This window comes from Chionomys nivalis, chromosome 20, assembly GCF_950005125.1.
Source record: "Chionomys nivalis chromosome 20, mChiNiv1.1, whole genome shotgun sequence".
Lineage (NCBI taxonomy): Eukaryota > Metazoa > Chordata > Mammalia > Rodentia > Cricetidae > Chionomys > Chionomys nivalis.
In genome coordinates, this window is record NC_080105.1 from 49,585,433 (window position 1) to 49,646,380 (window position 60,948).

The 60,948-nt window shown below is 46.1% G+C and overlaps 1 protein-coding gene across 1 annotated transcript; it reads left to right on the forward strand.

The window, feature by feature from the left end:
• Window positions 1–10,812: 10,812 nt before the first annotated feature.
• Window positions 10,813–55,358, forward strand: Ikbkb (inhibitor of nuclear factor kappa B kinase subunit beta). The gene is made up of 22 exons (XM_057752522.1): window positions 10,813–10,915; window positions 11,178–11,300; window positions 20,725–20,819; window positions 22,007–22,124; window positions 25,338–25,407; window positions 28,868–28,956; window positions 30,196–30,285; window positions 33,274–33,398; window positions 37,209–37,316; window positions 39,534–39,663; window positions 40,148–40,342; window positions 40,881–40,995; window positions 42,208–42,331; window positions 42,894–43,045; window positions 43,209–43,270; window positions 44,587–44,696; window positions 45,847–45,896; window positions 45,993–46,092; window positions 46,244–46,391; window positions 49,977–50,104; window positions 53,108–53,198; window positions 54,062–55,358. The coding sequence occupies exons 2-22, from the start codon at window positions 11,196–11,198 to the stop codon at window positions 54,128–54,130; spliced, it is 2,274 nt and encodes a 757-aa protein (XP_057608505.1). The 5' UTR covers window positions 10,813–10,915; window positions 11,178–11,195; the 3' UTR covers window positions 54,131–55,358.
• The last annotated feature ends 5,590 nt before the right edge of the window (window positions 55,359–60,948 follow it).

Genomic DNA, 60,948 nt, shown 5'->3' on the forward strand with positions numbered 1-60,948 from the left:
AACCTGCTTGCTTCTTGGGTCCATTTACCTGAAACATCTTTTTCATTCTTTTACCCCTTCTGAGGTGATGTCTATCCTTGATGATAATGTGTGTCGAAAGATGAATCATGCTTTCTAATCAAGTCTGTTAGTCTGTCTTTTTATTGGTGATTTGGGGCTATTAATAGTGAGAGTTATCAATGAGCAGTGTTTATAGATTTCTATTTGTTGTTGTTGTTGCTATGGTTTGAACTTTCTCCCATCTTTTGATTTTCTGGTCTGAAATTATTTTTTCCTTGTGTTTTCTTGGGTATGGTTATTCTCTTCAGGTTCTTTCTAGTGCCTACTATAGAGCTGGATAGGTAGATAGACACTGCTTAAATTTGGTTTTATCATAGAATGTTTTACTCCCTCTATGTGGTTGATAGTTTTGCTGGGTATAGCAGTCTGGGTTGGCATCTGTGGTCTCTCAGAGTCTGTGGAACATTCGTGAACGCCAGGGATCTGTGGAATTGGTGGGGATGGGTATAGTTAGTGGGAGCAATGTAGGCTCTTTGCCAAAAAAGATGGAGGACAAAGGCTCTCAACAGGGATGGGTGGGGCTAACTGCCATGGATGGAATTAGCAGCAAGAGTTTGGGAGTACTATCAAAGGGAGAAGAGGTATAGGAAGTGAGGTGTGGTACTACATCCAGTTTTCTTATGTGAGTTCTGGAGAACAAAGTCAGACTATCAGTATTTTGTGGTGAACATGAACTTCTGTCTTGCTCTACTGCCCCTTTCATTTTCTTTTCTTTTCTTTTTTTTTCTTTCTTTCTTTTTTTTTTTTTTTTTAGTTTTTTGAGACAAGGTTTCTCTGTAGTTTTGGAGCCTGTCCTGGCACTAGCTCTTGTAGACCAGGCTGGCCTCGAACTCACAGAGATCCGCCTGCCTCTGCCTCCCAAGTGCTGGGATTAAAGACGTGTGCCATCACCGCCCGGCTTCTTTTCTTTTTTTGAGATATCTTTTGTAGTCCTGGAACTTGCTATGTAGACCAGGCTGGCCTAGAACTTGCAGGGGTCTGCCTGCCCCTGACTCCTTCCTCTCTTAATATAATGTTTTATTTATTCTTTAACATTTCATACATATAAGTAATGTATTTATATCTTATCCACTGCTAACTACAATCTCCAACTCCCGCAGGCACCCCCATGGTCCCCACCCATATTCATGTTCTCGCCTTTCTTTTTAAGGGGTCACTGAGTGCAATTAGTATTGCTTTGTGGGAATGTTGATTGATCTTGATAGCTTGATCTTGTACACAGGTGTCCATAGCTACTGTGAATTCATGGATGCAACTGCCTTTTCCTATCCAGAAGACAGCATTTCACAATGCTCCTCCCCATCCTCTGGCTCTTACATTCTTCCTCCCTGCACTGCCCCATTGTGTGACTGTATTCCCATGAAGACATGAACAACGTCTCAGATATGGAACCAATGAGAAACCAAAGTAAGGATACCACCAAAATTCAACTTGGTTAATCAATGAGTTTTATTAGGATTACTAACATAAATATGAGTGAGCGGTCACTTACAAGAGCAGGCGTGACCCAAAAATAGTCATCAGCAAAGCCCCCAAGTGTGGGTCATGACTCAGATATGTAGCTCAGTAAGACAGAGGCTCTGTCTTCCTGGCAGCTCAGTTGGTTTGGGCCATTTCTATGAGGTCTCTGCCTCTTGTAGGCAGTTGGCTACTCTGAGGACATCTCTCAGTATTCCTTATGGCTTATGTGTGTTTAGGATGAGAAATGAATGTTCTCAACTGTAGGAACTTCCTGGACTTATTGAGTTATACACTTCCCATGTCTTACTGAGCTTGCCTACAGAATTGGATGTTTCACTGTTCCTTAGAATATCCTGCATCTGAATGAACTTCCCTCCAAAAGAGAAAGTTTTATTTCGGAGGAAATTACTGCATAATACCTCCTCTTTTGCAGTTTTCCTTGAACCTTGGGAACATTGTGTATTACGTGCCTTGGTTGATGTAAGTGTCCCATTTAGGGCTGAGTAGTCAATAGTCGATCTCAGTACTTTCACCAGTATGAGCCTCTGAACTAACTGCTGACTTCAAAGAGAAACTTCTTTAGCCACGGTTGAGGGCAGCACCAACCTATGGGCATAAGTACAAATACTTACAACATTTTAAAGATTCATTTTTAACTACGTGACCCTTTGTGGATGTGTGAATGTGGGTGTGGCTGGGAATGGAAAACAAAAGAGGGTGTTATATCCTCTGGAGCTGTGGTTACAGCAAGTTGTGAGCTACCTGATACAGGCTCTTGAAACCGTCAGTCATTTGTAAAAGTAACAGAAGTTACTAATCATGAAGCCATCTTTTCAGCCCCCATATTATTTAGAAAGCAGATTGACAACATTTCCACTTACCAAGGCAATTCTAGTATGTTCTCCCCCACCATAGGGCCTATGACCTCCTTAACCATGAAATCTTGGCCAGGTTTACAGGATGAGGCATGAGCTATTTTCTGTAGATAAGGCCTCAAATCCAACCCCAAAATAAATGGTTACCCCCATAACCACTGCGCCACTGTTGCACCAGTAAGCACACCTCGCCTGGCAGGTCGGTATTGTCGGTAAAAGGGTTACCACTGAACAATACCATCCATAGATTTTTCTTTTCCAGTTGCCTAAAGAGCAGCTTCTGGTATTGTGAAAGTCAAACCAGCAGAGAAGAAGCTTTTAGGTCAGTTCCTGTTTGATTTCTCTAGGTCCAGCCAAACTGTGTTGTGTCTTCAGCAATAGGGTCTTACCATGTGGCTCTAGCGGGAAACTAGGAACACTGGCAATACCCTTTATTGTCCAGGGAACCTCTGGAACCTTCCTAACCGATAACTTATAGGGAAGTATCCAACATTTCACATTGAGATTCTCAATTAATAATTCCATGTCTTCTAGGGAAGCATTGTCCACCCACCTTGGGTTCCTTCCTTTCTTTCCTCCTTCCTTTTTTGTTTTTTTGTTTTTTAGTTAGCTTACAAAGTGGTAGGTTTCTGTTGTAGTTTGAATGAAAACATTCTCCATAGGCACAAGGCCTTGATGGAGGAAGCACATCACTGGGGTTGGACGTTAAGGGTATGAGATCTCACCCTAGTTCCAGTGTTCTCTTTTCTTGTTTGTCGTTACAGATGTTCTTGCTCAGCTTCCTGTTCCGGTGCCCTGCCTGGCTACAGTCATTCCTCCCTGACGCTTCTTCCTTTGGAACTGAAAGCCAACATGAGCTTCTGCTTCTCTAAGTTGTCTTTCATCACAGCTGGAGAAAAGTAACTAACACAGTTTCTATAATGTTTTTTCACACATCCTTAGTTTTGTGTAACTCATCCTCATTCCTCTCCATTTTCATAGCACGTGTATCATCCTAACCCTCACCCTCTAAGGCCCCTTCGCTCCTCCTCTCAGGGGTCTTTTCTAGCTTCCTGAACTCTATAGACAGTACAAGTCAGATACATAAACCTAAAGGTTCATAGGTAGGATCCAGATATGGTGTGTGTCTTTGGGGGCCTAGGTCACCTTACTCAGTGTAACCTTTTCCAGTTCTATCTGTTTTCCTGAAACTTTCACAATTTCATTTGGCTTCTGTAGACTACTGAGAAAAATGTGTGCTCAGTCGTGTTTGGATGGGATGGTTTACGGACGTCTCTTAAGTTCGTTCGATCTATGGTGACATTTAATCCAGGTATTTCTCTTTATGTTTGTCAGGATAGTCTGTCAGCTGTCAAGAGTAGGGTATAGAGATAACCTAATCCTACGATGCTGGAACTAATCTGTGGCTTTGACTGTAGCCACACTTGTCTTCTGAAATGGGATGTGCCTATGTTTGGGCATCTATGTCCCCTTACTGGATTGCTCCATTAATCAGTAAGAAGTGACCATCTTTATCTTGTCTCGCTAGTTTTGGTTTGAAGCCTGATTTGCCAGATATACCTGCTTATTTCCTGGGTCCATTTTCTTCGAATCCCAACTCTTTTCTTCCTCTCACTCTAAGGTAACATCCGTCTTTTGCAGAGAAGGGCATTTCATGGGGACAACAAGTAGATGGCTCTGCTCTTTGATTCTGTCTACTAGAATGTGTCTTTTGATTGGGTAATTGAGACCATTAATATTCAGTATTTTTATTAAAATTTTTTTATTAATTTCCACCATTGTTGGTTTTGTGGTGTTTGGGGTTTTTTTTCCCTTCTTCTTTTGCTTAACTATTACTCTAAGTAAGGTTTATTATTTCCTGTGGCCTTGAGGGTAGATTTGTTTTTCTCTTCAGGCTGGAAGATTTCTCCAGTATTTTCTGTGGAACCAGCTTAGTGGTCATAAATTCCTTTAGTTTATTTTTATCATGGAAAGTTTTTTATTTTTCCTTCAATTATGACACATGGTTTTGCTGGGTATAGTAGCCAAGGCTGGCAACTGTCTCTCAGAACTTGAAATACATCATCCCAAGCTTTTCTGGACTTAAAGTTTCAGTTGAATAATAGATGTTATTCTGATGGGCCTGCCTTTGTATATAAAGACGTGTTTCTCCTTTGATGCTTTCAACATTCTCTCTGTGTTCTATACATTTAGTGTTTTAACTGTGTTATGATGAGGTCTTGTCTGTTTGACATCCTAAACGTTTCCTGCATGTAGATTGATGTCTATTCCTAACTCTGGGAAATTTTCTGTTGTTAACCCTTTGAAAATGTTTATGCCTTTAAAACAAGAGTCTTCTTCTATACCTACAACACAGTGTCGTGTATATATTGTAATTCCAATTGCTACTTGCTTATGACTTTGTCTTATTTAGTCCGTGTGTTTTCAGACTCACATAGTCTGTCTTCTTGAGACTTCCCACAGAACACTATTCCACTCACTACAGTTTTTATTTCCAACATTTCAGATTAGTTTTTCTTCAGCATTTCTCCCTCTGTTGAGTGCTTCTTTCATATTATCCATCTCTTTATTTTTTTGTAAAGGATTTATTTATTATGTGTACAATATTCTGTGCTGCATATATCCCTACAGGCCAGAAGAGGGTGTCATATCTCATTTTAGATGGTCGTGATCCACCATGTGGTTGCTGGAAATTGAACTCAGGAACTCTGGAAGAGCAGCCAGTGCTCTTGACCTCTGAGCCATCTCTCTAACTCCCCCAACCCCCACCCCCTTGGTTTACTTTTTATCACCTATGTTCTTTCAGTTGAAGCATTTGTAGTGTTCATGTGGGGTTTGAGTATATAGTAGAGTTGGATGTATAGTTCAGAAAACATCAGGCCAGGTGCTCAGTCTGCCTGATAAAAACTCTTTTCCTCCTAGAGTAGGTAGTTAACTGAGAGAGTAGCCGCAGGTGCTTGGTGTTGTCACTACTCAACTGCTGTTCTTGCCAGTCATTAGCAGTGACTTCTATAACTTCAATAACTATTGGAGGGCAATCAACCAGTTTACTCCGGCTTTATAGTTTGAGTGTAGTTTATATAAGAGAGGGGTTAGTAAAGTGGATAAGGAAAAGGATTAAGTATTAGATCAATTGGGAAAAGAAAAAAATCAAGGTGGGTAAATTAAAGGGGTCGTGAGAACCTGGCTGTAGGAGATTCCACACTGTGTTGTGTGGTGGAGGGGAGAGAGAGAGCCATCCGTTGGTCTCCACAGCCTTGGCCTTGGGACTTTGTCATATGAGTCCTTTCCTAACAGGTCCCTGGGATTCCTAACCTCCATTTTGATCCTGAAGTTATGTGAGGGGCAGGATTGTTCTAGCCCTTTCCACTTTCTGAGCTTCTTTCTCTTTCTTTATAGTCTCTGTCTGCTTTTATTAATAAAGAATCTCTAATTTTTTGTTGTTTGTTTTTTGAGACAGGGTTTCTCTGTAGCTTTGGAGCCTGTCCTGGAACTAGCTCTTGTAGACCAGGCTGATCTCGAACTCACAGAGATTCACCTGCCTCTGCCTCCCGAGTGCTGGGATTAAAGGTGTGTGCCACCACCACCTGGCCAAGAATCTCTATTTCTGCTACTTTATGTTCAGGGAGACAAGAACTTGAAAACCAGCAGGTGTTCTTTGGATTCAGATCCAAGCCTGTAATTCTGGTATACTCAGAACATTCTTCCTGAGTCTCCTTTTGTAGATGAAATTGCAAGACGGTTCGTGAGGTGCTGTGTTGAAGTTTATGGAGGAGGAAGGAGTGATAATCTTCCTATATTCAAAAGTCACAAAGAGCCTGGCTCTAATTGAGAGTAGCCTGTCATTTTTAGTATCTTTTGGAAAATGAGCATTGACCCTGTAACCAATTTTAATTCCATCACCTGCATTAAATGTCTGGCTATCAGGCACCAGGAAACATGAACTAGATCTCAGGATGAAGAATTTCTTTGTTTTTTTTTTTCCTTCCCTTAGTTTTCTGCCTCATCCTGACAGTTGGAAGCCTTTCAGAAAGATATTTCTTGATTGTCTATAGACTGGGAATGCCTTGGCAAGTCTAAGGTCAATTTTTATAAGATGCCCTTGGACCTTAGCATAAATGACTTCATGATGGAAGTGCCATTCAAGCCACGAAACTCAGCACATAGGCAGGACCACCTGCCAAAACTGAAACAAAAACTTGATCCATCAAAGTCCACAGTTCTGGGAAAATCTCATAATATAACAACCTTGATTTCTGGCTTCTATGGTTCCACTTCTGGCTAAGTGTTCTTGCGAACTGAATATGTCAACACAGGATGTGGGTTTCATGCTTATCTCACCCTGATATAGGCTCGGTGCTACATGGGGATCCTGAACACCCAGGGTAGTCACTGGTCATTGGCTTAGACTCATGTCTATGTAGTCTTCTCTGGTGGATACCCCACAACAGTTATTCTGGGATTTTAGACACTTCATCGTGTCAAAATGATTTCTTTAAAATCATCTGATTGGGTCTTCCAGCACTCGGGAGGCTGAGGCAGGCAGATCTCTGTGAATTCAAGGTCAGCTTGTTCTACGGAGCAAGTTTCAGGACAGCTACAGGCCCAAGTCTTATCTTAGGCTAGTTCTAGCCCTTGGGACAGCCATTCCTTTCTCACCTTTGTGTCTGAACTAACATTGTAGCGGGCCCCACACCTTAGTAGGCCCCAGACTTTAGCACAACTGACTTCATAAAATTCAGCAGGTAAACAGCACCACCTGCCAAAACAAAACAGAGACCTAATCCATCAAAGTCCATAGCTCTGGGAAAGTCTTTAAACATACTAGCCATGGTTTGTGTTTTGGGGGGGATCTTCTGTAGTTCCACTTCTTGATAACACTGCTCTTGCTAACTTCAGTGTGTCAGGCCAGAACATGGTTTTGTGCTTAAAAGCTCCCGGTGAGAAGGGCTCAGTGCTACACTCAGGCCTGGAATACTCGGTGTAGTTGCTGGCCAGCTGATGAAGACTTTTTCTATTGGCTTAACCCTGTGTCCAAGAGGTCTTCTCTGATACCCCACAGCGTCTTGTGACTGATGGACCTTTTGGAATCTATTACCTGAGCTGACCACTAGCTTCTACCAACCTAAAGCTATGATTGTCATCAGATAGCACCTTGGACCTGTAGAAAAGCTTCCCCCATCTCCCTGTAGCTACCTCTCTAGCGTATCCACTAATGTATTTTAAACTTACTTGATTTACGGCTTTCTTTGTTCCGTTGAACTATAAAATTTCAAGCCAGGCGGTGGTGACGCAAAGCTGTCCTTTGTTTACTTTAGGATGGGAGCTGTGGTTTGTTTCTTCATTGAAAAAACTCCCACAGGTTGATTTTTACACATGCGCTGTGCCACAGGTACACACATACATGCACACACACACACGTGCACACACATACACACACATTAAATAAATGTAACTTCTTTTGAGACAGGGAACCACTCTGTAGCACTGGCTGGCCTAGAACTTGCTATATGAACCAGGGTGGCCTGGAACTCATAGGACTCTACCTGCCTCTCCCTCACCAATTAAGGTATACACCATCATGTCCGACTTAAATGTATATTTTAAAAAAGTAGAAAAACGAAACACTAAAGAACCAAGTTATTCCAGTTGGTGTGAGATATGCATCACAATTCACATTTATAAAAGAAAGCCTTAACAGATACAAGAAAATGAGATAAGATCCTGCATGCGCTCTGACTATCATGGACTTTACACCCACAACAATAGAAATAGCAGAAAGTACGCAAACTCATGGACACCAAGCTACAGATTTCCCATTCATTAAACAGTTGTGTGTGTGTGCATGTGTATGTTCAAGTAGGTGTGTGTGCATGTTGGTGTGGTAGATCAGCAGGCTTAATGTTGTGAAAACAGCCTTTCTACCAAAAGAAACCTACGGATTCATTGAAATTCTCATCAAAACTCCAACATAGTTCTTCACAGAAGTTAAGAAATATCTTAAACGTCATATTGAAACACACATTCACAAATGGAATATCTGAAACAATTCTGAAGAAAAAAGAACTGCTGGAGGTATTGGCTTCCCAGATTTCAGATTATAGTACGCGGCTATGATAATAAAAGCTCGTGTGGTATCGGCATAAAAGCAGGCCTGCTGGTGGGATAGAATGAAGGTCCAGATATGACTCCAAATGTCTACAAACACCTGCTTTTAAACAAAGAGACCAAAAAGAAACTGTATCTTCAAAACAGAAATTGAAGAAGACATCCAAGGAAGGGTAAATAGAACATAGTGTCATAAAGAGGACATTAGAATAAGAGGATTTAATGGGGAGGGGGAGGAGATGGCAGGGTCGAAACCAGGATATGGGAAGGGATAACTAACCCTAAAGGCCTTTGGAAAAGCCTCGTAGAAACCTACTGCTGTGGAAGCTTCCTAGAGTACATAGATACATAAATGGAGTTGCTTGTGCCAGCCCTTCCAAAAGCAATTTAAACCAAGAGGTTGTGGAGAAATGGTTCTTGTGTGTGGTTGTCTGTCCCACAGTCCCTGGAACATTCACTCATTACCCCCCTCTATGTCAGAACTAATGTTCTGTGACTAATAGATTAAAAAGCAAAACTTTTGAAATCTATTAACTTAGTGGGCTGGTATCTTCCACCAAGCCAAAAGCTAAGAATGTCATCAAGTAACAACTGATGATTCATAGAAAATCCCCCCCCCCCGTAATCCCCTCTCTGACAGACCCACGGACGCATTTCAAACTTGCCTTGCTTAGTTAATTTTCTTGTATCTGTAAAACTATAAAATGTCTCAAAACTGCTTCTATATCAGAACATTCCATTTGGGGAGACCTAAATGTAGATTCCTGGGCCGTGATCATTCATATTTGCTTCAGAATAAACTACATTTTCTATTCCTTTGAGGTAAGAGCTGTTTCTTTTGATGACATAGGCCACCCTTGATTCCTACTTAGTCTTTTATCTCAAGACTGAAGTGAAAAAAAGCAAGAGGGACGTGCAATTGTCCTAGCAGCAATGAAGAGATTCTAATAAGCCCCTTGAGCCCCTCTGTTTGGCTCTTAAACTATGGAAAGAACAGGCCCCCAGAAATTGGAATTTCCCCAGGAATATCGTGCTGAGGGCTTGTGGGAGCCTGTGACAGAAGGCTGTGACTTTCCTGTGAACTGTGGTAGGGCAGAGTGTGGACTTCTTCCCACGAGGTGGCCTTCTAGAAAGAATTGCATAAACCCTGATAAGTGGATGTACTTGAAAGCCAGGACATGAAGGGAATGCACGGGCTGTCCACATTATCTCTGTTGGCAAAGGCCTGGGAGGAACATTCTTGACTCTTCTCACACGACCGAAAATGATAAGACAGCACCACGTGTATTCCCTCGTTCTCCTTGCATTGCCTAAGCTCACTCTAAATGTCGCCTCATGTTTTGCTTGCTTTAATAATAAAGGAGCAAGAAGAGCTTTATGCGCAAGACTCTTGAGTTCAAATGCTTGGAGTCCCTGGTTATCCAATGAAGATCTTTGGCACATCCCTTCATCCACTGAAATTTAATCTCACGGGTCGCTGCCTAGGTGGGTATAAAAGGCCAGACATCAGGCAGAGTTTTCACACGGTTCTGACGTCACTCTACACGAGAGACTGAAGTCTAGATGATGATGGTGGACCAGAACACACCTTTTGCAGGACTGCTTAGTTATGCATGCCTCTCGCCTTCCACTGAAACCCAAACCTCACGTCAGGACCCAGAATTGGACTTGGGTTGGGAGTGATGGGCCCCTTTCTGTCTTTCCCCAATATTGTTACATTGAACAAACCTCCTTTTCAGCTTTTCATTGTTGTCAGGAATTAGGTTACTGAGTGAGTGAACCCGACTTGCTCGAGGAGAAGGGCGGGGCGGGTGGGGGGCTGGCGCAGGCAGGGGCAGTGTCCAGGTCCTTGACCTAATAACTAGCAATTTCACGATGTTCCCATTGTTACCAGCGCGGCAACTCCAGTTTAGGTAGACACTACTAGTTTTGCTTTGCTTTGTTTTTGTACTCTTACCCCTGTTTGTTTTGTGTTTGTTTGTTTGAAGTGGATGGTGGTATGTTACTTCCTGAGGAGCATCAGTGTGATTTAGCAACCAGGAGCATTCAGACTCGGTGAACGGCGGTGGGAGGACAGGAAAGACAATTCTTATTACAGCACCTAAATCAGTGCCAGTGGGAGCTCAGCAGATTCCCCCCACCCGTGTGAACTGCCTAGCCGGTCGGATCAAGCTCAGCCTGAAAAGCGCCAGGATAAAGAACTCTCAGAGCCGCCTAGCCCAGAACCCCGCTGCAGGCTGTTGCTCTCCATCTCAGCGAGCGGCTCGCGCGTCTCCTTTAAGGGCCGCCAAGTTCCCGTGACGTCAGGGCAGGAAGTGTTTGAGGAAGTGGCGCTGGGTAGGCTGCGTGGAGACCCTGAGTTTTCATGTCCTCTGTGGGTGTCGCTGGCGGCCCCGCGGCCCCCGGGGCAGGTGAGTCCCAGGCTAGGGCGGCTCGCGGCGCGTGGAAGGGCTCTCGTGGATGCGCGCTCCGCCTCTTCCCGGGGTCGGTGGCTGCGACCGGTGGGGACGCGACCCGCCAGCGGGCCGGGCCGCAGCAGCAACTTTTATTTATTAACTAAATCTGAGTGCTTCCCCCACCTGGAAGGGCAGCAGCCGCTGCTGACCCACTCTGCTTCGTGAGCTCCTTCTTTTCCTCTCTCTGAACTTGTCCTCTCCTCCTGCTTGCTTCTAGAGTTAACAGGGCATCGATATGAGCTGGTCACCATCCCTCCCAACCCAGACCTGTGGGGCCTGGGAAATGAAAGAACGACTCGGGACCGGGGGATTTGGAAACGTCATCCGATGGCACAATCAGGTAGGGTCCTGGCCCCGGGGAGAGTGGGTGGGATTTCTTGGTGCTGCTTCTCTCAGGGCCGGTGTGAATGGGTGGGCTCCCTCCTACTCTTGGCTAATGGGGCGGCATGGGAGAGTAAGAAAACGAACTGCAAAGGGGTCAGAGAGCTGCAAAACGTTGACTCTCAATTACCATCTTAACCATGCCACTTAAATAAGAAGAAAAAAAGAGTAAGCTGTCATTCTAGGTATTTCAAATAATATCCTTTACTAATATTAGACTGACATGTAATACAGTACACACTGGTGAATGTTGTGGAATACAGTATAGTGTTAAAAGATGAGAGCAATAAAAATGCTTTAAATAAATTTAAAATTTTAAATATGTTTAAATAGTTGATGGTTCCGCGGCCTTTTGTACCATCTGCACAAAGCACAGAGCTAAGGATCATGGGTGAAAATGGGCGCTGCATCGGCCGCTGAGCGATTTGGATTAATTTCTTTTTGGATCTGATTATATTCTCTTTATTTTAGTCCGTTTGTGTTTGACGCGAGCTTCTCATGTTAAAAGTTTTTGTTCTTCCAGATTTTTTGGTTTGGGCTAGTGGTTTAAGTGCACTGAAATTCTTTGCAGGACTCTCTTTAATTTACCGAATGAGAGTTATTTTATGCATTTTGGATAGTTAGTTCACCGTAAATGCCTGAAAAGTACATGTCACCTGTGATATTTCTGTAGCTCCATCCCTCCTTGTGCGGTAGATCACTTACTTACCTCAGGGTTGCTGAGTAACAGACAGGATGTGTAATGTTGTACTTGGGGGTCACAACCTGTACCCTAAGCCAGGGGCTGCCACCCATCTTCAACAAGCCAATTAAAAGAGTCAAATTAATAGTGGAGAGTCAATGTAGTCACCTTGGGAGGAGGGACGGAGAGACCCAGCAAACACACAAGTCTGTCTTCAGGATCCTGACTGGGATTAGGGTTTAAACAGAAGATCAAGGCTATGTGCATCAGAGCAGCCCTGTGGCCCAGCTTACCACTGACCCATGTTGTCATCCTCTAAGATTTCTGAGTGTTCGTTACAAATCTTCCTCCAGAAGACAAATTCCCCTTCTGGGTGGTACCTTTTCTTCTCTCAACCTGAAATTCCTGGGGAAATTCCCATCTCTTTGGGGTTCGGTGTTTGAAGGTGTCTCTTTCATTTATACCTGCATTCTTCCTGGACAGTTACAGGACCTTCTGATAGACTCTAGAGGGGCTCTCCAGAAGTGTATTTTTATTTTTTTAGGATTCCAGTCTTGGGCAACCCTTGAGAAATATAACCAAAATTAAAAGCCACCCTTCTAGGGAATCAGTCCTTCCTGAACAGCTATAATTAAAGTCTTGCCTCGCAATTGAGCAGTTCAGGTGAGACACTAGCCTGGCTGATGGTGGTGATGACAGAGAGAAGTGGGCAGATGTAAGAGCTGTCTAGGAATAGCGTGAACAGCACTGGGTGGGATAGAGGGCACAGGGGTCAGAGTTGGGGAGGAGCCCAGCTGAAGTGGTGCTGTCCGAAAGACCTGCCTGTGTCGTCTAAAGTCCTCTGCCATCTTCATGGGCTGATCCACAGGAAAAGTCAGGGGGCTGCTTTGGATGTGCAGATGCGATCTTTGGTCCATATTTGAGATCAGAAGATGCAGCGTGTTTTCCTTTGGATGCGCCTCTGTCTGAAGCCTCTTGAAGAATGCATCTAAGATGTGGTAGCCGCACTTGGCATCCGGCATCTTCTTGCTACTTCATAGGCTTTCTTCTGTCTATACACAAGAGAATGCATGTAGCTATCACAGAGAAGTGCTGCCTAAGAACCGGGGTCATGGCTGCAAACCTATTGCATGCCAGCCTCAGGCCAGGTGTCTTCCATGTGGGTTTTGTTTGCATTACTCTGACCTGTGTACCTTATCTGGCATGCTTTACTTCCAGGGTCAACAGTTCTAATTCCATTTCGTAGCCCAGGAAACAGTAGCACTGGGGAGTTAGGTAATATCCCGAAAGAGGACATACTGTTAACATGTACATCTATTTAGATCCAGACCACATACTCCTTGGTGGCTTCTGCAGCTTGGAACTAGAGTTTAGGACACGCCCAGCATATTCCTAGTTATTTCGGAGGTACTAGTTGGTTCTTTACAATCAATCCAAACCATTTTGAAGTACTAAGGAAAAACTAAGGGATACCCAAATCTGTATTCCCCATTGAAAAAGAGCAGTGTAGCAATGCCCCTCCTTCAATTCCCTTGATTCCTGGATCCCCCACAATGTGAGCTTGACAGTTTTTGCTGCATAGGAATGCTTCTAAATCTCCTGCTCAGAGCCCAGCACAAACTGTGCTGGTTCAGGTAGGCTATTGTTTTCAGAAGACCTTGAGATATATATATATAGAGAGAGGAAAAAGATCCAAACTCCAGGGACCTCAGCCTGCAGTTCCTTTTGAGGGTAGGCAGGGGAAGGAACCACACATTCTCATATTCACACAGAGGTTAGTTGGAATTCTGACTCACTTGCCACAACCTCTGGTGTACATTAGGGATTCTCAGCCTGACTGCAAAGACGTGAGGCAAATGCCCTGTGGAAGTGTCGCTGGGTCCTTTGTAAATGTTACATTGTCCGTAGGCTTTCAGGGGAAGGAGGCTAGCAAGTCTGGGGGACCCCTGTGAAGGTTACAGGAAGTAGTGAACAGGCTGGCTGTTAGAAGGCTAAGTGTTATCAGTTATTCTTCCTATAAAGCAGTGCTAGCCTTTACTGATAAGGCTAAGATCACTTCCATCTGCCTTTGTGTTTTAATGTGTGATCTTGGAACTCAGGTCTTTAATGGGCATGGCTCTGAACTCCTGCAGGCAAATGAAAAGAAGACTCCATCCTTAGTTAAGTCTTTACTTACACCGAATGAATTCTTAGAAATATGACTGAGTCTAGCTTTAAGTCTCACGTGTGAAAGTAATAACGGCTACTGCTTATCAAGAATGTCGTTTGTTGGTCGGGCATGGTAGCACGTATCTTTAACCCCAGCACTCGCAACACAAGGGGCAGAGGCAGGCGGATCTTTGTAAGTTCGAAGCCAGCCTGGCTTACACAGTGAGTTCCAGCACAGCCAGAGCTATACAGTGAGACACTATCTAAAAACAAAGCAAACCGTGCTAGCTGCGCCTGGTGCTGTGTCCATATTCTCTTGCTTGCTTTGTAGCAAGGGAAGACTTTGAGGAAATGGAACTTCGTCAGGTTCTTGAGAGGAAGTGGACTTTAGCTGGCTTGTCAGGAAAAGAGACTATTACGTGGGTAGAGCAAAGGAAATGATAGTTTCATGCTCTGCTCAAGGCTGCCGAGGATTGCACCCTGCATTTCATTTTAATTGGCATCCCTGGAAGGGTCAAGTTTTTTCTCGTCTGTGGATAAAGAGCCAGAGGTCTGACGGACTCGGTGCCGCGTATTTACTTGCTCAAGGAGGCGATAGTGCATTTGTCCCTTGAGTCTGTTCCTGACGTCTGTGGGAGAGTTGGAGGCCACTGTGTGGCTTTGTGTCTGCCTTGCAGGAAGACTGAGGAGTTGTGGCCCTTTATCATAGGGCAAGGTGTCTGTGCCACTTGGCAAGTCTGAGATAAAGATGCCTCTAGACCTCTTTTTTTAGAAAAGTATTTATTTTGTTGTTTGAGATTATAATATAATTATATCATTTCCGTTTCCTTTCCTTTCCTCCCACCAAACCCTCCCATATACTCCCTTTACTGCCTTTCAAATTCATGGCCCCCTTTATCATTAATTATTATTATAACACACCTACATGCATATTGATATACATATGTGTTTATAAATACAACCTGCTCAGTCTGTATAATGTGATATATATTTGGTATTGGACAATCAGTGTTTTCCCCCTGGGGAAGACACTTGTTCCCACTCTCAGTATTCCTTTGTTGCCTGTAGTTATTTGTGTAGGCTTGAGGCCTCCTAGGGTTTTCCCTGTCCATGTTAGCACGTCTATTATTTTTGTCCTTGTTCAGCTCACATTTAGGCAGTCATGTTAGTGAGACTTGGTGGGTGTAGCTCCTGACATTATTATGCGATGAGTCCCATAGCAAGCCCCCTGTTCTGCCTCTTACAGTCTTTCCCCTCTTCTGAAATGACCCCTGAGCCTTGGGTCCAGGGGTTGTTAAATGTATCCCAGACCTCTGCTTTTCAATGCTTATTTGAGAGTTTGTACAGTGTATTTTGATCACATTCAACTCCTCTGTCCTGACTCCTCCCAGTTCTCTCCCACTTCCCTAACCATCCAGTTTGTGTCTTTTAAACCATCCAGTCTATGTGTGCTGCATCTCACTGAGGTGTGGTTGCTGCCACAGAACACACCCTTACAGAGAACCGATTCTGCCCCTCTCAGCATCTATACCCTGCTGATAACTAGGGGTGGGACTTTCTGCCTACCTCCCTCTCCGTGCTTGGAAGTTCCCTGGCTGAGTCTGTGCGTGCTTCATACTGCTGTGAATTCACACATGAAACGGCCCTCCTTGGTCCTGTGTGTGCTTCATACTGCTGTGAGTCCATACATGAACGCCCTCCTTGTGCGTGCTTCATACTGCTGTGAGTTCACACATGAAACGGCCCTCCTTGGTCCTGTGTGTGCTGTCATACTGCTGTGAGTTCACACATGAAACGGCCCTCCTTGGTCCTGTGCGTGCTTCATACAGCTGTGAGTTCACACATGAAACAGCCCTCCTTGGTCCTGTGTGTGCTTCATACTGCTGTGAGTCCATACATGAACGCCCTCCTTGTGCGTGCTTCATACTGCTGTGAGTTCACACATGAAACGGCCCTCCTTGGTCCTGTGTGTGCTTCATACTGCTTTGAGTTCATACATGAATGCCCTCCTTGGTCCTGTGTGTGCTTCATACAGCTGTGAGTTCACACATGAAATGGCCCTCCTTGGTCCTGTGTGTGCTGTCATACTGCTGTGAGTCCATACATGAAACGGCCCTCCTTGGTCCTGAAAATACTCTTTTGTTGTAGTCTCTGGCTCTTACAGTCTTTCCAGGATGACTCCTGAGTTTAGGGAAGAGGGATGTGATGTAGGTGTCTCATTTAGGGCTGAGCATTCCAGGCTCTTGATGTTGATCAGCTGTGGACCTTTGTGTTAACTGCCATTCACTGCATGTGGAAACTTCTCTGATGAGGTTGAACAACACCCAGCGCACCGCTCTGGGTCTCCAGGACCCGTGGTAGCTAGTGCCTCCGTACCTTCTGACTCTCCAGTCCAGGTACCATCCATGGGCTCTTTCTGGGCTCAATTTCACACCTTTTTTTTCCCCTGAAACATTGATCTTGGGCAGGATCTAGCTTCCGACTATATCCCGATCACACTGTTGCTACTTGGGTGGTTGTAAGTGATTGAGCTCCCTGGAATAAAGTTCTAAGGGAAGTTCTGCACTTCCTGTGAGTTTCCCCTGGATTGTTAGGAGGCCAACTACATGGTGCTGGGTGACCCTTCTGTTTTCTTTATAGACTGGCCTTCTAGCACCCTTTGTGCAGTTCCCTTCTGGTGGCTGCCAGCATCCTGAACATGTCTCTCCTTACCCCCCACTCTCTTCAGACTTTATAATACATGGTCATACACAAGGTTTGTGTTTTTGTGTAAAAGGCAAAAAACAGACCTTCAAAAATCAGCTATGTTCAATATAGCCAATACGATTGGCCCTTTCCCTTTTATTGAGAATATAGACAATTTTTAAATTGTATTCTATTTAATGATTCTGCTTACTAGCAAGTTGGAGAAATTCCTAAATTGGTTTCTGTTGCTATGATAGCCACTATGACCAAAATCAACTTGGGGCCGGGCGGTGGTGGCGCACGCCTTTAATCCCAGCACTCGGGAGGCAGAGGCAGGCGGATCTCTGTGAGTTCGAGACCAGCCTGGTCTACAAGAGCTAGTTCCAGGACAGGCTCCAAAACCACAGAGAAACCCTGTCTTGAAAAAAACCAAAAAAAAAAAAAAAAATCAACTTGGGGAAGGAAGGGTTTATTTGGCTTACAGGCTTCATGAAAAGAAGCCAAGGCAGGAACCTGGAGGCAGGAACTGAAGCAGAGACCACGGAGAAATGCTGCTTACTGTCTTGCTTTCCGTAGCTTGCTCAGCGTTTCCATAAAGCCCAGGACCACCTGTCTATGGGGCAACACCATCTACAGTGGGCTGGGCCCTCCCACATCAATTGTTAATCAAGAAAATACCCCACAGGCTTCGCTGTAGGCAATTAGATGGGGTCAGTTTTTCGGTTAAGGTTCCCAGATGATTCAAGCTTATATCAAATTGACAAAACAAGAAATTTGAATCTAAACACGATAGGAAATAAAACTGAAAACTAAGTTCCAGTCAGTTTGAGACAAATTGGGGGCTCATGATCTTGAGGTATGGCTTGTCCAAGCTGTGGCTTCTTCTGAGAATGTACACCAACTAGAGAAATGTGTTCCTAACATGGCCTCTCACTCCTGAAGACCATAGCTGAACTTCTCCCTCGTTCGACTGTGTCGCCACGGTGATTGATTCAGCATCAGTAGGAGCTACAGTATAAAAAGGAAGCCAGCTCATCAGAGAGAGCCTGGGAATCCATGCTTACAATCAGGATCTTTAACAAAGAAAAGGAAAGAGGGATGCAGGGGCAGTTGGGCCAGCCGGAGGGGCTGTTGAAGTCACCGAAGTGGATACGTAGCTGTGGCACAAACGCACTACAGAAATGCATCTCACTGCTTTAAGAAGTCTTAAAGACCTTTGAGAAGGTCTGTCTAGAGTTATACATGTGTGACTCAGTTTACATGAAAAGTCAAATTATGAAATCCATGCAAGCAGAAAAGAGATCGGTATTGTCTAGGGGTGAGAGGGACTCTGGGGAAGATGGGAATTGACTCCTCTAGTGAGCGTGGGTTTTGTGGGTGGGGACCCTGCTCCAGCATTAGTTGTGACTTTGATTGTATATTAGAACATACCAGAAAACTAGGCATGGAAGTAAGTGCATCTTGGACATCATAAGCCCTAGTTTTGGAGTCAAAACAGATCTGAGACTGTTTTAGATGTTTTGTAATATTTGTGCTCTGGCATCAGAGTGGTAACGACCAATCCCATTTCTGAAGTTTTCAGCCTTCGCCACAGTTTTAGGGTTGATTTATTGATCACATTAGATGACTGCCCATTGTATCTGGAGAGTTCCATTTTCCTTCCATTACCAGGTAGTCCCAGGCCCGTGCAGGAGTTTTGGCCACTTGGATAAATATTAGGTAAGTTGGATCCTAATGACTTGGGCACTAGCCTCTTGGACACTGGGAGTCTTGCCACGGTCTTCTTGTCATTTTCAGTCCCACGGTCATTACATCACAGGACCAAGAGTCTGAGCTGTGTTGACCGTGGCTGATTTTGAAGGTCTTCAGAGGTTTCAGTCCTTCACCTTCTACATGTAGAAGCAGAAATCTTGTTCTGTATGGAAAATAACCCGCCATCAGTGTTGAATGAGTGAGGTTTTTTAAGTGTGTAGCAAGCAAAACTGAAAGAACAAATAGAAGTAACATAGAGGTAGATAACAGAGCACCATCAAACTGGGCGCTTAGAATGTTCAGAGAGAACATTCTGGAGTAGTCCTTGGCAGAGCATAGTAAAGCATCCTCAGGTAGGTGTTACATCAACTGTCAGACATCCACTGGGAAGCCCATGCTGAAGCTCTCGTGCTAGGGTTCCCAGATGAGAGATTTCCAGGCAGGATAAACTTCTGCCTTCCTGTCCCCACTGTAGGTGTTTTTATACTGTGCAGTAGAAAATGGAGAGTCTTTATAGCTGTTCTCAGTGAATTGGCCGGTGTCACTGTGAATAGGGAGTCTAATAACTACTGTCCTTCTGCCTTGCTTGAGGCTGCTACGTTTGACTCTGGGACACCTCACCCCAGGGCTTCTTTCTGCTGCTGCTGCTGCTGCTGCTGCTGCTGCTGCCGCCGCCGCCGCCGCCAAAACCACAGGCTCAGAACTCTTCCATCCTTCATGTTCCCCTGGATTATATATATATAAAAAAAGACATCTGTTAGCCTCAGGAATCAGTCACCCAGCTAAGTCACAAAATACTGATTTTTCCATTGAAGAAACCACAGTGAGGTTGAGAATGTTGTAGTGATATTTTATTTGTATTTTAATAAATAAAGCTTGCCTGAAGATCAGAATGCAAAACTAAGGCCCTAGAGGCCAGGAAGTGGTGGCACACACCTTTAACCTCAGTACTCAGGAGACAAATGCAGATGGATCTCTGTGGATTCAAGGACTACACAAGATCTAGAAAGAGATCCAGGTGGTGGTGGCTCACACCTTTAACCCCAGTGTTTGGGAGTCACACACCTTTAATCCCAGCACTAGGGAGGTGGAGACAGGAGCGATATGGCTGGACAGAGGAATATAAAGGGGAAGAGACAGAAACTCACTGGAGTCTTTAGTCTGAGGATTTGGTAGAGGTAAAAGGTTTCTCTAGTGGTTGACTGCTTTGCTTTTCTGATCTTCTCGAACCCCACTATCTGTCTCTAGGTTTTTATTAATTGTGCTACAGAACGTAGTTCAGTTGGTGGAACGCTTGCCCGGTGTTCACAAAGCCCTGGGTTTGATCCCCAGCACATCTAAACTTGGCGCAGTGGTACATGTACACCTGAAATCCCAGCACTTGGGAGGGGGAACCGGGAGGATCAGAAATCCGATGTCATCCTTGTAGCCATAGTGATTATCAGCCTTGGCTTCACTGGACCATTCTAAAGTAAAGAAGTATGTCAATTAACAATGAAGCCGAGCTTCTGAAGAGTATATGTGTCCTCCTGTAGAGTTGGCGGATACCCTCTGTGGGTTGGCATTGCTCTGTCCTCATCTTCATTTCAGCTTTGAATTGTGGCAGTGTTCCTGTTTCTTAAGTAAAGACACAGTCTCTGCATAGCTGGTGAAAGAAGGTGGAGTTTGAGCTGTCCTGTGTCCTACTGACTATCCTATACTCATCTCTGAAGGGAAAAACTCTTGCACAAAACCATGGAGATATCCACTGTGCCAATGTCAAGTTGAATCACACGGAAATGCCATTTTCACATGTGAAAATGGCCAGTCACCAACAGTGCTGTATGGCTTAAGCTAATATGGCAATGGTTGGGGTATGGAGAGAGATGTCCCTGGACAGGAATTTGCTACAGAGAGCTTTTGTGGAGGAGAGAGGGACAGAGCAAGGCCTGAAGGATCTGTGTTCCCTGGATGGGCAGAGGACACAGGAGATGAGCAAGCTGCGATGTGGGGACGGTTAAGAGAGCAGCCAGATGGTCTAGGTCCTCCTTAGGCTATCTGCGTGGCTGGCAGGGCTCTGTGGAGGTCGTCTGTTTGGTTGTTAATTGTTCTGATGCCCAGTGTGCCCTTTCTGTAGGCAACAGGCGAACAGATTGCCATCAAGCAGTGCCGACAGGAGCTCAGTCCGAAGAACAGAGACCGCTGGTGCCTGGAGATCCAGATCATGAGAAGGTGAGGACCTGCGCCCATATCTGGGGAAGCCACTTCCACAACCCTGTGATGTCGGAATGAAAACCACAGCACGCTCTCCCTGCCATGTCTAGAAAAGAACCCTAAGTCTCTTCCATCAGGATACTGCCCAGGCTATCCAGAGAGGCGATTGTCCTCAGGGCTTCTAAAGGAGTAGCACTTAAATACTACATTGAGTTTGTGGTCAGGCCTATTACATTAAATTTAAGATAGCCATCACAGTTAAGCATGGTGCTATGCTCTTATAGGCCCAGCAACTTGGGAGGCTGGACACTGGATGAATAGTTGAGCCCAGGAATTTGAAACCAGCATGGGCAACATGAGACCCTGTCAAAAATTATATAAGTCAATCGTGATAAGTTTTTATTTTTCAGCAAAAATATCCTTGTCTTCCCTATGCTTCTAATTCCAGAGTGGCATGTGACCCTCTGCTGCTGTTTGCCCTCTGTGGATACCCACACAGTGTGGGGATAGGATCTTTCTGTCCTGGGTGGATGCTTTCCTCCCACTGCTGTGACCTGTAGGTGAGCGCTGTAAGAGTTAGCTTGAAGCAACCAAGAAGATGCTCCCTCCGCTCACTTCTTTCGTTTCTTTAAATGACTTAATTTTTACATATATGAGTCTTGTCTGCATTTGGATACCACGTGCATGCTTGGTGCTGAGGAGGCCAAAAGTGGAGTTGGACCTTCTGGCAAGCTGGTTGATGGCTGTGCTCCAACACGCAGGCGCTGGGACTCAAGCCCAGGTCCTCTGGAAGAGCCCAGTTTTAACTGCTGAGTATTCTCTCCAATCCTCTGCTCCTTTCTTAAAAAGTGGAGAGAGGGAGAGCAGTTGCTTCCCTCATTGAATATCCACACGCATGCTCCCATCACCCCTCCCCTTAAATGATGTAAGGTCCCTGTCGTCACCTGTTAGAAGCAGCCTTGCAGCGCAATGAAAACTTGAATCGGACGCTTTAAGAACAATGAAACGATACATGATATGCTTATAGGATATTTGAGTTTCCAGGGCTAAGGAAGGCTGAGTTAACATGTTAACTTAGTAGACTACTCCTGTTTAGTTCCCAAGGGGACTGGTTATTCTGTGCCTTTGTTGGAAGCTGAGATATGGAACAAGGGGGATAGATTTGGGCTGAAGCTCGAATGTTTATTGGTTTCCCCTCTTTCTAGGCTGAACCATCCCAATGTGGTGGCTGCGCGAGACGTCCCCGAGGGGATGCAGAACTTGGCTCCCAATGATTTGCCTCTGTTGGCCATGGAGTACTGCCAAGGAGGAGATCTCCGAAGAGTGAGTCTTCCGAGGTTGTGGGATTTAGGTCCATGTCGGCTGGGACGCTGGGAGGGGAGAAACGGAGAGACCATTCACCATCATCCAGCAAGCTCAAGCAGTCAGTGGACTAACCGCACCTATGCGAAGTACCTCTTCTATGCCTTCTTTGGGGTGGTTCCCATAAGTGTAAATCAGAAGGCTTAGTCAAAAGTGCCTGCAAGAAAGCTGAAGATGGGCTGTGTCACGTGATCACTAATGTGACAAGGAAAACTTGCCATCAGACCTGGACCAGGGAAGCAAAGGGAAGTCGCAACACAGACTCTTCCCCCTTTGGTATGATAGGGCCACTGCAAGCTTTTGGGGTCAGTATCACGACTGTCCCATGGGGAGAGACTTTCTTCACAGGCGTGACAGCGTTGCACAGAATCGCGGAGGGTGGGAGGGAGTCTCAGCTTGGTCATTGGAGATCAGGGCCGCAGTTCCAGGTCCTCCCGACTCTCCTGCAGGGTTTCCACTTTCCTGCTCACTGTCCTGCCTTCTTCACTCCAAAGCCATACTGGACAGAGGGCAGTGGCAGTTCTCCCGGGTCACAGGGACAGTTCTGTGTGCCACTTAGACACTATGCTTTTATAGGGTGCCTGGTTTATGGTTTCAGCATATTGGTACCTACATAGAATTCCTGTACTGCAGGTAGATGCTGTGGCCCAGAGATGTCACTTAGATAAATCACCAGCTGCAGACCATGGCTGTGGTGGAACTCCCTGTCTGTGAACCTGGGTCATGTCATTTAGTGTGGGGAAAAAAAAGCTCCAAGTGAGTTGTTTTCAAATCTACTCCGTCTATAACTCCATTCAGCTCCTTACTATAAAGACTCACAGCATGGGGCCCAAGCGCTCTTTCAGGGCTCCTTTTACATAACAGTTCCCGTGACATACGTCATGTGCTGTGGCCTTTGTTCTGCGGGGCCTTTCCCCTTCATAAAAGAAAAGTTTCTGTGAGTGAATCTCCCGCTAGGGGTGGGAAGTCCTGACAGAGTGTAGCTAGGGAACAGGATATGTGATGCTCCTGTTTCCTGATCTTGGGCAGCCATGCTGTTGTAAACTGTCAGAATCAAGTGACAAGTTGGTCTGGCTGGAGTGAGAAGTGGGTGGGGGTGACCAGGTGACTGGGTGCTTGGAAGCGCAGTGGAGATGCACACTTGCCCCATCAGGCAGCAGAGGCCCCGTAAGGTGAGGGAAAGGGGATGGAGATCTCAGGATGCCCCTTGGCCTGGGCTTCAGGGTGATCTAGGGAGAGGCAGGATGTGGTTGCTTAAGAGGACCTCTGTCCTTGCTGTCACTTGAAATGGCACTAGGGGAGGGTCCTGCTGCCCAGGGCTTTTATGATCTTGTTCTCTTCGTTTCCTAAATAAGATAACCTGTCTTTTACTTCTCTTTAAAACTTAAAAAAAAGCCGGGCGGTGGTGGCGCACACCTTTAATCCCAGCACTCAGGAGGCAGAGGCAGGCGGATCTCTGGGAGTTCGAGGCCAGCCTGGTCTACAAGAGCTAGTTCCAGGACAGGCTCCAAAACCACAGAGAAACCCTGTCTCGAAAAACCAAAAAAAAAAAAAAAAAAAAACTTAAAAAAAAAAAAAAAGAGTGGGGCTGGAGAGATGGCTCAGTGGTTAAGAGCATTGCCTGCTCTTCCAAAGGTCCTGAGTTCAATTCCCAGCAACCACATGGTGGCTCACAACCATCTGTAAAGAGGTCTGGCGCCCTCTTCTGGCCTTCAGACACACACAGACAGAATAAATAAATATATATATATATAAAAAAAAGTTCTCTTAAAAAAAAAAAGTGGGCAAAATCTATATTATCTCTTAGAGCAGCGGTTCTCAACCTTCTTAGTGCTGCGACCTTATAACACAGTTCCTCATGCTGTGGTGACCCCCACCATAAAATTATTTGTGCTGCTATTTCATAACCGTAACTTTGCTACTGTTGTGAATCGTAATATCTTGTGTTTCCTGATGATCTTAGGTGACCCTTGTAAAAGGGTGGTTTAACACCCCAAAAGGGGTCATGACCCACAGGTTGAGAACCACTGTCCTAGAGCACTACGCTTGAGTAGCGGGTAGCATATTTCAGATTCAGAGTTAATTTCAAGACATAAATGTACCGTGCTTTGTTTGTACCTGTAGTCCAACTATGGGGGAAGTTAAGACAAGAGACTCATCAGGCGGTGGTGGCACACGCCTTTAATCCCAGCACTGGGGAAGCAGAAGCAGGCAGATCTCTGTGAGTTCGAGGCCAGCCTGGTCTACAGAGTGAGTTCCAGGACAGACTCCAAGGCTACACAGAGAAACCCTGTAGACTCTTTTTTCAAGAATTTGAGATCAACTTACAAAGTATGGTGAGACTCTGTCCAAAAATAAAAAATAAAAAAAAAATACACAGCCTCAAAAACAAATGAAAACTAAAAGCATGAGAAGAGCGAACTGTGTGGCGCATAGATGACCAGTTGGGGGTGGTCATGAGTCTGAACGTTGATGAGTCAAAGCAGCACGCGGAGCCATTTGGTAAACCTAGAGCCATTCAAAGCCCAGCTCCAGCTGATATTAGGCTCCCCAGTCACAGTTTCTTCACCTCTGACATGGATATTTCAGCTGCTCTTCCTGTAGAGGAGCCGTGGGACTCAGGACAGTGATGCTGGGTGGACCAGGGAGAGGGAGTCAGAGAACTCAGGGCAGTGATACTGGGTAGATCAGAGAGAGGGATCTGTGGAACTCAGGGTACTGATGCTGGGTGGAGCAGATAGAGTCTGCTGAATTCACCATGCAGTACTAGGTGCATTGCCAGGTGCATAGCAAGTGCATATTCCCCCACATTAGATTGTCCAAGGAAGACCCTGTTAGCAGAGTAGCCAGAGGGTGGCTTTTTGCAGGAATCTCAAGAGCAAACTCAGTTGCTATTGACATTAGACCCCGGCCACTCTCTTTAGACTTGCAGCAGTATTGAAGTTGATTCAAATACTTCCTTCCGGGGCCAGGGAGGTGAGTACATGGATAACTGCAGGCTGCTGCCTCACTTTGACCCTGGAGCAAGTTCTGCTGCCCCAGCTGCCTCCAGCCAGCTCCCCTGAACCCTGGTGTAGTCCCAGCACTCAGCTGTCTGACTGGCAGAAGACGCTGGTGGGCTTTTCAGGGGTCTCTGACCACCCAGACTGATCCTGCCTTTCATCTTCTCCTTAGTACTTGAACCAGTTCGAAAACTGCTGTGGCCTGCGGGAAGGAGCCATCCTTACCCTGCTGAGTGACATTGGTAAGTCCCGCCCTAGAAACAAAGCCAGGCCCTGCAGGGTAGACGTGAGTCCAGTCAGGCACCTAGGGAATTGCCTCTGCAGAGGGTGTGGTGAGATGTGGAGAGAACCTCCGGGAGCGAGTGAGGAGTTCAGCCAGGGCTCAGATAGAGTTCCTTCCTTCCTAAGTCATGGTGCGAATGACTGTGTGTTCCCAGGAAGAGGTTTCCCTTCCCACCAAAGGGCTCTACTCCCTACTTTCCTGGAACGGCGAGGTGAGCTAGGTCGTCGTCTGAACAGCGCTGTCCTCTGGTAGTGAGGTTCTCTACTCTCACAGCAGCAGGTGTTGGCCAGCCATGGGCATAGAAAAGCCCCGTTTAATACACGATACTGTGGGTGTCCTTAGATGCCGGAGCTGTGGCACTCTGAGGAGGCTGGCATCAGGGAGGAGAGTCACGTGTGCCTGCAGACACCTGTATGTGGTGTCTCCTAGGAGTGGGGTTCTCACAGTCAGCTCTGCCTCTCGCCTACAGACGTGCGGCTCTGACAGTCAGCCTAGAGAAGCAAGCATGAGAAGTGCCACAGAGCTTGCTCAGGGCTTTAAAGATGATGATGATGGTGGTGATGGTGGTGGTGATGATGATGGTGATAGTGATGCCATCATCCAAGGCTGGTGCAAATTGATAGTTTGGGTTCTAGAGTTATCTAGAGTTCATCCTTGAATATATGTCCCCCTTTTGGAGAATGGCTCTATCTTTTCCCTCCCCTACTTCATCCTTTCAACCTGTACATGTATGACTTGTTCACTCCAAGTTTGTTTTTCCAGTTGTACAGAAAGTTTGATGTAAAGTCACGCGTCCTTTCCTTGGGTTCTCCAGCCGTTAGCATTTACCCCACTTATGCAGCTGTATTCTCTAACTTTGCAGTCCAGGGGCCTCTCATCTTTCAGGAACTTTGCCAGTTTGGGTCTTAAGGCTGAGATCCAAACAGTCTGATATGTACAGCATCCACCTTCCAGAGCATCCTCCCGTTTCCTTTGCCCTGTCTGTATACCTGTGGGGTCTACTCTAGAGGTCTAGACTTTCCACGTGTTCTCTAGACACCATACTTCTGTCTCACTCGCCCATGTTTTGCTTAGATGTTCACCTGATTCTGTCTCTTTAAACCAGCAGCCTAATTACTGATTTGCTCCTGTTGGATTGGGTTGAAGGCAGGCTGGTAGGTAGGGGGTGGGGAGGAGGGAGGGAGGCAGGAGGTTCTTTTGTTCTCCCTGGGCGACATTTGCTTCCTTTGGTCACCACTTTTTCTTGGATGTCATTCTCTCAAATATTTTTCTTCTACTCATTAGATTATTTATGCATCTGTCATATAGGTAGAAAAAGCTTCTACATGGAGACTGGTGGCTCATGCCTATAGTCTTAGTTTTCGGAAGATAGAGGCAAGAATATTGCTGCAAATTTGAGGATAGCCTGGGCTATAATGGAAACCCTATCTCAAAGGAACAAAAATAAAAAGCTCTTTAAATGACTGGTCCATGTACACTAACTGGATTACTGCTTCATATGCCCTTTTACTTCCTTGGGTGCGATAACTTTAGTATTATCTACTCTAGTGCCTCCTTGGTGCGGGTGGAACAGCGGGCTCGAACATGCAAGCGTCCTACCATGAGCTCTACCCAAGTCTCGAACCAAACTGCTTAAAACCAGGGCCTTTGTTCACTGCTTTGTCTTCAGCGTCTAGAGAAGTAGTAGCTGGTATATGGCGCCTTGTCTGTGGGTATCTATAAGATCAAATGTTCCGAAAGGAATTAAAATACATAATGACTCATTCTTTAAATAAGAGAATCTGGACATCCCTGTATTAAAATCTGGCTTATAAACCAGCCCTTCCACTCAGTAGCCAAGCGGCCTGAAGCGTGTTACTCATCCTCAGAGCGCTGACTCATTAGCTGTAAGTGTTCACCTCGTTAGAATCCTTGAACATAAAATGAGATGCTGTACATCAGCTCTTGGCACAGCGATCTTCCTAGAATGCTGTACAGTAAACCAGTATGGTCCCCTTCCCTTTCCCTCCCTGCAGGCCCTAAAACCCTCAGTCCCTACTATGGATTATTAATGAGGTTGGAGCCAGCAAATCCCATAGGTGGGGGTCTCGTGAGATGCCCTTCCTGGAAATGCCTGATCTTCCCCAGACCCATTTCTGACCCAGCCATTGCTGGGATGCATTCCTATCCTTTGACTCTGGTTGATGTTGCTGATAGATTTATGTTTTATTTGCATACCGCGCCCCATTTCTGATTTCTGTATGAAACCATCAAATTTAGTCTCACGACTAAGTCAGCTCAAAAGCTTTTCGTAGAGTGACACAGTTAACATAACTGTTTTGTCTTCTAAAACAGCTCCTGAGCATATTTCGTCCCAAGTGCAACATTCTCTTTGCTGGAGTCACCACTGTTCCCTGCCTGGTCAATTCCAGTTAATTAGCCAAGCCATGCTCCTGGTCACAGTCCACATTCATTGCCTTCTCATCTGGGTTAAATCTGTTTGCCCCTAATATCTGGGTCCTGATTCCTTAGGGACCCCGCACGGAGCATGATGAGGTAACAGATGCACAAGCAGGATTCTTCCAGTGAGTTTTAAGTTGCCAAATGCAGCTCCAGCAGCTCTAAGGAGAGTACACATGAGAAAACAGGTAGATGCCTGGCAGCCTCCTAGAGCTAGCCTGTCCCACCATTGCCTTATCCTGGCAAACCATCCTGGGATAGACAGAGGCAGTGCTAACAGTGTGAACCTCCCCATAACATGACCCCAAAGTAGCCCATGGGAATCACAGTTACACTAAGTACTCCTTTAGAGAACATAAGAGTGTTGCTTCTTGCCAGCAAAGCAGCAAAGTCCCAAACAGTCAGGTCAGAGGGGGTCAGTGGCTTCCTGAACATTAGAACTGCACATGCCCAGACCACACCTCATCTTCCATGTTGTCTTCTCCTTGCTTCTCTTCATTTTTGCCCCCTCCCCTTCACCTTTCTCTCCTGGACCAGCCACTCTCTGCTTTACGGTATTGCTGGTTGTCTGTCTGGTGTCTTGTGGCATCTCTACCAACTGTATCTTCCCCGAGTCTGTGCTCTAGCCTGAGCTCTTGCCTCCACCTCCCAGCTGCTCCCATACACCACCGTGGCTAGTCTTTTTATGCGGTACTTCAGCCCCTCACAAATGCTAAGCAAACACTGCAGTAACTGGGCTACACCATCCGCAGATAAACCAAAATCTCACAGTTAAAATTCTGCTCTTTTGGCCTGCCGCCTTCACCTGGTCTGAGCAGTGTCAGCCCCAGGCTGCCGCTTCTGTCTACCGAACTTATGCGACAGAAGTCAGAAAATATATCAAGGCAGCACTATGTTGTCTTTTACAGGCTTGCGAATTCTGAAGGAAAAAAACATTTTCTAGACATAATAAAATATCGTTCCTCTTTATACTCCCTCAGCATCAGCACTTAGATACCTCCATGAAAACAGAATTATCCACCGAGATCTGAAACCAGAAAACATCGTTCTGCAGCAAGGCGAGCAACGGGTGAGTGGCCTCCGGGGACTTAGGGAGTCTCTGGGGCTGCTGGGGAAACTTAGGGAGTCTCCGGGGCTGCTGGGGGGCTTAGGGAGTCTCTGGGGCTGCTGGGGGACTTAGGGAGCCCCCGGGGCTGCTGGGGAAACTTAGGGAGTCTCCGGGGCTGCTGGGAGGCTTAGGGAGTCTCTGGGGCTGCTGGGGGGCTTAGGGAGTCTCTGGAGCTGATGGGGGACTTAGGGAGTCTCCGGGGCTGCTGGGGTGGGGGACTTAGGGAGTCTTGGGGGCTGCTGAGAGACAGCTCTGGCAAGGGAGCCCTCAGCATTGTAACTTGTTTGTTTCTGGATTTCCTCGAGTCACCCTCTGGTTCGCTTAAGGATTTCTTCTTTTGGGATTTCTTTCCGTTTTTGAAACAACAGTGCAAACTGTTCTTGTCGGCAGATTGAGGCAAGCTTGGCTGTATCACATTGATATTTTATTTTTTTTATTATTTTTTCTCTGGTACTGAATGTATTACATTGTTAATTGCCCAAGTTGCAGGAATCTGATAAGGAAAATGTTTATTATTCCAACTCTGCCCTCAACCAAACACCTCTTTGAGACAAACTTTTTCTTTTTCACTTGTTTTGGAAGCCTCACCTTTTGGTGTTAAAATGAGCTGAAGTTGGTTGTGGGTGTGGTTGAGAAGAGACGGGCAAAGGTGGCATCAGCCCATCGTGGGCGTGGTCCAGCTTGCCGTTACACATGAGCTACTGTGGCCTCTGCCAGTGGCTGCCCAGCTCGAGTGCGATGGTAACCTCTTCACAGGCTTAGATACTGTAGTCTCCCAACTCTGTTCAACCAGGGGTTGCCCATCCCTCCTGAAACAATTCCTAGCCCAGTCCATGACTGTGGCAGACTCACCAAACCCTCATTCTTCTAGTGATTCTGCATATTTCCTGAGCAGGGCCTGGCCTGGCCTCTCCCATTACAAACCCAGGCTTAGTGATCCTGGGGTCTGATATGTAGGCTCTTAACTGATTAGTGGCAAACCAAGAAAAACATCTGCCCAACATTTTTATAGTACCCAAAAGGTACCTGGTTGAGAACATTCTCCAGTGAATATAGTGGCTCTAAGATGTTTAGGAACCACCATTCTTTGGGAGTTCAGGAATATCTTTGTTCTAATGGCAAACCAACTCACATTGGTAAGGAGACGGTCTTCTTACAGCCTGCAGATTCTTCTCCTCACCCCACCCTTTTTTCTTCCAGTTAATACACAAAATAATTGATCTAGGATATGCCAAGGAACTCGATCAGGGCAGCCTGTGCACTTCCTTTGTGGGGACCCTGCAATACCTGGTAAGAAATGGGCCCAAGGGCTTGCTTCTCAGTCCCTGTGATGTTCATGTTTGTGGGTCTGTCTGTCCTTCCTGCCTGCCTGCATCTCAGGCTTGCTGGCTCCGTGGACATCTAGAATTTTTGTGTGAGTTCATAAACACTAGTTCACACATGTGAGTGTTGTTGTGCCCTCTGGAAAGATTTAGTCTCTGCCCTGATATGAGAAGGGCTGTGCTGTGTGCCTTTACCCAGATCCTGGACCCTCCCTGTGCCAGGGTTCTATCTGATTATCTGTAGAGGCCAAGTTTCCTGGAGGGTCCTGGGAACCAGTGGGGAAGAGGTGGGGCCGTGACTTCTCTCCTGTGTGCTGTGTGATCTAGATACCGGAGTGATATTTGATCAACTCATTCTTCAGGAATGTTGTGCTCAGAGCTGGCAGTACAGTGAGAAAGAGATAAGCGTTTTGCTGCTCATTGAGAGCTTACCGTTCAAGAAGAAAGCAGGCGTTAGTCACCATGGCATCCAGATACTCAGAAACCACCGTTGTCATGAGCGCCACTGATGAAAGAACAGTGTTGGAGGATGTGTTGTGTGTGAAGAGGGCCTAGCTAAGTCTGGGCCTAAAGGTGAAGGGCCAAAGTGGGAGGAGGCAGTGCAAGGATGGAGAGAAGAGAAACTGGCGAAAGCGCGGCACACTGGAAGGCAAAATAGTGTGGCCCAGGCGCTGGGGAGGAAGAAGGAAGGGACAAACTGTTATCCTTTTACTGACTTTAAGGGTTTTAAACCATATCGTAAAACCTCTGGAACAGCCCTGAAGAATGACTAAGGCAGCTGCTGGACTAGACACGTCCCCAACTGTGCGACTGGAGTAGGGAGGCACCGGATGATTAAATGCAAGAACGGGGCTGGGACCCTGTTTGGCATAGCTGTGATCAGTTCTTGCCCAGAACCTAAGCACTGGGCTGGCGGAGAGCTTGGGGCCAGCCTGGACTATGCGGCAAGCGCCTATCTTAAACAGAGCAGGGGTGGGGTAGATAACAGACACTAAAGAAGACTTAGTGATAGATTCATTACTGGTGATAGCAGCCATCAGATTGTGATTGAAAATGGAATCTGAGTTCATAAACAATAAAGGTTGACAGTCTCAGGGCTAAAAGAGCATAAGCATCCTATCTCTTAAGAAAGAAATTGTGTCTTGTTTTCCTGAATTTGTTAATGTTTCCTATCTAGCCTACCAGTTAGAGTCCGGGGAATGCTGTTTCTCCTCTGCTGTATGGAACGCAGCTTTCCCCGTGGGGACTGTGGGATGTAATTCAGGCAGTGCGTCCATGTGGTGTTGTTATTATACACATTCCGCTAAGTACCCTCTCAAACCCTCAGTAGCTCAGCAGCAACTGAGTGAGGCGAGCCCATGCTCTGGCCATGATTGGTGGTGATTCCTTGTATGGCTCCAGGAACTTGACCTGGCTAGAGGTAGCAAGGGAATGAAGCAATGACTGGCAGGAACGCCAGGATTGAGTGGACTGAGCTCTCTGGTGGAGAAACGATGGTCCCTTGGAAGCTCATTGTGTTATAACAGAGAGGTAAGGTTATAGTTGACCACGGAGGTGGGGTGAGGCGGTGGGTTTAGTTAGGAGCAATCTTCAAGCCAAAAATGATGGGAGAGGGGGGAGCTATGGTGGACAGTTTCTGCACACACCGTCAACATTCATACCTGGACCCCCTAGGAAATCTTGGCCTTCTCTCTGATCCTCACCCCGGTGGAGGAGGCTTCGCCGTTTTCCCATGGGTCTGTGACTGTAGCCTTTGCCATGGCAGTGTCCATGTCACCAGCACACATTCACTGGGGTCGTCATTCACCCAAGGCCCCCTCTGCTTCCCACACAAGGTGCTAACGAAGCTGTTTACTTACGTGAATTAAAGTGTCCATTCATAGCCATGCCTGAAGATTGAACTAATCATATTTTAACCCAAATTCCTCCTGCTGTTGATTCCCTGGCCCTTCTGTAAGTCTTCCATGTCCACGTAGGTCATGGCCCTGTCATTGAGCCTCTGCTGGTAGTGGTCCTTCCTGGATGTTTCCTCAGAGTGTCCTTCAAGCCTTCTGAGCCCAGCGCATGGCCTGTCTGGGCTTCGTCACACTCCTGGGCCATGCTCTTAACTCAGGCAGCAATCGTGCATCTTGGCTTTTTCCTGCTTGATTATAAATATTCCACCTCTCTGTACTTGATTCGGGGTTACTTGGTTTAATATATGTGCTTTGTTTGCATTTGGCGTGTACAAGCTGATATCGTTTGTCTGTTGGGCATAGCTTATCTCTCCGTCTCCTGTGGACTGGGGCCTGCATGTGGTCTTCATCAAGTCCTTGGTGTACTATAACCCTCATTTTTTAAAAATATGCATTGGTGGTTGAGGGAGTCAGATCCACTGGAACTTGAGTTACAGACAGTTATGTGCTGTCCTGTAGGTGCTGGGAATTGAACCTCAGTCCTCTGGAAGAGCAGCCAGTGCTCTTAACCACTGAGCCATCTCTCCAGCCCCTACCACCCTCATTTTTAAATAGGGAAAATTAAATAACTGTGTAATGCAAAATAGATTTACTTCGGTCTGCCTTGAAGTGATTCCTCAGGATCCTGACCCCTCAGCTCTCCTGCCAACACTTCTCATTAACACAGTCTCATTAAGAATTTGAAGTACAGAGCCAGGCCATGGTGGCACATACCGTTAATCCCAGCACTCAGGAGGCAGAGGCAGACAGATCTTTGAGTTTGAGACCAGCTTGGTCTACAGAGTGAGTTCCAGGACAGCCAGGGCTACCCAGGGAAACCCTGTCTTGAAAAACAGAAAGCAAACAAACAAAATATATGAAGTACAAGAAAATCTTACATACCCACAGCTAAACCTGTTCAAGTGCTCCTTTTCTCTTCTGAGTGGATAGACTCTGGCAGGTTCTGTGAGCTGGGGCTCTTCCAAGCAGGAAGAGGGCAGCACAGCCGCCGTGTGTTTCAGGCCCCAGAGCTGCTGGAGCAGCAGAAGTACACAGTGACAGTCGACTACTGGAGCTTCGGCACCCTGGCCTTCGAGTGCATCACCGGCTTCCGGCCCTTCCTTCCCAACTGGCAGCCCGTGCAGTGGTGAGTGGATCTGGTCCTGGTGGAAGAGTTAGCCTGAGGGGAGATGTCTTGTCCTGGCTCCATTTCTTGTCACCCAGTCCTTTTCTGGACCCCAGGTTAAGCCCAAATGGTCTGTGGTCCGTTCTCTCTAGCAGTGGCAGGTCAAGCTTCTCAACCTTGAACGAAAGAATGGTTGCTGGCAGCACCTGTACATAGAACATCGGTCCTAACGTGGTCGGCCTCGACAAGGTGGTCCACCCTAGACCGCTGCATCACTGCACATTGACAGTAAAATGTTAGCAGGTCATTAGTGAAGAGAACAGAGATTTTCACAAGACCAGTAGCGAAGGGCTGTTTACATGTGCAGTAAAGTCCATCAGCGTCAGTCTTCGTGCAGAAAGGTTTTCCTTAAAGTAGTTTCTGTAGTAGTAATAAATGCTTGAAACTTCAAAGTAATATATATATATATATATGGCTAGAGAGATGGCTCAGAGGTTAAGAGCATTGCCTGCTCTTCCAAAGGTCCTGAGTTCAATTCTCAGCAACCACATAGTGACTCACAACCATCTGTAATGAGGTCTGGTGCCCTCTTCTGGCCTTCAGGCATACACACAGACAGAATATTGTATACATAATAAATAAATATTTTTTAAAAATAAAATTTTATATATATATATATTAAAAGATTGTCTCATGAAAGTCTCCGTACCTCTTGGTCTCTCCCCTGGAGATGTGATAGCCACAGTTTAGTGTCCTTTATGGATGCCGGTGCCTTTCCCGCCAGGTCGTGCATTTGTTTTTTTTATGCTATCCTCATTGCACTCGAGTGGAACCATAACTGAGCATTCCTCTGTGTGTGCTCTGAAAGCCTTTTCCACCAGAATTCCCTTCAGAGCAATGTATTATACACACACACACACACAGAGAGACAGAGAGAGAGAGAGAATCCTTGTCTAGCGCCTAGCGAGCGCCTAAAAGTGCTGTTTGGTGTTCTACTCAGTCACTGTGGTGCAGTTGGCTGTTGGAAGACTGAGTGGTTCATAATTGGTGCTTCTTAAAATAATACCACAAATAACATCCTTGTAGGTAAGCCATCGCTCATACACAGCTATTTATCTGGTTATTTATACATTCCTATGAATAGAATCAACAGATTTACAGAGTACATACATTTTAAAGGCTTTGAGGTGCCTTATGCCAGCTGCCAGAAAAGGCTGTACAAAACCACACTTCTGCAGGGGTACACCAATCTTGCCTTTTCCCTGTGCCGTTCTTAACACCAAGGTCTTCATTTTCCTAAGTACATTGTAAGATTAGTAAAAAAAACCAGTAACTTTTCAAAGGACAAATGCTTACACCAAGAAAAACTATCTAGCAGAAAATAGCCTTCACTTCTGGTCCTCCTGCCTCCAGCTCCCAAAATCTGGAAATCACAGGCATGTGCTACCACACAGTTTGACTCAGTGCTTGGGATGGAACCCAAGACTTCCTTGCCTGCAAAGGCAAACGCTTGACCAACAGAGCCACAACTCCTTAAAAGCATCTTCTGATACAAAACGAACCATGACCTTTGAAGGCGGTTCTAGAAGAAAGGTTTGGGTGGTGGCAACAGAGATCAGTTCTACATTTAGAGCTACATGGTGGGGGTGCAGAGGCAGAAAACACGCCAAGAAAGCCCACTGTCCTATAACTACTTACAAACCAGGCTTGGTCTCTCAGCCCATGGGTTCTGGGATATAGGAGAATTAGCTTCTTAGCCTATAATCACACATTATAATTTGTACTATGTTGGTTTAGTTAACCAAGTGATTGGTTGTTTTTTTTTTGTTTGTTTGTTTTTGTTTTTTTTTTTTTTTTTGGTTTTTCGAGACAGGGTTTCTCTGTGGCTTTGGAGCCTGTCCTGGAACTAGCTCTTGTAGACCGGGCTGGTCTCGAACTCACAGAGATCTGCCTGCCTCTGCCTCCCAAGTGCTGGGATTAAAGGCGTGCGCCACCACCGCCCGGCTTGGTTGTTTTGTTTTCATTTCAAATGTTCACTTTTTCAAAGTTGGTGAGTTCCATCTCTAGAGCGGAGGAAAACATCACAAACACATCACAAACCTTGAATTTCCTTTGCATTTAACAAGATAAGTTAGATCCTACAGAGCCGAAAAAAATACTGTTTGAAAATGCCCTTAATGGCTTGGCGTCTTCACAGCATGTCTGCTGTCCGCAAAATCTCTTCCCTGGAACCAGCCACACTGTCGGCTCCTTAGAAGTCAGTTTCACTGAAACCCGATTTCTGTGAACCAATTTATGAGAAGACCTTGTCGCCTCAGCCTCTAGAATCATCTGCCCTCAAGTGACAAGACGCACAGCCCAGGCAGTCCGTGCTCTGCCTAGTGTGTCTGTTTCTAGTTTCCTATGGAAAGACTCTGTTTTCTGGAGGAGAGCACCCCGTTTTAGTTTGAAGCCCCAGGGACCGTGACTACCACTTCCCAGCTTTGCTAGACCGCACGCCATCAGCCTCTGCCGTGCATGTCCCACCTTCTCCTGCTTCCCGCCCGCCCTGGAGAGGCCAGCTCGCTGTTTGCCAATGGTAACTGAAAGGCTGAAGCGTTTTCTTTTTCATTTGGATCATCTTATTTAAGAGAAAGACACATCTGGACTTTTATGCACTAGAAATTATACCAGAATTTGAGTCCTTTGTTCTGTCTAATATTGAACAACACCTACTCATTTCCTCACCACTAAGTGGCAGACTAAAAATAATGTCACCACACAGGATGGCCACTGAAACCGATGATCTCTGGCAGAGTACTTAGTTGTTTATAAAATGGCGTTCCAACTTAAGCTGTCCTCGTTACCAAGAGGACTGGAAGCCACTTGGGTTTAATTTTTCCCTCTCCTGCACCGCCTCAAATACCTTTGGAAGTTCCCCACTCTGGGAAATATGAAAGTTCATTTCTTTTGGAATATGCTTAGCCACATACTTGTGAAGGGAAATATGGGCTTCCCTTCCCTTACTCGGTAGCTAAGTGGGTAAGGGCACACGTCACCAAGCCCGACAACCTGAATTCCGTCTCTGGAGCCCCAGTGGTGGAAGGAGAGAACCAGTTCCCTTAAGTTGTCCTCTGATGCCCCATGCATGCCATGGTGAGTGTGTGCATTCGTGTACATGAGCATACATGTGCACACTCGAGCCCTCACACGAATAAATAAATGTAATTAAAAATGTAGCCATGTACATGTGTGCATACTTTACATCTCAAATTAATGCAATGTGTACACAATGACTGTGGCTCAGAACTCTAGTTTTATCCTCTACCAAAACATGAGAGTTGGGCTGGAGAAATGGCTCAGCGGTTAAGAGCGCTGGCTGCTCATCCAGAGGACCTGGGTTTGATCCCCAGCACCCACATCAGGCAGCTCACAGGGGTCACTTGTCCACACATATATATGTATATTTGAAAATAAAATCTTTTAAAAAAAATGAGAGCTTGTGTTTGATAAATGAAGGGTAGAAAAACTAAAATAATCAAGGATGAGACAGGTCAGCAGTGCTTCCTGTAGAGCTCAGGACGTGAGGTCAGGAGCCACCTTGCTGGACGTTGTCCTTCCGCCTCAATTTGGGCAGCACTGGCCACAGTTTGCTTGTTTGTTGTGTTTTGTTTAATGCTGAACCAGAGCCTCCCCATGCTAAGGACTCATTGCCCCTGAGCTAAACCCATAAACCTGTCAGCATACCGAGCATTATTTCAGAAGGTGTGCAGTTGTAGTGAGGTTGGTTACAAGTGTAACTGGGTATTTGCCATGAGTGACATAAAGGACATCTTACAATGGCATCTGCAGGCATTCCAGAGTCCGGCAGAAGAGCGAAGCAGACATTGTTGTCAGTGAAGACTTGAACGGAACGGTGAAGTTCTCCAGCTCTTTGCCCTTCCCCAATAATCTGAACAGGTAAGGCCATGGGCATTCATCACATGTTTTTTTCTTCTCTTTAGAAATACAGGTCTGAGGTGACATCTGGTACATTTGTCTGTTTATTTTCATAATATATGTGTGAGTGACTGGTACCTGTGGAAGCCAGAAGAAGGGTAAGGTCCCCTGGAACTGGAGTTGCAGATGGTTGTGTGCTGCCATGTGAATCCTGGGAATCAAACCTGGGTTCTATGCAAGAACATCCAGTGCTCTTAACCATGAGCCATCTCCAGACCCTCTGGGCTTCTGAATGGATAACAAAATACTGTCCTGTCACTGAGAACTTGACAGTCCATCTCAGCATTGGACAGAGGATGCATTCTCGCTTGTATCTCTTCTCCCTCAAAATCTTCTTTGTTGTTATTAATTGGTTGGTTGGTTTTTGCTATGGTGGAGGTAAAAATCCCTGTCTTTGTTCATGCAAAGCAAGCGTTCTACCAGCTCCCAAACCATCTCTTTGCTCAATTCACATAACAATTTATTTGTATATCTTGTCATTTTTAAGGGAAGCCAAGATAAGGACTCAAAGCAGGAACCCAGAGTAGAAATTGGGGCAGAACCCTACCAATTCATTTGAGGTTCCCTTTTCCCAGCTGACTCTGGGTCTGACATTGACAGCTGAAGCTGACTATAACATGTCTCTACTTTGAAGTATATTCATTTCAGCGCGGACTTTGTTACTCCACAAGAAGTCATTTAAGGGCAGGAGTTATACTTTATTCCTCTTTGTGTTCCTTGTCAGGCCCAAACAAATAAAGCTTTGAGGTTTGAATGGCCTGTGGTCTAGTCTTAGAGCTAGAATATAAGTGGTTAATTAGTGTATCAGAATTGGGTCATAATACAGAAGAAAGCTCCAGGTGGATGGCCGCTCACATATTCGGGGATGGGGAAGGAGGTATATGGATTACAGCAGTGTGGAGTGACACCGGGTGTTCTATAGTTGGGGTCGGTGGTGGGGAGAGTTAGAGAAGACGTGGACAGATGAAGAAGATAGAGTTTGACTGGAAAGATTAGAGACACATGGGGCTGGCCCTGAGGGGGTAGTGTGGGGCAGCAGGAGCCTAGGGGACAGTGTGGGCAGCAGGAGCCTATGGGGCAGTGTGGGCAGCAGGAGGACTTTGAACATTGGTATGTATATCCATTAGGTGCTCTCAAATCAGCAGCTCAGGTTCCAGACCAGGGCTGCTTAAAACTTCCACTCAGAGCCCAGCATGGTGGTGCACACCTTTAATCCCAGCACTGGGGAGACAGAGGCAGGCGGATCTCTGTGAGTTCAAGGCCAGCCTGGTCTACAGAGTGAGTTTTAGGACAGCCAGCATCCATTACTGAATACTACCCTGTCTCATGCTTTTTTTTTTTTAAAAATGTGTGTTTGTATGTGTTTATATTGTTGATTTTTTACTCGTTGGCTCTTTGGGGTGCCCACCACCCAGCTCCCAGATAATCACATGGAGTCTTAGTCTTACTTATGAATGTTCAGCCTTAGCTTTTTTCTAGCCAGCTTTTATTAACTTAAAATCTCATCTATCTTTTGCCTCTGGACTTTTACATTTCTGTATATCTTTTCTTTCCTTCTTATCCTGTATCTGGCTGTATGGCTGGGTGGCTGGCTCCCAGCATCCTCCTCTCCTTCTCTTGCTCTTCTCTTCCTATATTTCTCCTCCTATTTGTTCTCTTTGCCTGCCAGTCCTGCCTATCCTTTCTCCTGCCTTGCTATTGGCGGTTCAGCTCTTTATTAGACCAATCAAGTGTTTTAGACAGGCAAAGTAGCACAGCTTCAGAGTTAAACAACATAAAAGAATGCAACACATCTTTGCAACATTAAACAAATATTCCACAGCATAAACAAATGTAACACCTCTTCAACTAATATTCCATAACATGTTTATATATGTGTGTACAGGTGTGTGTTGTCTGAAAGCCAGAAGACAACCTCAGGGCCTGTACACTTTTTTTTTTTTTTTTTTGAGACAGAGTCTCTCATTGTTTTGGAATTCAACAAACAGGCTAAGCTGGCTGATTCTCTAAAGTTTCTGATATAAGTTTTATTTTATATGGGACCTGAGATCGGACTTAGGTCCTTGTGTTTGCAAAGCAAACCCCTCACTCAGCCTGAGCTGTCGGCCAAAGACTGTGCTTTGGAACCTGCACACAAAGGCACCTGGCTCAGGCCTGTCTTCCCTTTGCTGCCCGCAGTGTCCTGGCGGAACGTCTGGAGAAGTGGCTGCAGCTCATGCTCATGTGGCACCCTCGACAAAGGGGCACAGACCCCCACTATGGTCCCAATGGTTGCTTCAGAGCCTTGGACGACATCCTAAACTTGAAGGTGAGAGGAGAGTCAAGGCCGCTGTGGTCCCCAGTGGGACATAGCAGGGACACTTGGCTTTGGGAGGAAATCCAGGCTCCGAGTCTTTGGGCTAAAATAAGAGGACAGGAAAGCTGAGCTGACTGACACTGCCACCAGCTCGCTCTGAGGAAAATGGGACTTAGACTAGCGCTTCACTGGCAAGCACTGGGGACAGCAGAGAATCTTGGCAAATACATGCGTTTGTTTGTAAAGAAATCTGCTTTCTGGTTTAGTGAGATGGTTCATCAGGTAAAGATGCTTGCAGCTAAGCCTGACAACCCGAGTTCAACCCTTACAACCTGCATGGTGAAAAGAGAGAACCAGCTCCTTCAAACTGTCTTCCAGTCTCCATGCATGCACTGTGACATGCACACATGCCCCCTCCCCCAGGACACAGACAAACATAGAAGGCACATACGTGTTAAGAGAATTGTTTTCCAATACCATCTGGGTTGTGTTGCAGCTGGTTCATATCTTGAACATGGTCACAGGCACCGTTCACACATACCCTGTGACAGAGGATGAGAGTCTGCAGAGCCTGAAAACCAGAATCCGGGAAGACACGGGAATCCTGGAGAAAGACCAGGAGCTGCTGCAAGAGGCGGGGCTGGTGCTGCTCCCAGACAAGCCTGCTACCCAGTGCATCTCAGACAGCAAGGTGAGTTCCTGATTTCCTGCACCTTATCCTGTTTCCCTCTGACTTGGTCTCCAAGGAGATCATCAGCATGACAAGCAGTTAATGGCAAAGTGTACAATTTGCTTGATGGGTCAGACCTCTAATGCTTTCTGTTGCCACAGTCATGTTCTGTCCTTCTGGTCAACCAAGCTATTAGTGACCACACAGCTGTGCTGGGCACCTGTGCTCACCCCGTCCATCAGTGTGTGACACAGTGCTTGCCCCGATGTGCTAATAGAGTAGAGGACGGAGCTCATGTTAGCATATGAGAACCTTTGCACAGGGAAGTGTGGCGTGTACAGGGAACTCCTGCACAGGACAAGCAATCAGCATAAATAGAACCTGATGTGAGGGGCAGGGTCAGATAAAGAGATCAGGGAGGAAAGCAGGCTGAGCCATGTGGCTTCCCAGGCCCCGGTGACATCCTCAATGAGCAGTTGGCAGTACTCTGACTGTTCTTGTGTAGCTGGGAAGGAAGGGTGGAACCTCCAGGTCTCATTCTGTTCTTGTTCCTTTGCAGCCAAATGAGGGCCTCACGTCGGACATGGACCTTGTTTTTCTCTTTGACAACAGTAAAGTCACCTATGAGACTCAGATCACCCCCCGACCCCAACCTGAGAGCGTCAGCTGTATCCGTAAGTGCATCGTTTATTAAAATCGACCAGCTGTGATATTTAGGGTGATGCTGGAGGGGGAGACGGGAAGGAAACATGTTCTGCTGGTTCTGGGATTCGGAAGCCTTCTGTATTTGAGATATGCAGAGAATAGTCCAGGCACTCTGTGTGTTGGAGGTGAAAGGCAAGAGGATCAGGAGCTTAACTTTATAGCAAGTTGAAGACTAGCCTGGGCTACATGAGACTCTGTTTCAAAAAAAAAAAAATTAATGAAGGTACCTGATACAAAAACAGAACACAAAACCACAAAAGATACCCCCAAAGGATATACAATGAAAGAAAAGCACTTTGGCTCTGGTCTCCAGCCAGTAAGCTCGCCTTCCAGCAAAACTGCTGTTATCAAATACTTGGGCATCTCCCTCAAAAAAATGCAGTGTTCTGTACCTCCCTTTTCACTCATATGTTCTCTTTATCTTCCTCATATTGGGAACCACAGAACTGCTTTGTTATGAATGACTGTATAGTATTCTATTGCACGACTGTTTGATGGACATTTTAAGGATGCAGCTACTCCCAATTTTGGGCCCCGGTCTCACAGATACATACTTAGAATAAACAGATCAAAGATCGACTCTCTCAAAGAGCTCCCGGACTTCTTGATTAAACATTTGTAGAACATCTGGCTAATGCTGCATCTATTTCTTTATTATTGGGGGCGGGGCATCTGTGCCACAGCACACATGTAGAGATTAGAAGAAAACTTTGTGGGATCAGATCTCTCCTACCTTTATGTGGGTCCGAAGACTGAACTCAGATCACCAGGCTTGTGTGGCAAGAGCAGTTACCCACTGAGCCATCTCACCTGATGGTGTGTTTTCATGAAAATTTCATACATCCTTAAGTGTGGTGACGATAAGAGCATCTACTGAAAATAACCCAGGCTAGCCTCAACCTCCCAGCAAACGTCCTGCCTCGGCCACCCAAGTGCCGGGATTGCAGGTGTGTGTCACCATGCTTGACGCATTGGATTTCTTCAAATCGAATTGGTAGTAGCTTTTAGTTGGCCCTCTATACGATTAATGGAACACCGAAATGTTTAATAATGAACCATAATACCTGCAGAATTATGTAACAGTATAGAGATTATATAACTCTAAAAACACCAGCGATGCCATGGGGGCAGGATGTGGTTCCCTGGAGCTGATGCCCTCTCTGACAGCTGTTTGTTTCCAGTTCAGGAGCCCAAGCGGAACCTCTCTTTCTTCCAGCTGAGGAAAGTGTGGGGTCAAGTCTGGCACAGCATCCAGACGCTGAAGGAAGACTGCAACCGGCTACAGCAGGGACAGCGAGCCGCCATGTACGGTGCTGGTTTACTGAATGTATTTTAAATTGCCTGTTGGCTTTGGCTCTAGAGAGGTGGCTGAGGCAGGGATCCAGAAGCAACTCTTAGGCGGGACAAGAGGAGACTCTGGTTGGATGAAAGGGAGTGGTTGAGTGGGCTGACTGGAGGGAGGCCCTTGGACTTGCTAAGGTCAGGGGTTGGTAAATGGGGCAGGCGTGCAGAACTTAGGCCTGGGCAGCTCATCCGTGCGCAATCTGGAGCTTGAAGAAGCTTAGTGAGCCCTGGGTGAAGGGCACTGCCCCGGCTGGTGTGCAGGGAACTTGCTGATAGATTCTCCAATTAGGATGAATGTACTGGGCTGTGTGTAGTACCTCAGCTAATTCCATCTTTGGCATAGACCTTTATGTGTTGGTGCGGGCTAGGAAATTGTCCTTATGATTCTAAGAGGCTGATTCGGTGACTGTGAGTGATTATGGCCAAGCCTCTCTTGGCAGAGAGTTTTGTTACTATGTAGGAAGTGTTCCCAGATGCCAAGTGTGTCCCAAGGTTCTGTTTCTGCTTCTTACCATCCCCGCAGGATGAATCTCCTTCGGAACAACAGCTGCCTTTCCAAGATGAAGAACGCCATGGCCTCCATGGCGCAGCAGCTCAAAGCCAAGTTGGATTTCTTCAAATCCAGCATCCAGATTGACCTGGAGAAGTACCGAGAGCAGACTGAGTTCGGGATCAGTGAGTGTGCTCCTCAGTGAGCTGGAAACACTTCCCCCTTCTCATCCCCTTCTCTTCCCCCTTCTCCTCCTTTTTTCCTGACGTTTCTCTGGCCTTTATAATTCAGTTTTTAACTTCTGTTTTCAGTTTTATGATGTTTTTGTTTTTCATATTATTTTCCTAGCATCAGAGAAGCTGCTGCTGGCCTGGAAGGAGATGGAGCAGGCTGTGGAGCTGTGCGGGCGGGTAGGACCCACCCTAGCTAGGGTTCTGTACTGTGGTGTCTGGAGCTGTTCTGCCATTTTCCACTTTCTCGTCCAATACTGGTTTGAGCTGCTTTGTCAAAATTGAAGGTTCCCTCACCACATCCTTTGACCTTAACAAGACTTGCTGGAAGGGAACAGGAGTGGTAGCTGCAGGGAGCCCTGAGATGCCAGGCTTGAGAGATGGGCAGAGTTTGTCCACATTTAGGGGAAAAAAAGCAAAATATCAGATTCCCTTGGGAAAACTAGAGCTGCCTGATATTAAATGGGGCATCAGTGGGGAGATCGGTGCCCCCCCCCCCAGAGGTTTCCGCATGAATTCACTGAAACATGAAATCTGTAAGGAAGAAGGGTTTAAACAGAAAAGCTCAGCACAGTATACTTTAGATGCCACTGGAAACCCCTCTTCATAAGGTCAGAGAAGGAAGTGTGGCTTGGTGCATTGGCAGGCAGGGCTTTTCCTGTCTTCACTCCCTGTGTGCTGGGTAGGGGACTTCGCCTGTGCCACTTTGTGGATGACTTTTTGAGTGAGACCTAACCGGTTAATGTATACTTAAAGGTACATGGACATGAGGCCACCAGAATGGCTCAGAGGGTAGAGAGGTGCTTGCTGCAGTAAGCCTACTGACTTGAGTTTGATATCCAGAACACACTTTTTTAAAAGCTGGTAATAGCACACATCTGTAATCTCTGTGCTCCTCTAGCAAACTGAGAGGCAGAGACAGAGAACTGTCTGGAAGCGCACGGGCCAAGTGATAGCCTGGAATACACAATCAGAACCAACATGGACAGCAGAATGAGAGAACCCACTCCTGAAAGTGTCCTCCAACCTCCACACACATAGGCACTGTGGCAATGCATTCCACCATGCACATACGCAGAAATAAATCTTCCAAAAAAAAAAAAAAAAGAATTAAAAGTGTGTGTCCTACTTATGGTTCCTTGACTGATCCTAACCAATTTGATACTCAGCCCTAGCACCTGCTTTTGTGTAAGAAAAGATGAAATGATACGTACTAGGCATCTATTACTCCAGATACTGTGCTTACTCCTGTTTTTAACCCTGTAGTTAAGCCCTGCTAGAGGTTTGTTTTATGGAAGGAAACTGTGGCTTACAGTTAAGTGACTGCCGAGGGTCTCACACTAGGAAGATCCAGCTTCAGACCATCTTCCTCGTGAGCCCACATTCCTTCTAGCCAGTCAGTGGAAAGTCTCCTGTGAGGTAGCAGGGCCCAGCACATCTCTCGTCTCAGGATGCCCTGGTTCCATCAGTTGGCATGAGCACAGCTTTTCCATCAGGAGGACGACGTGAAGCATCTGGTAGAGCGGATGATGGCCCTGCAGACTGATATCGTGGACCTACAGAGGAGCCCCATGGGCCGGAAGCAGGGGGGCACACTGGACGACCTGTGAGTACCACCAGGGAGGACTGCACTGTACCCCAGAACGCAGCGACACCCTGTAGAGTTTCTGATGTGGGAGGATTGCCTCAGGGGGTTCCTTCTGTGGGGCATGTCTCCTGGTGTATCACCTTGGCAAGGAAAAGTGACCTCACAGAGTGTAAGGAGCCTTTCAGACTATGAGAAATACACACACACACACACATGCATACACGCACTCACGCAAGCATGCAGACCTTTCTGTGGCAGCAGACATGCCTGTTCATGCAGCCCACCCTTGTCTAGGTGTGGCTCCTAGAGCTGGAAGTAGAACTGAGTCCCGAAGTTTGGCATTGTGTCCAAGAGGGGTCAAGGCGTCCACACAGATCCACCCTACCTGGAGAACCTAGCGTGCAGCCTTGTGTGCTGGCAGAAGGGTCCCAGGCAGGTGGTTCAGCTTGTCAAGGGCTCTGTCACCTGAGCGATCAGTGTCCCCTGGTGCTCTTACTAGAATTCTTAGGGTGAGAAACCTTAAAACAATGAATTATTTGTTCTCCATTGTATTTTATTTTTTAACCCTTTACTCTTCAAGTTTCCAAATAAGAATCTTTTCCCTCCTTCCCTCCCTCCCTCCTTTCCTCCCTCTCTCTCTGTCTCTCTCTCTCAGTGTGTGTGTGTGTGTGTGCATATGTGTGTTGTTTGTTTCAAAACAGGGTATTATTATATATTGACTGACCCAGTACTTGCTAGAGAGCCAAGAAAGACTTGCCTCAAATTCACAGGAAGACACTACTTCAGCTTCCTGAGTGCTCGGGCTATGTGTGTGGAGCCAGGGTCAGCTCATCTTCTCAGACTGTTGCCTGTATCAGGGAAGTGACAGGAGTTTATATCTAGCCTTGTACTTACAGTTTTGAGGACAAGTATTTTCTTAGTAAGGCCCAGAAATGGCACCTTGAATCACTCTTGTAGCCAAGCAGAGAAGGAATATAATCCTTAAGTTTGCTCTTGTTTGGGGCATTTGGATTTTCTAAATAGTACCAAAACTGGCAGGGTTTTTTTTTCCCCATTGAGAATGTATGACCAGTTGTCCAAAAAATAGCTATTCTGCTGGTAAGAATTAGCAGACCAGTGCTTTAAATGTCGTTGGTGGACCTTGAGTCTAGCCTCTTCTCTCTTCCAGAGAGGAGCAAGCGAGGGAGCTCTATAGACGACTAAGGGAGAAGCCGAGAGGTAGGTGGTTGTGGCCTTGGGACATTGTGTCTTGTCTTTGAGACACTGGTCTCCCCCAGAGACCAGGAGGAAGAACTGTGCCCCTCTCTTCTGCAGACCAGAGGACAGACGGTGACAGTCAGGAAATGGTACGGCTCCTACTCCAGGCAATCCAAAGCTTCGAGAAAAAAGTACGAGTGATTTACACACAGCTCAGGTAGGCGCTCCCTTTCTTGCTGCGGGACAGGATTTGGAATTAGCCTACACAGTGAAGAAACAGCCTGGTTGCTGGTAGGATCCCTAATAGTCAGGAGCAACGCTGTGCCAGCCCAGATCTCACGGGAGTGTGGTTCGTTTCTTCTTCACAGTAAAACTGTGGTTTGTAAGCAGAAGGCACTAGAGTTGCTGCCCAAGGTGGAAGAAGTGGTGAGCCTTATGAATGAGGATGAGAAGACCGTGGTCCGGCTCCAGGAGAAGCGGCAGAAGGAGCTCTGGAACCTTCTGAAGATCGCCTGTGTGAGTGGTTTCTGCCCCAGCCTCTCAGGTCCCACCCCCTGTGCTGCCACTACTCTCTGAAGAGGCACATGCTCCTCAGCCTCCTTAGCTGGCACTCATTTGTGACGTGGAGTAGACAGGAAGGCCTCTTTGAAGGGAGCCTTCACACAAGCACACACAGGTAGTGCTATAATCCCAGCACTTTTTGAGACAGGAGGATGGTGAGTTGAGGCCAGCTGAAGCTATGTTGTAAATCCTGTCAAGGTGTTAGGGGCGGATGAAGAGGTGTCACTGGCTTGAAAACACCTGATGATGTCAGAGCCAGAATTATATCTGGAAGACCCCTTTTCCAAATCGGTCATATTTGTAGGTTCCAGGAGTTAGAACATGGACATCTCTTGTTCAGCACTGGTTGGCCCTCACCCAGGTTTCTACTGCTGTTGGCACTGCAGCCAGACCTTATGCACAACTTCTGATTTTCAGTTAGTGTATACTTATTGTACATAATAATTGGGTTTCGTGGAGACTGGTGCATACAAATATATAATGTATTTTGACCTCCTCCTCCGTAGTCCACTATTCTTCCTGTTTTTAACTGTTTGCCCTCCTACTTTTCTCATTCCCTCTGCTTTTATGGCATGTGTGGGTGTTTATATAGACTCCAGGATTCACCAATGAGAGAAAACGTGATATTTGTCCTTCTAATGGCCGAATTTAATAAGATTATGTCCAGCCCCATTTTTCTGCAAACATAATTTTATTCTTCTTGTGGCTGTAACAAATCCCGTTGTGTCTGTGCACCACATCTTCTTTGTCTATTTCTCTGTGGACTCCTGGGTTGTTTCCATAGCTGTGTTGCTGTGACTAGTCCTATAACACTAAATGTGTCTCTTTCGTATGTTCATTTGGAGTCCTTTGGTAAATGCTGAGGAGTGGTATCCTGGATCTTACGGTAGGTCTATCGTGTTTCTTTGAGGAGCCATTACACTGATTTTCATGGTAGTCAGTACTATTTCATATGTCCACCACAGAGTGTAAATGTTCCCTTTTGTATGTGTCCTTGCCAGCATTTGACATAACTTGTTTTCTTGATGCCACTGTAACTAGGGCAGTTGGAATCTCAAGGTAGTGTTAATTTGATTTTTCTAATAGTAATGTGGGACATTTCTTCGTATGTTTATTGGCCATTTGTTATTTTATCTTTTGACAGCTGTCTGTTCAATTCACTAGCCCACTGGATTGTGGTTTTCTTGGTCTTCAATTTTGCGTATCCTAGCTATTAACTGTCTGTCAGACGAGGGGTGCTTCTTTTGCTGTGTTGAAACTTTCTGGTTCCGTGCAAAGCCATGCGCCCACTCATTGCTGTTATTTCCTGAGAGCTTGGCACTTTGCAAAATACCCTTGTCCGTGCTTGTGAAATATTCTTCTTATCCCATCCTCTCACCACTTCAGATCTTAAACTGAGATTTTGATCCATTGGAGTTGATTTGTGTGTGTGCAGAATGCAACATAGGGACCTGGTTTTATTTTTTACATACAGATCTCTAGTTCTCCCAGGACCATTGGTTGAAGAGACTACCTTTGCCCTCATGATTGTTTTTTGTGTCTTCGAGACAGGGTTTCTCTGTAGCTTTGGTTTCTGTCCTGGAACGCCCTCTTGTAGACCAGGCTGGCCTTGAACTCACAGAGATCTGCCTGCCTCTGCCTCGCAAGTGCTGGGATTAAAGGCATGCGCCACCACCGCCTGGCATGTACACACTGTCTTAACGCAGCTATGGTGGCACTCAAGGAGGAAAAGTAAAACAGAAGGAAGAAACACTGGCAAAGGGAAAGAACAAAGTTACTAGCATGCCTTGGAATACAGGAGCTGCTGGGAGAGGGACTGTTATTGAAAATATACCAGGAAGTAAGAGAAGACGGCAAAAGAAAATCTCAGTCATCAGTAACCTCAAGAGCAAAGAGCACCTAGCATGGTGGCGCGCACCTGTGCTGCCAGCACCAGGAGTCTGGAATAGGAAGTTCAAGGCTAGCTGGGACGACGTAGTAAGACCCGGCCTCAGATAACAGAACAACCCAGAAGGGCAAAGAAAGGGAGGTGACTTATTATAGAAGCAAGATACAAAATGGTGCTGTGTAAAGATTTTTAATTTTTATTTTATCTTCATTGGTAATTTACCTGCATGTATATTTGTGTGAGGGTGCCAGAAGCCCTGGAGCTGGACAGGTGTGAGCCATCATGTGGGTGCTGGGAATGGAACCCGGGTCCTGTGGAAGAGCAGCCAGTGATCTTAACCACTGAGCCATCTCTCCAGCCTCTTTGTAAAGATTCTTGACTGGAGCATCCCTATAGGCCAAGGGAGGAGACGGCGTACTGGGAGATTCACAGTGGCAGGGCACAGTTCACAGTCACTGCTGAGAACTGAAGGAGTCCCAGTCAGGAGCATTACCGGCAGATTTCCCCGGAGATGGGAGCTGGGGGATAGTTCCTCCTGTAGGAACGGAGAGGGAAGGGGAAATCTGAGATAATACATGCTGCCCTGTTCTGCCGTCTGCGTCCACTGAGTGCCCAGCACTGTGGAAGCAGAGGTTTGTGGGGGCTGAATATGGCATTCACTCTAGGCTGGTGAGGGCTGCAGACAAGGACTTAGAAGAGAACGCTCTAGACTGAGTAAAGAAATGTACAACACTGGAGTGTGCAGGATGGCGGCCTGTGAATTCAGGAAGGACCCCCAGCTTTCTTGGAAGTGCTTGGAGTTACAAGTTACATGTGATGAGCACATTCCAGAAGGGTGCGTGCTGTCTGGATGGTGAGAGTGACCTGGAGCAGTGGCTCTAGGGTTCCGTCGAGGGTGAGACTGGACACGACTAACACTGGCTTGTGTGGGACACCCCTTATTCTTATAAATAGGGGAAAACCCTAAAGGATTTGCTCTTCCCCTTCCTAATGAAATCACTCAAGTAGTAGCTAGTGACCGAATGCCACCCTTTGTCGGGTCTCAGCACTAAGAGACAGGCATTGCAGTGAGAGGAGCTGAGGGTTCCTGTGGGGAGCAGGCTACCCCAGCTGTGGGAGCTGGTCCGCATGGAATGACCTTCCACGCCGAATTGCTTAGGGTAGAAATGGAGGGAGCAGATATCTGGCCAACCGTGGCTAGAGGCTCAGCTGGAACTTGCTCTGTAAAGGTTTTCTCTTTCCTGGCAGACACTATAGCCCCTCCCTCGCAAGACTTTTAACTTCTCTTTTGCTTCCTGCCTCCTAACTTTTAACCAGGCTGGCCTCAAACTCAGAGATCTGCCTTCCTGTGCCTTCCGAGTGCTGGGATTAAAGGTGGTCACCACCGCCCGGCTCCTTCCTCTTCTCTTTGATTTATTTTATTTTTGATTGTGTGCATGTAAATGTGTCTGCGTGTGGGTATTGTGCAGATGTCTGATGGCCAGAAGATTGGACTCCCCTGGGACTGCAGTCAGAGACATTTGTGAGCCAGTGTGGGTGCTAGCATCCAAACCCAGATTCTCTACAAGAACCTGAGTAGTCACTGAGCCACCTCCCCAGACCACTGACTCTATAATTTTATTGACTGTCTTTTTTTTTCTATTGTCATTCAGAGTAAAGTCCGAGGTCCTGTCAGTGGGAGCCCAGATAGCATGAATGTGTCTCGGCTTAGTCACCCTGGTCAGCTAATGTCCCAGCCGTCCAGTACCTGTGACAGCTTGCCTGACTCAGCCAAGAAAAGGTAAGCTATGTAACAGTGCCAAGTGTAATAATGTTCAAGGGCACACGGGAGACTAGGCCTGCGCGAGCGTGCTTGTCCCCAATCACTTCCGCCTGAGGATCTTGTATGCCTCTCGTTTTCGTGTCTGCCGGGTCCTATGGACACAGGCATGTTTTATGTTTCTGTCCCCACAGTCCCTTGTCACTTGCTAACCAGTTTCCCTATCCAAGAGCTGGATTTCAAATTGTTTAATGAGAATTTTGAAATTGTTAGTCAGGCTGTACATCGATGCTAATTGTTCTTTAAAAACCACTTCAGGTGTGCCCTCTTTGTCACACCTGCATCCCTGGCCTTGTCCCTTCCAGGCTCCTCCATCTGGAGTGACCAGGCTGCTGTTCCCACCCAGCGCCTCCCTTCATCCTCCTTTTCAGCCCTTCTTTTCTTTTCCTTTTTTTTTTTTTAATAAATTTTTGCTTTATTTTCTATTTCTGTATGTGGGAGGGTGTGCCAAGGCACACCGCCAGGGTCAGAGGGCCATTTGTGGAAGCTGGTTCCCTTCTCCCCCGATGTGAACCCTGGGGATTGGACTCAAGTCACCAGACTTGGCCGCAAGTACCTTTACCTGCTGAGCCATCCCCATAGGCCTTCTTTTCTCTTTCCTGGCAGACACTACAGCCCCTCCCTGGCAACACTTTTAGCTTCTCTTTCTCTTCCTGCCTCCTAACTTTTAACCAAGTCTTCTGTTTACCTGGGGTGACATTCTGACCAAGTTACTTGATCAGAAACCAATAGTGAGTTTTTCCTCCATTCTAGACAAGGTTTAAACTCTTTTTTTTTTTTTTTTTTTTTTGGTTTTTTCGAGACAGAGTTTCTCTGTAGCTTTGAAGCCTGTCCTGGAACTCCCTTTGTAGACCAGGCTGGCCTCAAACTCACAGAGATCCACCTGTCTCTGCCTCCCTAGTGCTGGGATTAAAGGTGTGTGCCACCACCGCCCGGCAAGGTTTAAACTCTTTAAAGCATTTGCGAACACCTCAGTGTGGTTCTTAGGTTAGTCTGCTGTCTCTTACAAATGGCTTGCTTAGTCTAGTTCACCCTGAAGCAGCAGTAGCAACAATAACAATACAGGCTCTGGGGTCCCACTGGAGACCCTCTGAATTGGGGTGGTACCCAGCAGTTCCTTCTGACCAATTCTACTACACACTGGAGTACAAAGATTTGCTTACTGACAAGACAGACCCTCCTTCCTCAGATGTCTCTTGTGGTGGTTTCTACCTGCAAGGCACGCTGCTTCCCGTCCTGCACACCCACTCACGGCCCCGTCTTGGGGGCTACTTTGTTCAGCTCCACTGACACTGTTCATTTCTTCTGCATACTGGGCCCCTTGCATGACAGGTGCTTAATGTGGTGCCTGTTGGTCTAGTTCCTGTTGGTCTAGTTCCTGTTGGTCTAGTTGTCTTAGGCATAGGAAGGAGGTGGGTGATGGCCTACAGTGATCGTGGGGAGGGATGAACTGACTGGTAGAGGGTATAAGGTTTATTTGGGGAGTGATAAAAACTTCCTGTAAGTAGTTATCAATAGTGATGGTTGTGCAGCTCTCCATATGCTGAAGCCATGAGTTGTCACAGTGTGAACAGGCAAGCTTTATAACATAAATTACACGACAATAAAGATGTTTGGAAAACTCCTATTCTTGATCCTAGGGAGTGTATAGTCTTTGGTGTTTCATTGTATGTTACTATGGAGTCTTAATTAATGCTTCCATCTCTCGTAAGCTTCTGGAGGTCAGACACGACTGATTCATTGACCTCGCAGCTATCTCTGGAGCTGACATGAGCCTTTAGCCTAGCTAGGAGCTCTGTGGCTATGCTCTTCTTTCCCACACAGAATGTCACATTTGAAGGAGAAGGGAAGTCTGGGGCTCTGTCTTGGTACTTTTCCTCCAACGGTACCCACAGCGCTCAGAAAGGTTCGGCTGTGAATAGGAGCAGGGGTAGGGGTAGCCCCCTTATCTCCCTGTGTCACAGGCTGTGGTTGGAAAAGGACACGTAGTTTGTTTGACTTGCCCCCGTGTCATGAAGACAGTCCATGATTGCAGACCAGTTATTCAGTCTAGATGTGCCTCCCCAGACCTTCGCAGAGTGTATACTCGTTGTCCCTTCCCAAACCTGTGAGCTGCTATAGCACAGTGACAGAGCACTTGACTAGGATGTGTTCAATTCCTGCTCACTCCCCCAACCCCCCAAAAAACCCTCAGAACACAGTTGATGGGGAACATTTTTTTTTTAATTTATCTGTCATGTATACAGTGTTCTGCCTGCATATATGCCTGCACGCCAGAAGAGGGTGTCAGATCTCATTACAGATGGTTGTGAGCCACCATGTGGTTGCTGGGAATTAAACTCAGGACCTCTGGAAGAGGTGCCAATGCTCTTAACCTCTGAGCCATCTCTCCAGCCTGATGGGGAACATTTTTAGATTTTGGCACTTTGGGGAGAAATTCAGTGATATGTAAATCAAAAAGAAGTCTTGGGGCTAAAACAGCTAAGACAGCACAACAGGTAAAAGCATTGGCTGCTATTGCAGAGGACCTGAGTGAGTTCCCAGCACCCACATGGCAATTCACAAGCATCTGTAACACCAATTCCAGGGATTCCAATGGCCTCTTTTGGCCTCCATGGGCACTGCATGTCCACTATGCACAAACATACATGCAGGCAAATGCCTAAGCACATAAAACAACAAATCCTTAAAAAAAAAGTCTTTTGGTTTTTTTGCTATATGAAGATCTGTTTACTGCTCCATATGTTCAGCTGTGTTGTCTGTCTCTCATGGGATTTAAGCATCTGGAAAGGGGTTAACTAGACCCATGAAATCGCCGACCAGCAATGCTGCGCTCCAAGACATGAGTGCTTCCTACACTGTTTTTAGAACAGTGTGCAAGTTCCTTAGCATGTTTGAAAGCAGGAGATTTGCTCTGGTCAGCTCTTGATGACCTTGTTCTGGTAATCTGACCCTTGTCTTCAGTGAGGAACTGGTGGCTGAAGCACACGCCCTCCGCACCCGGCTAGAGAGCACGCTGCAAGACACTGTGAAGGAGCAAGACCGCAGCTTCACGGTAACAACCCTCGGGGACCCAAGCTCGCCCGCTCCCTTCCTTTCTGTAGCAAAAGAGGAGAGGAGGAGGGAAAGCAACTTGGTGTCAGCCTTGGCACATACATTTTTAAGTTTTTTGTAATTATTTCATGCTTAGAAATGCCATGTGCATCGTCATCTTATTCCTTATGAGAATTAATCCCAGTGAGGAGGCAGCGGTGTTTCCAGAAGCCCCTTCCCTATCTTTGGGACCACTGCAGAGCATCTGTTTGTGTTGGGCACAGTACTGGGCTCCGTGACAAAATAGGAACCTGTCATGCATAGCCTGCGGCTCAGGGACTCATGGTTTAGCCACAGGCAGTGTCAGAGAAACTGACCTGAAGAAATCTAGCTGTGATTCAGGTGCTTTCAGATAAAGCGTAAATGATGATCGGTGTCTACATGGCCTTTTCTTGCTAACGCAATTGTCTACTCCCTGCTTTCACTTCTAACGTGGGGGAATCGGAAGAAACCCTGCCGCCAGTTGCCATCATCTCTAATCTGCTCACGTGTCTGTCACGTGTGAGCCTCCCTAACTCCTACTGCTTTTTACCTCCTGGTACTGTTTCTTCCATCTCACTACTTGCTTGCACTTTAACCAGAGAAAGGGGAAGCCTCATCCCTTGGCATGGAAACATAGCTGAGTACCACCTTCCTGCAGAGAGTGTGTGAGTGAGCTCTCTGTGTGACCTCCACGCTCCACAGGCACTGAGTTCCAGGAACTCCAGCCAGTGCCAGGACTGATGCTGATAACGTATGAACATACTTTTAGATTGTGCTGCTTGCCTCCTGAAGAGGAAAGATGTCCATGGCCGCTGAGTATTTAATGTTCCTGTTAACTTTCAGAGTCTAGACTGGAGCTGGTTACAGATGGAGAAGGAAGAACGGGGTAGCCTGGAGCAGGCCTGTGACTGAGGTTCCTATGAACTAACCCCATGGCTCTGGGTGTGATGATGCTCGGGTGTCTCCAGCACCCAGCTGGAAATCTCACTCTCTCAGCATCTGTGACGTTTGCCCTCGGCAGCCTGCTGGCCCAATCTGCACACTGGACGTCCTCTGCCACAGAAGCACAGGAAGTACCAGTTATGGGCATTCACAGCATCGACGCTTCCTAGCTGCTTCCTCTGTCGTTAAGAAGAAAGCGTTGAGTAGTTTGCCACCCAGAACATATGGCAAATGTCTGTCCTGAGTGTTTCCAGGCAGCGGCCAAGCTGCCCCCTGTGGACCACTGCAGGGAGAGAGACCTGCCCTGCCCATCCTTCCTCACCCCACAGCTCAGGCTTCCTCTGGATCCAGAGGATCAAATCATAAGTTTAACAGTCCTGACTTTCTTCCCCTTTTCACCTCCCCACTGGTAAATATCATTTCTGCTTTCTGTGCTGCTCATTGTGGCAAATGATCTTTAACCAAGTTGTAGTGATGCCAAGATCCCTGCTGTCTCTGGTCCTCCAAGCCACAGAGTGTGCCACCTACAGAGCCAGGCAGACTGGAAATGCAGCTACCTTCTTTTGAGTCCCAAAGATTACCTGGAATCAGTTGTCATGAAGAAGAAAGGCAGACGAAGGGTTTGTGCCTTCTGCTACCCTACTGCCACTCCTCTGTGCCTGCCAGGTGTGTGTGTGTGCATCAGTGTGCATGTGCGTGAGTTTAGGATCTTTCTTACATTAGCTAGGAGCATTATTAAAATGGTTTATTTTATAAATAGTTTCTATATTTTGTAACATTACTCAGATATATATTCTAGCATCAAATGTGTATTTCTACAGTATGCCATCACTAGTTCTTGTGAGCTCAAAACACAACACCATAGAAAATTCTGTAAAATTGAATGGAGTATGTCTAGATCATGAGCCATTTCAACAAAACTTGTATGTGTTTATCTGTGCGTGTGCATGTGTGTGTGTGTGTACATGCATGTATAAAAGCAAAACAGCCTCAGGTTATCATAAACAGGTCTGTTTGGTTAGAAAAGAAACAAACTGGGAACAGAGGAATTTCAAAGTGGCCACCACAGAGTCGGCATGAAGCATCAATGGTCAAGTGTTCAGAAGGGACTTCGTACTTTGATTGCTTCTTAGAGAGTCATACTGTACACTGGTAAACTATCTGAAAACTCATAATAAAGACCCTGGCTTAAACTTAATGTAAACTGATCCTTGAGTAATGTCATTTGACCATAGAGCCCCGCCCCTCCTGTGTGCTCAAGGTCTACTAACATCCAGAAGTACTAGAGTCAAGAAAACATGATTTTAGAACTCCTGGAAAGGGCATAGTGGGAATAAGACCAGAAAGGCTGGGAGGAGATTGGATAGGGAATGAATGTTGGGCTAAGAGATGTGGTTTAATAAACAGTTGGGAGTCACAGAAAAACTTTATGCAAGAAAATGACATTAACCCAAAGCACTAATTTGGAAAGTTTGTCACTAGACCTTCGTAATTTATGACAAGGTGAAATTCAAGGCTCATTTTTGTTTCCACAAAAGATGAATGTATTAGTTTGTGTTTCTATTGCTGTGACGAAACACCACGATCAAAAAGCAAGTAGGGGAGGAAAGAGTTTATTTGTCTTATAATTCTATATCACAGTTCATCATCAAAGGAAGTCAGGGCAGGAATCTGGAGGCAGGAGCTGATGCAGAGGTCATGGAGGGGTTTTCATTACTGGCTTGTTCCCCAGGATTTACTCAGCCTACTTTCTTGTCGAACCCAAGATCACCTACCCAGGCCTGGCCCCACCCACAATGGGCTGGTCCCTCTTCTGTCAATCACTAATTAAGAAAATGTCCTACAACCTGATCTTATGGAGGCATCTTCTCAATTGAGGTTCCCTATGTTCAGGTAACTCTAGCTTGAGTTAAGTTAGCTAGCCAGGACCATAAAATAAATACATTTTTCCCCCTTCTGAGTACAGGTAAAATTCTGGAACACTGCCTTAAATGAATCAGAGAAGGCAGACTAAGCCAGGATCTGAAGTCTGACAATGACTGCGAGTTCCTTGGGGGCCTGTTCTAAGCCAACTAGTGGAGTCCCACAAAAAAAAACCCCAGGGAAAAAACTTTCTCTCTCCAACTATAACAAATGACATAGCTAAAATAAATTTATTCTTAACGTGTAAGGCAAGAAATTGAAATCTAGATTTCAGCAAGACTGTACTTCCCCTAAAGGTTTGGGAAGGGAACCTTTGCCGTCCTCATCCCATTTCGGTAATTATTTCCAGATAAGCCTCAGCTTGGGTTAGCGTCTCTTCTTAGGGGTCATTGGATCACCTACTTTTCTTGTAGCTAAAGGAATGTTCTGTTGTGGCAAAGGACTGACCCCCGGCTGAGACAGCAGAGGGTAAGACGTGGGAGCGGGAAGTGAAGATGACCTCTGACCCATTTCTGTGGCCCTAACCTAGGCACCTGTCCCAAAAGTTCCACTACCATCCCAAACAGCACCGTCAGATAGAAGCCACATTCAAATAGGAGCTGTGGAGGATAGTTCACACTAACCCGTAGTTTACCCTCGCATGATTCATAGGAATATTGTCATTTGATCTGGAGCCAGTCTGGAAAATCTAGGGTAAATACCACCTCTCGAGATGTGAATACGGGGGTGGGGGTGGGGGCCTGGAGAGATGGCTCAGTGGTTAAGAGCACTGACTGCTCTTCCAGAGGTCCTGAGTTCAATTCCCAGCAACCACATAGTGGCTCACAGCCATCTATAATGAGACCTGGCGCCCCCTTCTGGCTTGCGGGCACACATGGAAGGAAAGCTGTACACATAATAAATAAATAAATATTTAAAAAAAAAAGAAGATGTGAATACAGTTGTGCATTTTGCCATGTAAGGTGACATTCAAGGTTCTAGAAATTAGGGTGTAGACACACCCTGGTGTCACTATCAATCCGTCTAACCTCCAGCCCCAGCAAGACTTCCCACATACCCACTTCTCAAAGTCTTACTGCTGAAGCATTGTGCCATCGACCCTGAGACCAAAATCTCATCTGAATGGCTGGCCACTCAAAAGTCTTCTATGGCATCATCTCAATCACGTGTGGACACAATTCCCCTGCCTTGGGCCAGGGGAGAGAACTCACACACCTGTGTTTGATTCCCAGCACCCACATGGCAGCTCAGAACCATCTGCAACTCCAGTTCCAGAGGATCAGATGCCCTCTCCTGGCCTCTGCTGGCACCAGGCATGCATGTGATACAGACATACATGCAGGCAATACACCCATACACATAAAATAAATACAAGTACTTAAAAAAAAATTTCCTGTCTTTGGATCTAGAACACAAATCACCTGCTCCAGGCACTATGATTTAAAAAAGCACGTGATGGGTGCTCCCCTTCCAAAGTTCCAGTAGGTGCCAAATTCTGTAGATAATCACCTGGCTTGGGTCTCTTGTCTACTAGATTCATAGCTATCCAGTAGACTTTTGTATCAGCTCTAAGCAAACCATAGTCCTCTGCCTATACTAACTGCTTAGACTATGACTCCATCCATAGGGATGAGGCAGAGAGGCATAAAAGATAGTTTAGCTTGGTACCCCCATTTGGTTTGGGGATTGTACACCACACACGTTTAATAATGTACTTACCCAGAGCTATATAGAGAGACCCTTCATGTACTTTGCAGCCTAGTCTCTTCACCGGTGTATGCACAAAGGACACACCCCTCTGTTAAGAGGACACTTAGCCTCAAAGCCCCTCCTCCCCCCGGCTTGCATCAGGCTATGTGTTCTCCCTTCTCTGAAAAATAGTATGAATTTCCCCACCCCAGTAACAAATATAGATGTTTGTTACAATAAGCATATATTCAAGTATGTGCCCAGTGTATGAGGAACAGAAGATCAATCTAGGCTGACCTAGTTTTGAGCATGTGTGCCATAAGGCAAAACTTGGCCTTCCAGTGTCCTTTTGGGTAGAATCCTGTGTTTGCCTTCTGTGTTAGTTATTTTTTTCTGTTGTTTTGGTAAAACACTAACCAGCGGTAACCTCAATTATAAAAGGTGTATCTTGCCTTTATTTTGTCCAGGGGCTTAGGCAGGGAAGGCCTGGCCTGATGGTAGGAGCAGGGGGCTACGTGATTGCATTTTTCTTCCAACACAGGAAGCAGAGTAGGAGGAGATCAGGAAGGAAATGGGGCAAGACTATAAACCTTCACACCCACCTCTCTAGCAAGGCTGCACTCCCTAAAGGTTACACACACACACACACACACACACACACAACTGCACCACCAACCTAGGACCACGTATTTAAATACATACATTTGTGGGGAACATTTCTCACTCAAACTACCACATTCAGGTTCCTACCTCAAGATTCATGGGCACTCATGGTGTAAAATGCAGTTAGACCAACTTCAAAATTTCCCATAGTCTTTAAAAGTCTCAGTAGTTCAAAATTCTAGTCTCGCTAGAACTCAAAACAATCTCTTAACTGTGCCCCCGGTAAAAATAAAACAGCAAATTACATACTTAAAACATACAGTAGCACAGAATATACATGCCTGTAACAAAAGGGAAAGACTAGGGTCACACTGTGGAAAGGTTGGACCAAAACAAGACTGAACCCCAGGAGGGTAAGCATCCAGTTCTTGTGGTTCCATGTTTTCTGGGGCTTGGATTTCTAAGGGCTTACATGGCTTGACCCCTCCAACTTTGCTTTCTGTAATAGACGTTGCTCGCACGGGTTTGTTCCACTCCATGTATGTATGCAGCTCTCATGGGCAAGTATGTCATGGCTCTGGAATCTCTTAGCATCCTGGGGTCCCCAACACAACCCAGACTTCTCCTTTATAACTCTATGCAATGCCCCTGCCGACACCGACCCTGCTACACATTACCTGGCCTCCGCGGCCTTCTGAAGCCATGGAGAAATAGTTTGTGATCCCCTCAATCTGGCACTGTCTTTGTCTCCAGAACCACCACATGCACAACACCTCCAAATCTGGATGCCAGCTTGGGATGGACCCACGTCTCCTTGGATCACAACAGCAGCAGTTTTGTAATCCTTGCCTCCCAAGTGCTGGGTTTAAAGTAAAGTCGTGTGCCATGATGCCTGGCCTGATTCTTCTTTCTTTCTTTCTTTCTTTCTTTCTTTCTTTCTTTCTTTCTTTCTTTCTTTCTTTCTTTCTTCTTTCTTTCTTTCTTTTTCTTTTCCTTTTTTTTTAGATTTATTTATTAATTGTGTATACAGTATTCTGCCTACATGCATGCCTGCGGGCTAAAAGAGGGCCCTAGATCTCATTACATGATGGTTGTGAGCCACCATATGGTTGCTGGGAAATGAACTCAGTACCTTTAGACAAGCAGGCAGTGCTCTTAACCACTGAGCCATCTCTCCAGCCCATGATTCTTGTTTCTTAATCAAAGACATGCAATGGAAAAATGAGAGTCTGTACCACTCGAAGAAGAATGAAATTAGACTCTCATCTCTGATCTTGTACAGAAAAGAATTCAAGACAGATGAAAGATGTTGATTTAAACCTGAGATGTTGGAACTGCTAGTTGAAAACCTAGGGAACACTCTTTAATATACTTTTTGGGAGACAGAGGCAGGCAGATCTCTGTGAGTTCAAGGCCAGACTGGTCTACAAAATGAGTTCCAGGATAGCGAGGACTGTTACCCTGTCTCAAAAAAAAAAAAAAAAAGAAGAAGGAAGGAAGGAAGGAAGGAAGGAAGGAAGGAAAAAAGAAAAAAAAAAGATCCTGGGGTAGACAAGGACTTTCTGAACAAAGTTTTAATAGCATAGGAACTAGACCCAGGTGTCGACAGATGAAACTACATGAAATCAAAATGTTTTGACATGGCAAGAGAAACTATCAGAGAAGCTAAGGACCTACAGAAGGGAGAAATTCTTTACCACTTATGCTTCAGATGAGGGTTAATACCCAAAATCGAAAAAGAACTAAATACCAAGGAAATAAAACTTCCATTCAACAAATGGTCTAGTGAACTGGATGAGCAGTTTTTTTTCAAAGTGCAAAGCTCCCCCCCCCGTTTTTTGTTTTGTTTTGTTTTTTTGGGTTTTGTTTGTTTGTTTGTTTTTTGAGACAGGGTTGGAGGAGGCTGCTTGTTGGTTCCAGGCTGCCCAACCCCGAGATGATCGCACAGAAACTGTATTAATTAAATCACTGTCCCATTAGCTCTAGCTTCTTATTGGTTAACCCTTACCAATTAATAATATTAATTTAACGCATTTCTATTAATCTGTGTATCACCACGAGGCTGTGGCTTACCAGGAAAAGGTCTAGTGTCTGTCTCTGGCAGGGCTACATGGCTTCTCCCTGAATCCGCCTTTCTCCCAGCATTCAGTTTAGTTTTCCCTGCCTACCTAAGTTCTGCCCTGCTATAGGTCCAAAGCAGTTTCTTTATTCATTAATGGTAATCATACATACAAAGGGAAATCCCACATCAACAGGGGTTCTCTGTGTAACAGCCATGGCTGTCCTGGAACTCACTCTGTAGAACAGGCTGGTCTCAAACTCACAGAGATAATCCCAGCACTCAGAAGGCAGGGGCAGGAAGATCTCTCATTTTGAGGCCAGCCTGGTCTACAGAGTGAGTTCCAGGAGAGCCAGGGCTACACAGAGAAACTCTTGGAGAAAAAAAGTGTTCAATATCCCTAGTCATCAGGGAAATGCAACTAAAACTGCTTTGAGACCTGCCTTACCCCAGTCAGAACGGCAAGCATCGGGAAGTCTTATAACAAGTTTTGAAGAGGATGCAGTGAAAGAGG

Coding starts and splice junctions, on each gene's coding strand:
- Ikbkb (XM_057752522.1), top strand. CDS start 11,196: ATGAGCTGGTCACCATCCCTCCCAACCCAGACCTGTGGGGCCTGGGAA. Junction 42,332..42,893: donor CAGGGACAGCGAGCCGCCAT/GTACGGTGCTGG, acceptor CCATCCCCGCAG/GATGAATCTCCTTCGGAACA. Junction 46,392..49,976: donor ACCTTCTGAAGATCGCCTGT/GTGAGTGGTTTC, acceptor ATTGTCATTCAG/AGTAAAGTCCGAGGTCCTGT.